General features: G+C 46.2%; 4 protein-coding genes and 1 pseudogene across 5 annotated transcripts; 3 read left to right on the top strand and 2 right to left on the bottom strand.

Annotated features, from left to right (window-relative positions):
- Positions 1-37,831: 37,831 nt before the first annotated feature.
- LOC123054239 (protein TRIGALACTOSYLDIACYLGLYCEROL 1, chloroplastic) lies at positions 37,832-39,375 on the top strand. Its single transcript, XM_044477961.1, has one exon. The coding sequence runs from the start codon at positions 37,971-37,973 to the stop codon at positions 38,994-38,996; it is 1,026 nt and encodes a 341-aa protein (XP_044333896.1). The 5' UTR covers positions 37,832-37,970; the 3' UTR covers positions 38,997-39,375.
- A 2,867-nt stretch (positions 39,376-42,242) lies between these two features.
- Positions 42,243-46,571, top strand: LOC123054237 (DNA damage-binding protein cmr1). 2 transcript variants are annotated; one of them, XM_044477958.1, is made up of 5 exons: positions 42,243-42,458; positions 42,569-43,213; positions 44,100-44,506; positions 45,923-46,021; positions 46,103-46,571. In XM_044477958.1, the coding sequence occupies exons 2-5, from the start codon at positions 42,578-42,580 to the stop codon at positions 46,332-46,334; spliced, it is 1,374 nt and encodes a 457-aa protein (XP_044333893.1). In that variant the 5' UTR covers positions 42,243-42,458; positions 42,569-42,577; the 3' UTR covers positions 46,335-46,571. The 2 variants fall into 2 exon arrangements, with proteins under 2 accessions (XP_044333893.1, XP_044333894.1); XM_044477959.1 differs by lacking the exon at positions 42,243-42,458 and having other exon boundaries at positions 42,479-43,213.
- A 1,490-nt stretch (positions 46,572-48,061) lies between these two features.
- LOC123054240 (acyl-acyl carrier protein thioesterase TE3, chloroplastic) lies at positions 48,062-50,184 on the bottom strand. Its single transcript, XM_044477962.1, has 5 exons — positions 49,775-50,184; positions 49,273-49,373; positions 48,928-49,037; positions 48,673-48,768; positions 48,062-48,398 (listed from the first exon to the last, which is right to left on the bottom strand). Exons 1-5 carry the CDS (start codon positions 50,182-50,184, stop codon positions 48,279-48,281), a joined length of 837 nt encoding a protein of 278 aa, XP_044333897.1. The 3' UTR covers positions 48,062-48,278.
- Positions 50,165-56,451, top strand: LOC123054236 (uncharacterized; annotated as a pseudogene).
- Positions 56,290-58,552, bottom strand: LOC123054238 (probable pectinesterase 68). The gene is made up of 5 exons (XM_044477960.1): positions 58,087-58,552; positions 57,802-57,991; positions 57,147-57,353; positions 56,796-57,034; positions 56,290-56,690 (listed from the first exon to the last, which is right to left on the bottom strand). Exons 1-5 carry the CDS (start codon positions 58,341-58,343, stop codon positions 56,537-56,539), a joined length of 1,047 nt encoding a protein of 348 aa, XP_044333895.1. The 5' UTR covers positions 58,344-58,552; the 3' UTR covers positions 56,290-56,536.
- Positions 58,553-71,596: the final 13,044 nt, after the last annotated feature.

Genomic DNA, 71,596 nt, shown 5'->3' with positions numbered 1-71,596 from the left:
CCTCAACTTTTCAGCGAGCTATGGAAAAAATGGTGGAACCGCCACCTTCTGAAGGTGGCGAGGCAACTATAACCGCAATGTCAGCTCTTGCTGCAGTGGGTCAGTACATGTCCACTAACAGTGCCAAAAGCACGTTCCTGCGTAATACTGGGTTGGTTGTTAAGGCAATATCGTCCAAACTGCCTCATGATCAAGATATGCAAGCTCAAAGCAATGTTGTATCTGCGCTCCAGACACAAGTCCATTCCCTAACAGAGACCCTTTGTGAAACAAGGAGAAACATTGCTCAATGTCGTCAAGATATGCATGGTTTTGAAACCAGACTATCAGACAGTTTCTATGTTGTTCAGGAGCCTAGGGGAAATGAAGGCGGGGGTTATGGTGCTCCATCAGACAATACAGCATGAAAACATAACAGTCAGGTCAAATGAACTGAGCTTCTGAACTTCTGGTGGTGCATTTATCTGCTAGACTGTTAAGTTTTATGCCAACCTTCCTTTTGTTATATAGTTGTAATTTGTTTTGGTGCGATACAAAATTTATTCTTAATGTGCAGCCACCGGCTGAAGAAAACAGCAAGCCATTTTTGTATAGTGTAGGGTGTTCCCTATATTTGCACTGGTGGCGATCTTTGATGCCGAGTGGATGTAATCTGTGCAATCGCCTTAATAGCCTAGCGTTAGTTTTGGCCTTATTTATTTCCTAGTCTTCTTTTTCCCTGGTTTGCTAGTGGCCGCAACTACCATGGGCCATATACAGGCCATAGGATCCATGGGTCTCCTACGGGCCATCGATAAATGGGCCTGTAATCGGTGGGCCTCGGGCCGTCGGATAAATGGGTCTACATGGGCCGTAATCAGGCGTAATTGGTATCGGCCCAGCACGGTAACAGGCCGTAGGACAGCAAAGGCTTAATTCTGTCACAGGCATAACGGGTCGTTAATGGGCCAGAATATAGGACGGGCTGGAAACGGCGCAACGGGTTAACAGGCCAGAAACGGGCCGACTCTTGCCATGGGACGAATTTGGCCCATTAGGGTAACAGGCCAGTAACGGGCCGACTCTTGCCATGGGCCGAATTTGGCCCATTAGGGGAACAAGCCAGTAACGGGCCGACTCTTGCCATGGGCCAAATTTGGCCCATTAGGGGAACATGCCAGTAACGGGCCGGAAGTAATCGAGGGCCGAAAAGGAGCCCAAGAACGTATGGGCCGTCAATAGGCCGAAAGCTAACACGGGCTGGAAACGGCCCATGTAAATCACGGGCCGTTAACGGGTATAAAGAAAATTACTGTTCATTATGGGCTAGAGTCACCATGGGCCTGTAAAGGGCCGAAAGATACGAAGGCCTCATATGGGCCGAAAGACGTCGTGGGCCATACATGGGCCAAAAGTGAAATGGGCTGGTGTTATATTCGACGGCCCACATGACGTTGTTGGGCCGATTTCCTTTAGGGCCTAACGGGCCGTAAAATGGGCTATTTGCGAAGAGACCATTAACAGGCTTTTCATGGGCCAGCCCGTTAACTTTTGACCAAGTCAAACGGGCCGGCTTTGTAAGCTAAATGGGCCAGTGGTGGGCCGTGGCACGTGTCGACATATCATAGGCGCCTATCTGACCCACTGATGAGTTGACACGTGTTTCGTCCGGCCAATAAGAATTTTACACGTGGAAATTTCCCATTGGTCGGGTCTGTTAATGGGTTATCGGATCCAAAACCCGACCCGATAGCTTAACGACGTTCCGTTACGGTGGATGCCACGTGTCGGTCACCCTTGACTAAAGCACTTCTGTGACGCGCGATTTATCGTCATGGAAGTGGACACTTCCATGATGATAATTTTGGTAATGTCATGGAACACTTCTACGACAGCACAGGTATGACTATCTTGATTCTATCATAAAATCGTCATGGATGTACATGCATGACAAAAAACGCGACCTACTGTGATAAACACGTATCATCACGGAAGTGTATTTTTTTTGTAGTGAGTAGAGAGACCACTAATGATGTAAACCTAGTATAAGGGAAGGGGGAATGGTGTGACATGTGTAGTAGCGGGATAGCATGGGTGCGGGCGGGGGGAGCAGACTACTTGGAAGAGACATCGATTGTGTGTGGGAGAGGGGTGTGAGAGCGAGAGAGAGAGAGAGACCTAGCGACGGAGAGAGAGAGAGAGAGAGAGAGAGAGAGAGAGAGAGAGGAAGAGAGGGGCGAGAGAGGGGGCGTTTGTGTCCATAAATGGCGTATAGATAGGGAGACAATGTTGATGTTGTTTGAAATTGGCCTATGTACGGAGACGCAAGGGAAGCGAGTCATCGTGTGTGTGATAGGGACTTCATGAGATATCTAGAATAGATGGTGTAGAGAACAATGTGCGAGATCGAGAATGATGATACATTAGGGAGCTATGGAAAGAGTCACGACATATATGTATACAGGGAGGAGCTGGGGCGGGTCCGCATGTGGGAGAGATAGAAAGAGGAGAGTGGTGCACAAGGAGACAAAGTGTGCTTGTTTTGCAGTGGGGGTGGTGTGTGAGGTGAGTGTGCGAGAACCACATAACTAGGGAGATAAACATTTGGGGCGACGTTTTGTGTGTATGGGAAAGATACACTCTACATAGTGCGTGTGCTTGGGAAAGAGAGATGCCGGGAGACCTAGCTAGAGAGTGGGGGAAGAGATGTGTGCATGCCCAAGAGATAAAGTGATAGAGACCTATATTGGGGTCCAAGAGAGAGGGGTGTTAATGTGCTCGTGTGTTGGTGTTTGGGGGAGAGAACGACTTCTCTGTGTGTGTGGGGGCGACGAGGGGGGTTTGCTTCAGATAAAGAGTGGGGTGTCTATATTTGAGGGACTTTAGCATAATTGAGATATACATGGTGAATAGTGTGTGCACTCAAGGTTGATCAATTTCACCGGAGTCGCTTCAGCGACTCGCTTGTACACCGCTCCAGATCTCCATGACCGCCATCATGGTCCACCGCACCGGATCTGCTTAACCGGCGCCCTCGTCCACCACAGTGTAGGCCCTTCACTGACTCCCTCGTCCGTCCCTTCGATGGCCCTTCATACAAGCCCTCGTCCGCCGCAACAGATCCGCCTCACCGAAAGCACTGTATAACGCGCCCGCCGAAGCCTTCGTCCACTGCACCGGACCCGCTCCACGGATGCCATATTCAACTCCACCGGCCCTGCTTTACCGACGCCTGATACGTCTCCGACGTATCTACTTTTCCAAACACTTTTACCCTTGTTTTGGACTCTAATTTGCATGATTTGAATGGAACTAACCCGGACTGACGCTGTTTTCAGCAGAATTGCCATGGTGTTATTTATGTGCAGAAACAAAAGTTCTCGGAATGACCTGAAACTCCACGGAGATTATTTTTGGAAATAATAAAAAATACTGGCGAAAGAATCAAGGCTAGAGGGTCCACACCCTTTCCACGAGGGTGGGGGCGCGCCTGCCCCCCTGGGCGTGCCCCCCTTCCTCGTGGGCCCCCCTGGAACTCCACCGACCTCAACTCCAACTCTATATATTCGTGTTCAGGGAGAAAAAAAATAGAGAGAAAGATTCATCGCGTTTTACGATACGGAGCCGCCGCCAAGCCCTAAACTCTCTCAGGGAGGGCTGATCTGGAGTCCGTTCGGGGCTCCGGAGAGGGGAATCCGTCGCCATCGTCATCATCAACCATCCTCCATCACCAATTTCATGATGCTCACCGCCGTGCGTGAGTAATTCCATCATAGGCTTGTTGGACGGTGATGGGTTGGATGAGATTTATCATGTAATCGAGTTAGATTTGTTAGGGTTTGATCCCTAGTATCCACTATGTTCTGAGATTGATGTTGCTATGACTTTGCTATGCTTAATGCTTGTCACTAGGGCCCGAGTGCCATGATTTCAGATCTGAACCAATTATGTTTTCATGAATATATGTGAGTTCTTGATCCTATGTTGCAAGTCTATAGTCACCTACTATGTGTTATGATCCGGCAACCCCGAAGTGACAATAATCGGGACCACTCCCGGTGATGACCGTAGTTTGAGGAGTTCATGTATTCACTATGTGTTAATGCTTTGGTCCGGTACTCTATTAAAAGGAGGCCTTAATATCCCTTAGTTTCCGTTAGTACCCCGCTGCCACGGGAGGGTAGGACAAAAGATGCCATGCAAGTTCTTTTCCATAAGCACGTATGACTATATTCGGAATACATGCCTACATTACATTGATGAATTGGAGCTAGTTCTGTGTCACCCTATGTTATAACTGTTGCATGAATAATCGCATCCGGCATAATTCTCCATCACCGATCCAATGCCTACGAGCTTTTCACATATTGTTCTTCATTTATTTACTTTTCCGTTGCTACTGTTACAATTACTACAAAACCCAAAAATATTACTTTTGCTACCGTTACCGTTACTATCATACTACTTTGCTGCAGATACTAAGTTATCTAGGTGTGGTTGAATTGACAACTCAACTGCTAATACTTAAGAATATTCTTTGGCTCCCCTTGTGTCGAATCAATAAATTTGGGTTGAATACTCTACCCTCGAAAACTTTTGCGATCCCCTATACTTGTGGGTTATCAAGACTATTTTCTGGCGCCGTTGCCGGGGAGCATAGCTCTATTCTTTGAGTCACTTGGGATTTATGTCTGCTGGTCACTATGAAGAACTTGAAAGACGCGAAAAAAAAATTATCCCTTAACTACGAGGGGAGGTAATGAACTGCCATCTAGCTCTGCACTTGATTCACCTTCTATTTTGAGTAAGCTTGCGACACCTAAACCTGCTTCTGCTATTAATTCTGATATGTCGCATGTTATTGATGATGCCACTTCTGCTATGCATGATAGTTATGATGAAACTACTTCTATGCTTGATACTACTGTGCCACTTGGTGAATTTATTGATGAACAACTTGCTAGGGCTAGAGAGAATGAAATTATTGAAACTGATAATATTGATGAAAGTGATGATGAAGACTCTCCCCCTAAATATGAGTTGCCTGTTGTGCCTGAGGGCTATGTTATGGATGAAGAAACTGCTAGAGACTTTCTTGCTTGCAATGATAGCAGTGATCTTAAGAAATTATTAGCTAAGTTAAAACAAAAAAACTCTGAATGCTAGAATGAAATATGATCCTGCTTATGCTACTTCACCTATCTTTGTTACCGATAAGGATTATGAATTCTCTGTCGATCCTGATATAATTACTTTGGTTGAATCTGATCCTTTCTATGGCTATGAATCTGAAACTGTTGTGGCACATCTTACTAAATTAAATGATATAGCCACCCTGTTCACAAATGATGAGAAAACTCACTATTACTATATCCTTAAAATATTTCCGTTCTCATTAAAGGTGATGCTAAGATATGGTTTAATTCTCTTGATCCTGGTTGTGTGCGTAGTCCCCAGGATATGATTTATTACTTCTCTGCTAAATATTTCCCTGCTCATAAGAAATAAGCTGCTTTAAGGGATATATATAATTTTGTGCAAATTGAAGAAGAGAGTCTCCCACAAGCTTGGGGGAGGCTTCTCCAATTACTTAATGCTTTGCCTGACCATCCTCTTAAGAAAAATGAAATACTTGATATCTTTTATAATGGACTAACCGATGCTTCCAGAGACCACCTGGATAGTTGTGCTAGTTGTGTTTTCAGGGAAAGAACACCAGATGAAGCTGAAATTTTATTGAATAATATGTTGACCAATGATAATAATTGGACACTTCCTGAACCAATTCCTAAGCCAACTCCGAAGAAAAGGGGTATTCTATTTCTCAGTCCCGAAGATATGCAAGAGGCAAAGAAATCTATGAAAGAAAAAGGTATAAAAGCTGAAGATGTTAAGAATTTACCTCCTATTGAAGAAATACATGGTCTTAATTTACCGCCTGTTGAAGAAATACATGGTTTTAATCCATCACCTATTGAAGAAACACATGGTCTTGATAACCCGACACATGTAGTAAAGGTAAATTCTCTCTATAGGTATGAAAAAGCTGAAATCCCTCCTACTAAGTTTGCTAGCCAATGTTTGGATGAGTTTGATAACTTTATGGTTAAGCAAGAAGACTTCAATGCTTATTTTGGTAGAGAATTAAAACATAATGCTTATATGATTGAACACTTGGGTGATTATATGTCTAGAGTTAAAGGTAAACTTAAACTCATTAGTAAACATGCCTCTATGGTTACCACTCAAGTAGAACAAGTACTTAAAGCTCAGAATGATTTGCTCAATGAATTGAGTAGTAAGAATAATGACTATGTTGTTAGAGTGGCTACTAGAACTGGTAAGATGACTCAGGAACCTTTGTATCCTGAAGGCCATCCTAAGAGAATTGAGCGGGATTCTCAGAGAAATAATATTGATGCACTTAGTCCTTCTAAGAAGAAGAAAAAGAAAAATGATAGGACTTTGCATGCTTCTAGTGAACCTGTTGCTGAAATACCTGAGAATCCAAATGATATTTCTACTTCTGATGCTGAAACACAATCTGATAATGAACATGAACCTAGTGATAATGTTAATGAAGATGTTCATGTTGATGCTCAACCTAGCAATGATAATGATGTAGAAATTGAACCTGCTGTTGATCTTGATAACCCACAATCAAAGAATCAACGTTATGATAAGAGAGACTTTGTTGCTAGGAAGCACGTTAAAGAAAGAGAACCATGGGTTCAGAAACCCATGCCTTTTCCTCCCAAACCATCCAAGAAAAAGGATGATGAGGACTTTGAGCGCTTTGCTGAAATGATTAGACCTATCTTTTTGCGTATGCGATTAACTGATATGCTCAAAATGAATCCTTATGCTAAGTATATGAAAGAAATTGTTACTAATAAAAGAAAGATACCGAAAGCTGAAATTTCCACCATGCTTGCTAATTATACTTTTAAAGGTGGAATACCAAAGAAACTTGGAGATCCAGGAGTACCCACTATACCATGCTCCATTAAAAGAAATTATGTTAGAACTGCTTTATGTGATCTTGGAGCCGATGTTAGTGTTATGCCTCTCTCTTTATATCGTAGACTTGATTTGGATAAGTTGACACCTACTGAAATATCTTTGCAAATGGCTGATAAATCAACTGCTATACCAGTCGGCATTTGTGAGGATGTGCCTGTTGTGGTTGCAAATGTTACTATTTTAATGGACTTTGTTATTCTTGATATTCCCAAGGACGATAGTATGTCTATTATTCTTGGAAGACCCTTTTTGAATACTACAGGGGCTGTTATTGATTGCAACAAAGGCAATGTCACTTTTCATGTTAATGGTAATGAGCATATGGTACACTTTCCAAGGAAACAACCTCAAGTCCACAGTATCAATTCTATTGGAAAAATTCCATCGATTATTATTGGAGGTTTTGAATTTCCTCTACCTACTGTCAAGAAGAAATATGATATTCTTATTATTGGGGATGTGCATATCCCCATTGAGGTAACATAGTGTTATTCGAAATTTCTCTGGTTCCATGTTATTCGGAATGAGTTTGTTAACAAGACTTGATCAACCTTGTTAGTGGATTCCTTTTGATGAGCATGAGACGGATGAAGTTAGAAAGCACAACCTTCTGTACCCTCCTTTTACTTTCTGTTATTTAGACTAAATAAAGTAAAATTAGTATTTTCTGTTAGTTTTCTAAATTATCCGTGCAATAAAAAATACCCCGAAAATAAAAGTTCTCCAAATGCCCTGAAAATGGAATATGATTTTTTCTGGAATATTTGAGAATATTTGGCACTGAGAACACATCAGGGGGAGCTGGCACCTGGCCACGAGGGTCCAGGGTGCGCCCCCTGCCTCATGGGCCCACGGTGGCTCCCCTCCACTTATTCCAGCAACCACACACTCCTTCTTCCTCCCAAAAAAATCACCAACCAGCTCAAGCCCGAGTTCTAGCTCATTTTGCTGCGATTTTCGATCTCCTTGCTCAAAGCACCTCTCACAAAACTGCTTTGGGGGATTGTTCCTTGGTATGTGACTCCTCCAATGGTCCAATTAGTCGTTCTAGTGCTTTATTCATTGCAAAATTTTTCTGCCTAGGTGACCATGTTCTTGAGCTTGCATGTCAAATTTATATGGTTCCAAGTAGTTCTAATGCATGATATAGGCTCTAGCCACTTGTAGTAATAGTTGCTATCAATTTTGTTGAGTTTGGTTCACTTTTATTTGAAGTTACTAAAAATTTCAGAAATTTTCAGAAAATGATGAAGAGATTTTTGAGGGGCTCATCGAGCCGAAGCTCAAAGGAAAAGCAAAGTGAAGAAGCAGAGAGGCCCAAATATAATTTGCCTCGCACCGCGGAGGTTCGGCCGTGTGAATGGCCTTGTGATGATTTCTTGAGAGCAGCCGGGATTTATGATGATTTTTATGAGTTGGCTGAGAATGCAGGCCTTACCGACTTCCTCCGCGACCAACGCGAACAGTATCTCTTACTCACTAATACCTTTGTGCAAAATTTTCATTTCCATTCTAGGAGGTCACCACCTATGGTGGATTTTTATTTATATGATGAGTATAAGGAGATGACCCTTCGTGAATTCTGTGATGTGTGCAAGTTACCTTTTCCGGGTTTCATAGAGGAACCACATAGTAACGATGTGGAGGGGTTTATTGATACAATTGATGTAGGGGAAACGAGGAAGGTTTCCGACGCATGAATCACTAGCATACATTTTCCTGTTCTACGTTACTTTGCTATATTTGCTAGTAGGTGCTTAATTGGTTGCGGAAACTGTGGAAACTTGAGTGTCCCTGACATTATTATTTTGTGCCATGCCTTGTTTCATGATGATACATTTAGTATGGGCGCTATTGTTGCAAAACAGTTAAATCTTAACCATACTAAGGGGCCCATCTTGGGAGGCATCTTCGCCTCGCGCCTCGCTGCATACTATAACATACCTATTAGGCACTATGAGAAAGAAGAAAAATTGCTGCCTACTGTTTTTCTAGACTATAAGAGTATGGTAGTGCATGATTTTATTGTTAAGAATAGGGAAAGGGCGCTTAAATACAAATTGTTATTTGAAAAGAACCACCCTGAGACTATTACCATGCCTGCTCCTTCCTTGTTTGATTTATCTGCAGGCCAGTATCTCGTTCCGCCGGCGACCATCCAAGCCTACCGGAACCCTACATCAGCTACAAAGCCAGAGCCGAAACCACAATTTGATCCTCCATGACAGTCTGATTACCAGTGGGATCCGGAGATGATTGCCAACCAGTGGCAATCTGAGGCTTCTTCTCAGTACGACCCCAACTACAACTTTGGATATCCGCCAGGCCAGCCGTGGCAATAGACCAACTTAGGCCAAAAGCCTACGCTTGGGGGAGTACATATTTCTCACCGACATTACATTCATGTTTTCACACTCATTGCTAGATGTCGGTGCTCATACCTTTTCACTGTAATATCCATGCTAGTTTATTTTCTTTTTTATGCTTTCTTCTTGTGTGTTTGTTAAATCTTAAGAAAACCAAAAAAATAGTAGCAGCTTTTAGCTAGTTTACTTTTCTTGCTATAGTAGTAATAATTAAAAGAAAACCCAAAAAGATTTCATGTTCTTCTTTTGCTTGTTGGGAGCTTTCCCGTGTAAATAGTTTTATTTCTTTTCTTTTCTTTGGGGGTCGATAGGAGAAGACCATAATGAAATTGTTGAAGTGGCTCTTACATGCATTATTGTTGATTTAACCAAGAGCCCGTATTGCCTTGTCTTCTCCTGTTTATTGAATGCTCGCAGATTCCAGCTTAGTCCAATGCACGTGCACTATTATTATTCACATCGTTCGGTCGTGCAAGTGAAAGGCAATTATGACGATATATGATGGACTGATTGAGATAAGAAAAGCTGGTATGAACTCGACCTCTCTTGTTTTTGTAAATATGATTAGTTCATCATTCCTGATTCAGCCTATTATGAATAAACATGTTTGCAATGACAATTAGAGATTATAGTTACCTATGCCATGCTTAATTAGCAAGGATCTTATAATGGTTTACCTTGCGTGCCAACATGCTATTAAATTGGTTGTGATGTGGTATGATGGGGTGGTATCCTCCTTTGAATGATTCGAGTGACTTGACTTGGCACATGTTCACACATGTAGTTGAAACAAATCAACATAGCCTTCACGATATTTATGTTCATGGTGGATTATATCCTACTCATGCTTGCACTCAATGTTTATTAATTTTAATGCATGTTCATGACTGTTGTCGCTCTCTAGTTGGTCGCTTCCCAGTCTTTTGCTAGCCTTCACTTGTACTAAGCGGGAATACTGCTTGTGCATCCAATCCCTTAAACCCCAAAGTTATTCCATATGAGTCCACTATACCTTCCTATATGCGGTATCTACCTGCCGTTCCAAGTAAATTTGTATGTGCCAAACTCTAAACCTTCAAATGAAATTCTGTTTTGTATGCTCGAATAGCTCATGTATCAACTAGGGCTGTCTGTATCTTCCATGCTAGGCGGGTTATTCTCAAGAGGAGTGGACTCCGCTCCTCACTCACGATAAAATGGCTGGTCACCGGGATGCCCAGTCCCATGCTTTATGCAAATCAAATCAAAATAATTGCAAACAAAACTCCCCCAGGACTGTTGTTAGTTGGAGGCACTCGTTGTTTCGAGCAAGCCATGGATTGATGCTTGTTGGTGGAGGGGGAGTATAAACTTTACCATTCTGTTTGGGAACCGCCTATAATGTGTGTAGCATGGAAGATATCGCCATCTCTTGGTTATTATGTTGATATTGAAAGTATGCCGCTCAAAATATTATTTATCTCTGCTTCAAAACCGAGCTCTGGCACCTCTACAAATCCCTGCTTCCCTCTGCGAAGGGCCTATCTATTTAATTTTATGTTGAGTCATCACCCTCTTATTAAAAAGCACTAGCTGGAGAGCACCGCTGTCATTTTCATCCATTACTATTAATTTATATTGGGTATGACTATGGTTGGATCTTTTACCATGAATCACAATGTTTAGTCAGTCCTTGGTCTTTAAAGGTGCTCTGCATTTATGTTTTGCGGTCTCAGAAAGGGCTAGCGATATACCATCTTGTTATATCATATCATGATTGTTTTGAGAAAGTGTTGTCATCCCAGATTTATTATTATTGCTCGCTAGTTGATTATGCCATTGACAGGAGTAAACATGAGACCTAAGAGTTATTGTGAATATGGTTAGTTCATAATATTTGCTGAAAACTTGAATGCTGGCTTTACATATTTACAACAAGAGCAAACAGAGTTTGTAAAAGTTTTTCTTTATCACTTTCAGTTTATCAACTGAATTGCTTGAGGACAAGCAAAGGTTTAAGCTTGGGGGAGTTGATATGTCTCCATCGTATCTACTTTTCCAAACACTTTTGCCCTTGTTTTGGACTCTAATTTGCATGATTTGAATGGAACTAACCCGGACTGACGTTGTTTTCAGCAGAATTGCCATGGTGTTATTTATGTGCAGAAACAAAAGTTCTCGGAATGACCTGAAACTCCACGGAGATTATTTTTGGAAATAATAAAAAATACTGGCAAAAGAATCAAGGCTAGGGGCCCCACACCCTTTCCACGAGGGTGGGGGCGCGCCTGCCCCCCTGGGCACGCCCCCTGCCTCGTGGGCCCCCTGGAGCTCCACTGACCTCAACTCCAACTCTATATATTCGTGTTTGGGGAGAAAAAATCAGAGAGAAAGATTCATCGCGTTTTACGATATGGAGCCGCCGCCAAGCCCTAAACTCTCTCAGGGAGGGCTGATCTGGAGTCCGTTCGGGGCTCCAGAGAGGGGAATCCGTCGCCATCGTCATCATCAACCATCCTCCATCACCAATTTCATGATGCTCACCGCCGTGCGTGAGTAATTCCATCGTAGGCTTGCTGGACGGTGATGGATTGGATGAGATTTATCATGTAATCGAGTTAGATTTGTTAGGGTTTGATCCCTAGTATCCACTATGTTCTGAGATTGATGTTGCTATGACTTTGCTATGCTTAATGCTTGTCACTAGGGCCCGAGTGCCATGATTTCAGATCTGAACCTATTATGCTTTCATGAATATATGTGAGTTCTTGATCCTATCTTGCAAGTCTATAGTCACCTACTATGTGTTATGATCCGGCAACCCCAAAGTGACAATAATCGGGACCACTCCCGGTGATGACCGTAGTTTGAGGAGTTCATGTATTCACTATGTGTTAATGCTTTGGCCCAGTACTCTATTAAAAGGAGGCCTTAATATCCCTTAGTTTCCGTTAGGACCCCGCTGCCACCGGAGGGTAGGACAAAAGATGTCATGCAAGTTCTTTTACATAAGCACGTATGACTATATTCGGAATACATGCCTACATTACATTGATGAATTGGAGCTAGTTCTGTGTCACCCTATGTTATAACTGTTGCATGAATAATCGCATCCGGCATAATTCTCCATCACCGATCCAATGCCTACGAGCTTTTCACATATTGTTCTTCGTTTATTTACTTTTCCATTGCTACTGTTACAATTACTACAAAACCCAAAAATATTACTTTTGCTACCGTTACCGTTACTATCATACTACTTTGCTACTAAATACTTTGCTGCAGATACTAAGTTATCCAGGTGTGGTTGAATTGACAACTCAACTGCTAATACTTGAGAATATTCTTTGGCTCCCCTTGTGTCGAATCAATAAATTTGGGTTGAATACTCTACCCTCAAAAACTGTTGTGATCCCCTATACTTGTGGGTTATCAATGCTGCGGCCTCATCAGGTTATTTCGATCTGTACTCCTTCGGTTTTTCTCTTTATCGTGCAACTGTTCACTTACCATAGATGAGCTTTCTTGTATGTCGATAGGCGCCGCAACCGTAGCACCGGAGCCGCTTCAGCGACGGCGACAGCCGGCCCAAACTCAACCGCAACACGAGCACCATCGACAATCCTTAGCTATCAAGTATGCCAACGATACCCATACAGCGCCGAGAATCAGGTACTATTATCCAACAGTCGGCGCCTACGTTCACTTTCTTAGCATAAGCACCGCACCTTTGAATTTCTTCAGGGCATCATTCAGTTTTTCACGAGACGCGTTATTCTGCTTGCACCTGTAGGGCCATACTTCTGGCAGTGAACATGTTACATGTGCTAAATTACATACCAGTGCACATATAGTTAATATGCTTTAGTTTTGTCCTAAGTATTACTGTACTTCCTAGATATCACTGCCTACTATTTTACTTCTTGCATGCTATATTTATGATAATGGTGTTGTTCTGATGCCACCTGTTGGTTCCATCAGACAGCTTCATGTTCTCTATGCTTAATTACACATCAGCAAACTAGCATGTGGTTTCGCTGGTTTTTGTTCGTTTTACCCTACATTTTCTGATGCTAGCTATTACATCACTGCTACGAGCCTCTGTTCATTACTTTTTTGTGTGTTCTTGATCTTCCCAAGTTGCATGACTAATTTGATGCTTCTATTAATTATGGAGCTGCCAACCCCATCAAGCAAAATATTTGTTCTTTTGGGGCTGGCACCTCGAACAAGCATAAAAATAGAGGGAAGCAGATATATTGTCGTGTATGCACACACCCTTCTTGCATTAGTTTAGATGAACCATTGATGATCAACTCGAACCAGTGCATGCGATTAAAATTAATTTTACCTAAATAGAGGGTGCAGAATAAACTACAACAAGTAGATTTGCAACCACGGGATGCTGACGATATCTTCAAAGAACATTGCAACAGCAGCGAGGCTTCATAGCAACATATGGTAAGCCAGTGTGTTTTAGTACATGTGAAATGTAATGCATGTGGGCTGCTTTCTTGGCTTGTGCCCCCAACCTGTAATCCTACAGAATAACAAATAGTTCAGTTGTCTGATTTGATGTATTGCTTGATTTGAATGCTTGTTTGTTACTTGTTACGCTATACCTGAGTTGGCCAATATGTCAGCAGTGCCTGTTGTACTATCGTAAAGAAATGCATGCCTAGTTCATTTGAGTCCTTAACTTTTCCTCTGAACTTCATCACAAGACTGTCTTCGTAGTTTATATGAGGCCACACTGTTAAGTGCTTTCTCAGATTATTTCAACTGCGTAGATGCCTTGGCAACTTAAATATAGCGGTGGTACACTCCCTTTCAACTAGGGATGTCAACTGGGTCCCGTTTAATCCCGATTAAAGTCCACTAGTGGTATGATAGTTCAAAAGAGTTTTTGTTTTTTGAGGAAAATGAACCAGGGAGCTAACAAAAACTAACTAGATGGGACTGGCGGATGTCGTTTATTTGCCACTTACATCCCTAGTTTCATCTTACCATTTTAATTTCTTTTCGGCTGATGCTGCTTCGAACCATTTAAATATAGCTTGCCATGCTCGGCAATAATTCGTATGTCGTTTACCATGTAAGCTTACTGCCTGGATCATGCGATAACTATCTCTTACTTATGTCCAGCGGAAACCTTTCAGGATGCCGTTCACACCAGGACACAATGTACAACCCCATAATCTATTTGTGGAAGCAGTGCGCCATCCATGTTACCAGATGGTAGCAGTTCAGAGGCAACACTGCCGGAGAGCAGTCTGAGCACAGATATTATAGTTCTTGAGGCTCTACTAGAGCCAGAAAGAGATGGTGTGGCTGCCATGAATGAGGTAATCTCGATCTTGAAGCTGGAAATTATGCAATTAGCTGCACGCATTATGCAAGCAACCCAAGAATTGGAGCAAGTAAGAATGTTGCATTTGAAGACGGAGGAGGTCCTGCTGCTTCTGCTATCTGAAGCCCAGGGTAATCCCAGTTCTTCTTTAGATAGCAGTTGAAATTTTCATTAGATTATTGTACTTGCATGTTGTGTCATGTCTCTGAATGGATTATGTTGTAAGACCCCCTATGTTGTCCATGTGTTGTAATGATCCGAATTTTTTAGGCGAGGTAATCCTTAGTACTTGTATGATTGACATAAGGTGAACTGTTTTTCGTGTGAGCATATTGTATTGGATGAAATAACTATTTGAGTCAAAGTGTATCCAACCTAGTGAATTCGAAGATCACGTCATTTCTAAATCATAATTATATATAAAGGTGGAATAAATCTTTGTTGTGGTTTTGAAGAAATAATTAACAAAACGTAGAATTATCTGTGGATATTCGTAGTTGAATAAAAATTGGATTTGGATTTAGTTGCCAGGGCCCAGGGCAAACATGAATGCTAATTCTCCCAAGTTTTGAACGAAGCGGCTAAACACCCACTATCATTTGTGGGCTGCCCGAAGCAAGTGTTTGCGATATGGAAATTACTGTCTACCCCTGACACTTGACATCCTTATCGACCGGATTTACACTGCTGTTGAGGGAGTCCTGGACTAAGGGGTTCTCGGGCATCCGGCCTGTTATCCCTGGGTCGGACTGATGGGTTGTGAAGACATGAAGACCGAAGACTGTACCCGTGTCCGGATTGGACTCTACTTGGCGTGGAAGGCAAGCTTGGCGACCGATTATGAAGATTCCTTCTTATGTAACCGACTCTATGTAAACCCTAGATTCCCCCGGTGTCTATATAAACCGGAGGGGTTAGTCCGGAAAGGATATACACATTACCATAGTCATATAGGCTAGACTTCTAGGGTTTAGCCATTACGATCTCGTGGTAGATCAACTCTTGTAATACTCATATTCATCAAGATCAATCAGGCAGGAAGTAGGGTATTACCTCCATAGAGAGGGCCCGAACCTGGGTAAACATCGTGTCCCCCGTCTCCTGTTACCATCGATCCTAGATGCACAGTTCAGGACCCCCTACCCGAGATCCGCCGGTTTTGACACCGACATTGGTGCTTTCATTGAGAGTTCCACTGTGCCGTCAACAAAAGGTTTTGATGGCCCCTTCAATCGTCGATAACGACGCTGTTCAAGGAGGAACCTTCCTCCCCGGACAAATTTTTGTGTTCGGCGGCTTCGTACTGCGGGCCAACTCGCTTGGCCATCTGGAGCAGATCGACGGCTACGCCCCTGGCCATCAGTCAGATTTGGAAGCTTGAACTATGTCGCGGATATCCGTGGAGACTTGATCTTCAATGGGTTCGAAACCGCAGCAATCGCTCCCCCTCGCCCCTATGAACATGACGTAAATCTATCATCGGATCACACCCAGGAGATGGTTCCTGCTACTGCAACGGCCTTAGAGCCAAAGCAGATCGTGCCACCCGTGGCCACGGAGTCCGCGGCATTGGAGCCACACACGGACTCAACACCCTGCAATATTTGCTTTCATGGAACTTCGGATTCGTCTCCGGCTATAAGTTCCAGACTATGGACGCCTGCGGACATCGAGTTAGATTGGTTATCGATCTTCGAATTCAGCGCCGTTGACGTTTTCCAACACTCGCCTTTGGGCGATGTGCTGAACTCTTTAAAGAATTTATCCTTGGAGAAGGACTCGCAGCCGAACTATGTTCGGTTCGAGTTAGAGCTTGATGATGGGGAATTTTGCTTCCCACCCGCCACCCACTTCATAGCTACCGTCGAGGACTTAACCGACGAGCTCGACTATGGCTCCGAAGACATCGACGGTATGGACGACGATGATGACAAGGAGCAAGGCCAAGACCCGCCATTCACTAGACGTTGGACGGCCACCTCTTCGTACGACATGTACATGGTTGATACACCTAAAGGATCTGGCGACGACAAAGAAGATCGAGATGCGAACAAACACTCCGAAACACAGTCCAGGCGCGAACGCCCTAAACGCCGCTCTAAGCCTCATCGCTCAAAACACGGCAACACTGGCACCGGAGAAAATAGTACTCCGGGCAACGCCGAAAACAATGAAGACCCTGTCGGAGCTGCATCCGAATAGGAGGGACATGGCAACGGGCAAGATAACCCTGATGAACAGGCCATAGAAGATGACTCGGAGGACGATAGTTACCGTCCACCCTCCGAGGAGGAGACAAGCCTCGGCAACGAAGACTTCATCGTGCCTGAGGATCCTCTGGAGCAGGAGCGCTTTAAGCTTCAGCTCATAGCCACTGCAAGGAGCCTAAAAAAGAAACAACAACAGCTTCAAGCTGAACAAGATCTGCTCGTCGACAGATGGACTGATGTCCTGACAGCCGAAGAATACGACCTCAAGCGCCCAGCCAAGAGCTACCCGAAACACAGACTGCTACCTCAATTCAATGAGGAGGCGCCGGAGCACAAATCTCCCTCGCGTAATGTGAAACGACCACCATGTGGTCGAGACAGGGCGGCCGACCGGCCACCCCGCGGTCGGGATAAAGCGGCAACTCAGGCCGAACAGCAGCCTGCCCCACCACCCCGCAAAAATAGAGACGGAAGAGTTTGGGGTCACACGTACGACCTCCGGCAGACCCTGGACAGTAGAGCAGGACATACAAGATCGATCTACAGATCACGAGAACGTGCCTCGAGGCACGACGACGGCTACCTATTCGGACGTGACAAACCTAACCACGCCCGAGCCGATAACCACAGACGGACTGCGTCGGAGGTGCGCCATGACGCGGCCCGATATAGAGGCGCCGCACACCCCCTCTGCTTCACAGATGAAGTACTGGATCATGAATTCCCCGAAGGGTTCAAGCCCGTCAATATCGAATCATACGACGGCACAACCGATCCTGCAGTATGGATCGAGGATTTTATTCTCCATATACATATGGCTCGACGAGATGACCTCCACGCCATTAAATACCTCCCACTAAAACTCAAAGGGCCAGCTCGGCACTGGCTTAACAGCCCGCCTAAAAATTCTATCGGCAGCTGGGAGGACTTGGAAGAAGCCTTCCTGGACAACTTCCAAGGAACGTATGTCCGGCCACCAGATGCCGATGACTTAAGCCACATAATTCAACAACCTGGAGAATCAGCCAGAAAATTCTGGACTAGGTTCCTAACCAAAAAGAACCAGATCATCGATTGTCTGAATGCCGAAACCCTAGCGGCCTTCAAACATAGCATCCGTGAGGAATGGCTCGCCCGCCACCTCGGCCAAGAAAAGCCGAGGTCCATGGTAGCCCTCATGGCACTCATGACCCACTTTTGTGCGGGAGAGGATAGTTGGCTGGCTCGCAGTACAAACACAGCCAACGAAACGGGCCCCTCCGAGGCCAAAAACAGCACCGGCAAGCTCCGGCGCAACAGACATAAACGCCGAAGCAATGGTGGTAACACCGATGACAGTACAGTTCACGCCGGATTCAGTGGCTCCAAGTCCGGCCAGCGAAAGAAGCCCTATAAAAGGAGCAGCGGAGGATCATCCAGCTTGGATCGCATACTCGATCGTCCTTGCCAGATACATGGCACCCTAGACAAACCGGCCAACCATACTAACAAAGATTGCTGGATCTTTAGACAAGCCAGCAAGGTTAATAGCAGAAACAAGGAAGGGGAATCACAGAGCGAGGGCGATGACCAGGGACCCCGGCAGCCGAACACTGGGGGGCAACAGAAATTTCCCCCTCAAGTCAAAACGGTGAACATGATATATGCTACACGCATTCCCAAAAGGGAGCGCAAGCGCGCACTCAGGGACGTCTATGCGGTAGAGCCAGTCGCCCCAAAATTCAATCTGTGGTCATCATTCCCAATCACCTTCGACCGCCGAGACCATCCAACTAGCATCCGGCATGGCGGTTCAGCCGCACTGGTCCTCGACCCAATCATCGATGGATTTCACCTAACACGAGTCCTAATGGACGGTGGTAGCAGCCTCAACCTGCTCTATCAGGATACAGTACGTAAAATGAGCATTGACCCCTCACGAGTCAAGCCCACGAAGACTACCTTTAAAGGAGTCATACCAGGCGTAGAGGCCCATTGTACGGGCTCAATAACGCTGGAGGTAGTATTCGGTTCCCCGGATAACTTCCGAAGCGAAGAACTAACCTTCGATATCGTCCCATTACGCAGCGGCTATCACGCACTGCTCGGACGAACCACATTCGCTAGATTCAACGCGGTGCCACATTATGCTTACCTCAAGCTCAAGATGCCCGGTCCATGTGGCGTCATTACAGTCAATGGAAACACAGAACGCTCCCTCTGTACAGAGGAGCACACCGCCGCCCTAGCAGCAGAAGTACAGAGCGGCCTTCTCAAGCAGCACTATAATCCGGCTGCCGAGCCCCTGGACACCAGTAAGAGGGTCCGGACTACACTGCAACAGGACAGCTCGGCTCGTCACGAGCCGAATTAGCAATTTGGCCTCCGTCCCAGCCCCGATGAGGCAATGGCACTAATACAGCGCGTACATAAACTACGCACTCAAAACCCCATGGGTATTGACGGAGGCATAACTCGCTCGCGATCCACAGTACGGCTTGACCGACCCCGGGATTCGCACGCTTTTTCTTTTTCTTTTTATTACGGGTTTACTTCTCTTTTCGAAGTCTATACGGACGACCCACTTGCAGAACACACCAAGGAGGCAAGGAGCTCTGGCATACAAGGAAATCCCCAGGTGGTTTCTACTAAACGATTACCATGCTTGTTTTACATACCTGCACTCAGCCCGCCCTTGGTTACGGCATGTTAAATAGCCTTATTTGCTTATCACATTACTTGTACAAAAGTACGCCTTGACGTACCAATTACATCCTACCGGTGAATAAATGATGGTGTCAGCTCCTTACTAAAAAATTTCCCATTTCCTCACCTCAGTATTTATTACTCGGTGCACACGTACACCATAGTACGTATTACTACGCCAGGGGCTTCATTACGCCCCACATCATGGCAATAAAAGTCCGAACACTTTTACAGTATGGTTCGGCACCCCGGACTTATAGCATTATATGCATCGGCTCCGAATCATGTCTTTGGTCAATAGTTGGGTTGCCCGGCTCCTGTGCTTGCTACCCTACGTTCCGCTCTATCGGCTAGGGTAGTAAAGGGAGAACTACTGCGATTGTGCCCTGGCCTTGACCGGATGAGCACCTCAGTAGAGAAAGCCGAAAACTGATTGTCATGATGCGGCGAGAGCCGGTCGGCTGTTCGAGAGGTTCCAAATCGTTGGAGATTTTTTTCGCTTCTTGCGAAGAATCGGTTCTTCCGATTAGGCGTGTATAACGCCCCGGGTTCGGCCTTTCGAACACCAGGGGCTTCGCCAACTTCCTTAATTGTCAAACTCCTATGGCTAAGTGAGGGCGGTAAAGGCCGCATAGTCTGATTACCTTGTTCGTCGCGCTAAACACCTCCTTTAAGGACCAGAATGTGGAGTAAAGAGTGTTTAGATTTATCCCGAACACCCCCGTACTATCTACGTGGGGGTAGAAGCCGACGACTGGTCAACCCTCAGATTTCATAAACGGTCGCGCGGGAGGTAAAATTTAAAATCACAAGCATTATAATATCATTGTTCCATATTACAGGACAGGATAAAACAAATGTTCTCATGGGAATATAACATCCTTCGAACATTGCTCCGCCATAAGGCGGGACCCCTCCAGGACACCATCAAAATAAAGCTCGGGTCGACGATGCTCCTTGCTCTCCGGTGGTCCCTCGGTCATCAGCTTCTTGGCATCCAGCTTTGCCCAATGCGTCTTGACGCAGGCAAAGGCCATACGCGCACCTTCAATACAGACCGACCGCTTCACGGCTTCGAGCCGCGGACAGGCACTTACAAGCCGCTTAACAAGTCCAAAGTAGCTGCTAGGTATAGGCTCGGCAGGCCACAGCCGGACTATCAGGTCCTTCATGGCTAGCTCTACCGACCTGTGTAGCTTGACCAACTGCTTTAGCTGGTCGCTAAAGGGCACCGGATGTTCGGATCCCAGATATTGGGACCAGAACAGCTTCTCTGTAGACATCCCTTCTTCGGCTCTATAATGCTCGGCAGCTCTGATACACCGCACGGCAGATCCGTAAACGCCCCTGGAAAATCCAAATTCAGGATAAGTACAAGGAACGTTTCCTCTACATACTTGCTTTACATGATGAAGGACTTACCTGCCACAATCTTTGTGGCCGCCTGAATTTCCTGGAGGGCGTTCTGGGCTTCGGCTCGTGCATCCTGTGCACTCTGGCGAGCCTTCACCAATTCGGATTCTTGCGCCTTACAATCGCGCTCCAAGGACTCAAATCTCTCGATCGCGCCCTGGAGTTGTTGCTGCGCCTCACCAACCTGGGCCTCGTGCTTTTCGCGCGAGGCACGTTCCTTGGCCGCCCTATCCTCGGCCTCAGCTAACGCCTTCTTGAGGGCTGCCACCTCGGTCGTGGCCCCTAATAAAATTTATGACCCTTTAGTCCGGATGGACTATTCATCTTTTCTTGAAAAATACCCGCAGGTTACTGCGTACCTTGGCTATCCTCCAGCTGCTTCTTCACGAGGCTGAGCTCCTCCTCAGCCCGTTCCAGTTTCTGCTTCAGTCCGGAGACCTCCGCAGCATGAGCGGTGGCAGCCTGCAGCGATACCTGCTTATTCACATAGACAACTTATGTTAGACTCCTGCGATATTTATTCTCGATCCTCTGTTCGGCTTTTTCTTCCCGAACACCAAACAGAGCATCAGGGGCTACTGTCTATACTGTGATATTCTTCCTACAACCACATTACTTACCTCAAAGCCTGTTAGAAGGCTAGTGCAGGCTTCGGTCAGTCCGTCTTTAACAAACTGAACCTTCTCTATTACCATGCCCATAAGGGCACGGTGTTCATCTACAATAGGAGCGCCTCGTAGCGCCTCTAGTAGATTATCCGGTGCCTCTGGTTGGACAGAGGTCACCAGCGGAACCGGCACACTCCCTCCTTTTAGGGAATGCCGTTCGCTGGACTCCGGAGCCGTATAGATCTCCAAAATGGTATCCGGCTGAGGACCGAAGGGAATTCGGCCCCCGTCACCAGTCCCCATAGAGGCTTTCACCCCCATGTGTCCGGCGGCTGAGGAATCGTCCCGGGACGCCTCCCCGACGATCTCCGGAATCTCCCCCTAGTTGGGGAAGGTCCTTTGCGACACCCCCACGTCATCACCATTGGGAGAGACGGAATGGGCAGGTGGCGGAGACATGCTAGCCATTTCCTTTGAGTGTAGCGATCCCTCTGTCGAGGATATCGGGAAGCCATCGCGTGCTGGACTGCAATAACACGGTTTAAGGTATATCAATGTCACAGACCGGAAAGGCCAGACGTTTTCGGATTCCGATACTTACGAGGCGGCCCGAGGCTTGGTCCGGCGAGGTCGCTCCGGACTGCTATCAACATCCCACACGGAGTTATCCGCGAGGGAGCCTCTAACCCTCTTAGGCGCTTTCGCCCCCGGACTTGTGGGGGCCGCTCTCTTCTTCCTCCCCACTTCAGGTGGGGAGTCGTTTTCCTCTTCCTCTTCGTCAGCGGACGAAGAGGAAGTCTCGCTTCCGGACGTCACGTCCGGAGTGCCTTTTCGGCGAAGGCCCTTCTTGGCCCCTTTGGTCGCCTTCTTAGCGGTCTTCTCCGGCACCTCATAAGGTGCCGGGAACAGCATTTTCGCCAGTAATGGGAATTCTTGGTCTTCGGGCAGCGGGGCCGGACAGTTAATCTCCTCTGCTACCTTGATCCAGGCCTGAAAACAGGGGAAGGAAAGCTTAGGCTTCCTCTCAAAATATGTTGGTAGAAGGTACTCCCCGAAAACATTAAAAGAACTTACCGGGTTCGCCTGGCGTTTTAAGCTGAGCCCGCGATCTTCGGTCGTAGGCGGTGGTGTCTCGCCGGCCTTGAAGAGCACTTTCCAGATTTCTTCATGCGTCATACCGAAGAGCTCTAGTAGCGTCTGGTGCTTGGCCGGATCGAACTCCCACAGATAGCAAGTCCGGCATTGGCATGGAAGGACCAGACAAATAAGCATGACCTGGACCACGTTGACAAGCTTGATTTTCCTGCTTATCATGTTCTGGACGCACGTCTGGAGCCCAGTCAGCCTGTCCGAGGGACCCCAGGTTAGGCCCTTCTCTTGCCAGGAGGTGAGCCGCCGCCCAGTTGGCGTCGCGTGGCTCGGTGATGTAGAACCACCCCGATTTCCATCCTTTCACCGTCTCCGCGAACGAGCCTTCGGGCCAGGTAACGTTGGGCATCTTGCCCACCATGGCGCCTCCGCACTCTGCTTATTGGCCATTCACCACCTTCGGCTTTACGTTGAAGGTCTTCAGCCATAGGCCGAAATGAGGTGGGATGCGGAGAAAGGCCTCACACACGACAATGAAGGCCGTGATGTTGAGAATAAAGTTGGGGGCCAGGTCATGGAAGTCCAGCCCGTAGTAAAACATCAACCCGCGGACGAATGGGTGAAGAGGGAACCCCAGTCCGCGGACAAAATGTGTAAGGAACACAACCCTCTCGTGGGGCTCGGGAGTAGGGACGATCTGTCCCTTAGCCGGGAGTCGATGAGCGATCTCCTTGGCTAGGTATCCGGCCTCCCGGAGCTCCTTGATATCCTTCTTCTTGACGGAGGAGGCCATCCACTTGCCTCCAGCTCCGGATCCAGACATATTTGGAGTGCTTTCTCGGACGAGGAAAAGCTAAAGCTTGGGCGCTGGAGCTCAGGACGGAAGGGCTGAGGAGGGACTGGGGAGTGGGTGAAGAAAGGGAATCCTTATCTCCTTATAAAGGCCATGAATATCAAGTGCCTCCCCACTCGCCTTAAGCTCGCCTATTCCCAAAGGGCCGTGAAAACGGCACGGTTGGGTCACCCACGGGCGTATTGATGAGAATCCTGCAATAAGGGGACACGATCTCTGCTTCGACAAGACGTGCCAATGGCAACCGCGTCTCGAAACGTGGAGCGGCAGACGAAAAACGGTTCGAAATTATGACCGGGCAGACGTGATGTTACGTTGTAAAAGAGCTGTTAGTGGATGGAACTCGTGTAAAAATATATATACTCTCTCTGCGGTCATGTATGGTGTGTATGTGGCAGGTCCGGATACTATCATCGCATCCGAAGACTATCTTGGAGTTCGGAAGGGGGAACCCGCCTTGCAATGCCGAAGACAATCTGCGCGCCGGACTCCTTGTCATTGAAGCCAGGTTCAGGGGCTACTGAGGGAGTCCTGGACTAAGGGGTCCTCGGGCATCCGGCCTGTTATCCCTGGGCCGGACTGATGGGCTATGAAGACATGAAGACCGAAGACTGTACCCGTGTCCAGATTGGACTCTACTTGGTGTGGAAGGCAAGCTTGGCGGCCGATTATGAAGATTCCTTCTTATGTAACCGACTCTATGTAAACCCTAGATTCCCCCGGTGTCTATATAAACCGGAGGGGTTAGTCCGGAAAGGATATACACATTACCATAGTCATATAGGCTAGACTTCTAGGGTTTAGCCATTACGATCTCGTGGTAGATCAACTCTTGTAATACTCATATTCATCAAGATCAATCAAGCAGGAAGTAGGGTATTACCTCCATAGAGAGGGCCCGAACCTGGGTAAACATCGTGTCCCCCGTCTCCTGTTACCATCGACCCTAGACGCACAGTTCGGGACCCCCTACCCAAGATCCGCCGGTTTTGACACCGACAGCTATCGATAGGGGTAGACTAGTAACTTCAATCAGACGTGACACGACGGCCTCTGAGCCCATTCAGACACGGTGGGCGCCAAACATGGGCGGCAAAACACATTTGATTCAAGCTTGTCCGAAAGACATGCGTCTCTCCCTCCATTTCCCCATTCATCCATGGTGGGCGGCAAAACAAACTCTCCTCGTCCGAAATCGATGTAGGCTAATATTTTAAATAGGGGCAGATGTGTAACTTCCCTCAGACGTGACACAACCGCCCTACCTGTCAGCCCCGTTCATACACCGTGGGTGCCAACCGTGGGCGGCAAAACACCCTCTCCTCGCCCGAAATCGTTACCGGCAAATATTTGGGAGATGCGAGATTACCGTCCTATCCCCAACCGTCGTGATGTCCGAAATTTTAAACGGGGGATAAGTTCGTAACTTTCCCACATTTCAGACAAGCGCGTCCCAAAGTTTGAGATCCCCCCTCCCCCTCCATTTCCCCATTCATACACCATCGGCGCCACGACAACCTCCCCACTGCGGCCAGCCTCCTCCGTCCGCCACCCCATCCTCCACCTTGCCAGAGCCGCTACGTGATACGTCTCCAATGTATCTATAATTTTTGATTGCTCCATGCTATATTATCTACTGTTTTGGACATTATTGGGCTTTATTATCCACTTTTATATTATTTTTGGGACTAACCTATTAACCGGAGGCCCAGCCTAGAATTGTTGTTTATTGCCTATTTCAGAGTTTCGCAGAAAAGGAATATCAAACGGAGTCCAAACGGAATGAAACCTTCGGGAACGTGATTTTTAGGAAGAATATGATCCAGGAGACTTGGACCCTACGTCAAGAAACAAAATAGGGGGCCACGAGGTAGGGGGCGCGCCCACCCCCCAGGGCGCGCCCTCCACCCTCGTGGGGCCCCTGTTGCTCCACCGACGTACTACTTCCTCCTATATATACCTACGTACCCCCAAACGATCAGATACGGAGCCAAAAACCTAATTCCACCGCCGCAACCTTCTGTACCCACGAGATCCCATCTTGGGGCCTGTTTCAGAGCTCCGCCGGAGGGGGCATCCATCATGGAGGGCTTCTACATCAACACCATAGCCTCTCCGATGAAGTGTGAGTAGTTTACTTCAGACCTTCGGGTCCATAGTTAGTAGCTAGATGGCTTCTTCTCTCTTTTTGGATCTCAATACAACGTTCTCCCCCTCTCTCGTGGAGATCTATTCGATGTAATCTTCTTTTTGCGGTGTGTTTGTTGAGACCGATGAATTGTGGGTTTATGATCAAGATTATCTATGAACAATATTTGAATCTTCTCTGAATTCTTTTATGTATGATTGGTTATCTTTGCAAGTCTCTTCGAATTATCAGTTTGGTTTGGCCTACTAGATTGATCTTTCTTGCAATAGGAGAAGTGCTTAGCTTTGGGTTCAATCTTGCGGTGTCCTTTCCCAGTGACAGTAGGGGCAGCAAGGCACGTATTGTATTGTTGCCATCGAGGATAACAAGATGGGGTTTTTATCATATTGCATGAATTTATCCCTCTACATCATGTCATCTTGCTTAAGGTGTTACTCTGTTTTTATGAACTTAATACTCTAGATGCATGCTCGATAGCGGTCGATGAGTGGAGTAATAGTAGTAGATGCAGGCAGGAGTCGGTCCACTTGTCTCGGACGTGATGCCTATATACTTGATCATACCTAGATATTCTCATAACTATGCTCAATTCTGTCAATTGCTCAACAGTAATTCGTTCACCCACCGTAAAATATTTATGCTCTTGAGAGAAGCCACTAGTGAAACCTATGGCCCCCGGGTCTATCTTCATCATATTAATCTCCCAACACTTAGTTATTTCCTTTGCTTTTTTACTTTGCTTTTATTTTACTTTGCATCTTTATCACAAAAATACCAAATATATTATTCTATCATATCTATCAGATCTCACTCTCGTAAGTGACCGTGAAGGGATTGACAACCCCTTATCATGTTGGTTGCGAGGAGTTATTTGTTTTGTGTAGGTACGAGGGACTCGCGCGTAGCCTCCTACTGGATTGATACCTTGGTTCTCAAAAACTGAGGGAAATACTTACGCTACTTTGCTGCATCACCCTTTCCTCTTCAAGGAAAAACCAACGCAATGCTCAAGAGGTAGCAAGAAGGATTTCTGGCGCCGTTGCCGGGGAGTCTACGCAAAAGTCAACATACCAAGTACCCATCACAAATCCCTTATCTCCCGCATTACATTAGTTGCCATTTGCCTCTCATTTTCCTCTCCCCCACTTCACCCTTGCCGTTTTATTCGCCCTCTCTTTTCCGTTTGCCTCTTTTTTGCTTGCTTTTTGTTTGCTCGTGTGTTGGATTGCTTGTTTGTCATGATGGATCAAGATAATACCAAATTGTGTGACTTTACCAATACCAGCAATAATGATTTCCTTAGCACTCCGATTGCTCCTCTTACTGATACTGAATCTTGTGAAATCAATGCTGCTTTGTTGAATCTTGTCATGAAAGATCAATTCGCCGGCCTTCCTAGTGAAGATGCCGCTACTCATCTAAATAGCTTCGTTGATTTGTGTGATATGCAAAAGAAGAAAGATATTGATAATGATATTGTTAAATTGAAGCTATTTCCTTTTTCTCTTAGAGATCGTGCTAAAGCTTGGTTTTCGTCTTTGCCTAAAAATAGTATTGATTCTTGGAACAAGTGCAAAGATGCTTTTATCTCTAAGTATTTTCCTCCCGCTAATATCATCTCTCTTAGAAATGATATTATGAATTTTAAGCACCTTGATCACGAACATGTTGCACAAGCTTGGGAGAGGATGAAATTAATGATACGTAACTGCCCTACTCGTGGTTTGAATTTGTGGATGATTATACAAAAAATTTATGCCGGATTGAATTTTGCTTCTAGGAATCTTTTAGAATCGGCCACGGGAGGCACTTTTATGGAAATCACTTTAGGAGAAGCTACTAAACTCCTAGATAATATTATGGTTAATTATTCTCAATGGCACACTGAAAGATCTACTAATAAAAAGTGCATGTGATAGAAGAAATTAATGTTTTGAGTGGAAAGATGGATGAACTTATGAAATTATTTGCTACTAAGAGTGTTTCTTCTGATCCTAATGATATGCCTTTGTCTAATTTGATTGAGAATAATAATGAATCTATGGATGTGAATTTTGTTGGTAGGAATAATTTTGGTAACAACGCGTATAGAGGAAACTTTAATCCTAGGCCTTATCCTAGTAATTCCTCTAATAATTATGGAAATTCCTACAACAACTCTTATGGAAATTTTAATAAGATGCCCTCTGAATTTGAGACTAGTGTTAAAGAGTTTATGAATTCGCAAAAGAATTTCAATGCTTTGCTTGAAGAGAAATTGCTTAAAGTTGATGAATTGGCTAGGAACGTTGATAGAATTTCTCTTGATGTTGATTCTTTAAAGCTTAGATCTATTCCTCCTAAGCATGATATCAATGAGTCTCTCAAAGCCATGAGAATTTCCATTGATGAGTGCAAAGAAAGAACCGCTAGGATGCGTGCTAAGAAAGATTGCTTTATAAAAGCGTGTTCTTCCAATTTCTATGAAAATAAAGATGAAGATCTAAAAGTTATTGATGTGTCCCCTATTAAATCTTTGTTTTGCAATATGAATCAATGATGGGACTGAATATGATCCACCTTTACCTAGAAGGCGTTCCAAAAATTCGGAGTTTTTAGATCTTGATGCTAAAATTGATAAAAGTGGGATTGAAGAAATCAAAACCATAGATGTTAATAAACCCACTATTTTGGATTTAAAGGAATTTAATTATGAAAATTGTTCTTTGATTGATTGTATTTCCTTGTTGCAGTCCGTGCTAAATTCTCCTCATGCTTATAGTCAAAATAAAGCGTTTACTAAACATATCGTTGATGCCTTGATACAATCTTATGAAGAAAAGCTTGAGTTGGAAGTTTCTATCCCTAGAAAACTTTATGATGAGTGGGAACCAACTATTAAAATTAAGATTACGGATCATGAATTCTATGCTTTATGTGATTTGGGTGCTAGTGTTTCCACTATTCCCAAAACTTTGTGCGATTTGCTAGATTTCCATGATTTTGATGATTGCTCTCTAAACTTGCACCTTGCGGATTCCACTATTAAGAAACCTATGGGAAGAATTAATGATGTTATTATTGTTGCAAATAGGAACTATGTGCGCGTAGATTTTATCGTCCTTGATATAGATTGCAATCCTTCATGTCCTATTATTCTTGGTAGACTTTTCCTTAGAACGATTGGTGCAATTATTGATATGAAGGAAGGGAATATTAGATTCCAATTTCCATTAAAGAAAGGCATGGAACACTTCCCTAGGAAGAAAATAAAACTACCATATGAATCTATCATGAGAGCCACTTATGGATTGCCTACCAAAGATGGCAATACCTAGATCTATCCTTACTTTTATGCCTAGCTAGGGGAGTTAAACGATAGCGCTTGTTGGGAGGCAACCCAATTTTATTTTTAGTTTTTTTTCTTTTTGCTTCTGTTTAGGACTAAATCTTTGATCTAGCCTCTGGTTAGATGTGTTTTATGTTTTAATTAGTGTTTGTGCCAAGTTAAACCTATAGGATCTTCTTGAATGATAGTTATTTGATCTTGCTGTAATTTCCAGAAACTTTCTGTTCACGAAAACAATTGTTAAAAATCACCAGAACGTGATAAAATAGTGATTCCAATTGCTGCTGATAAATAAACAAATTTCCAAGGTCTTCCTATTTTGGCTGATTTTTTGGAGTTCCAAAAGTTTGCGTTAGTTACAGATTACTACAGACTGTTCTGTTTTTGACAGATTCTGTTTTTCGTGTGTTGTTTGCTTATTTTGATGAATCTATGGCTAGTAAAATAGTTTATAAACCATAGAGAAGTTGGAATACAGTAGGTTTAACACCAATATAAATAAAGAATGAGTTCATTACAGTACCTTGAAGTGGTCTTTTGTTTTCTTTCGCTAACGGAGCTCACGAGAATTCTGTTGAGTTTTGTGTTGTGAAGTTTTCAAGTTTTGGGTGAATTTTTTTTATGGATTATGGAACAAGGAGTGGCAAGAGCCTAAGCTTGGGGATGCCCATGGCACCCCCAAGATAATCTAAGGACACCATAAAGCCAAAGCTTGGGGATGCCCCGGAAGGCATCCCCTCTTTCGTCTACTTCCATCGGTAACTTTACTTGGAGCTATATTTTTATTCACCACATGATATGTATTTTGCTTGGAGCATCTTGTATGATTTGAGTCTTTTTCTTTTATTTTACCACAATCATCCTTGCTGTACACACCTTTTGAGAGAGCCATACATGATTTGGAATTTGTTAGCATACTCTATGTGCTTCGCTTATATCTTTTGAGTTATATAGTTTTGCTCTAGTACTTCACTTATATCTTTTAGAGGACGGTGGTGGATTTGTTTTATAGAAACTATTGATCTCTCATGCTTCACTTAGATTATTTTGAGAGTCTTAAATAGCATGGTGATTGCTTGAATAATCCTAATATGCTAAGCATAAATGATTTGTAAAAATTCTTATGAGTGTGTTGAATACTAAGAAAAGTTTGATGCTTGATAATTGTTTTGAGATATGAAGATGGTGATATTAGAGTCATGCTAGTTGAGTAGTTGTGAATTTGAGAAATACTTGTGTTAAAGTTTGTGATTCCCGTAGCATGCACGTATGGTGAACCATTATGTGATGAAGTCGGAGCATGATTTATTTATTGATTGTCTTCCTTATGAGTGGCGGTCGGGGACGAGCGATGGTATTTTTATGTCAATATAAACTTTGTCTTGAATCTTCCGGATCTGAATATTCATACCACAATTAAGAAGAATTACATTGAAATTATGCCAAGTAGCACTCCGCATCAAAAATTCTGTTTTTATCATTTACCTACTCGAGGACGAGTAGGAATTAAGCTTGGGGATGCTTGATACGTCTCCAACGTATCTATAATTTTTGATTGCTCCATGCTATATTATCTACTGTTTTGGACATTATTGGGCTTTATTGTCCACTTTTATATTATTTTTGGGACTAACCTATTAACCGGAGGCCCAGCCCAGAATTGTTGTTTTTTGCCTATTTCAGAGTTTCGCAGAAAAGGAATATCAAACAGAGTCCAAACGGAATGAAACCTTCGGGAACGTGATTTTTAGGAAGAATATGATCCAGGAGACTTGGACCCTACGTCAAGAAACAAAAGAGGAGGCCACGAGGTAGGGGGGCGCGCCCACCCCCCAGGGCGCGCCCTCCACCCTCGTGGGCCCCCTGTTGCTCCACCGACGTACTCCTTCCTCCTATATATACCTACGTACCCCCAAACGATCAGATACGGAGCCAAAAACCTAATTCCACCGCCGCAACCTTCTGTACCCACGAGATCCCATCTTGGGGCCTGTTTCGGAGCTCCGCCGGAGGGGGCATCCATCACGGAGGGCTTCTACATCAACACCATAGCCTCTCCGATGAAGTGTGAGTAGTTTACTTCAGACCTTCGGGTCCATAGTTAGTAGCTAGATGGCTTCTTGTCTCTTTTTGGATCTCAATACAACGTTCTCCCCCTCTCTCGTGGAGATCTATTCGATGTAATCTTCTTTTTGCGGTGTGTTTGTTGAGACCGATGAATTGTGGGTTTATGATCAAGATTATCTATGAACAATATTTGAATCTTATCTGAATTCTTTTATGTATGATTGGTTATCTTTGCAAGTCTCTTCGAATTATCAGTTTGGTTTGGCCTACTAGATTGATCTTTCTTGCAATAGGAGAAGTGCTTAGCTTGGGGTTCAATCTTGCGGTGTCCTTTCCCAGTGACAGTAGGGGCAGCAAGGCACGTATTGTATTGTTGCCATCGAGGATAACAAGATGGGGTTTTTATCATATTGCATGAATTTATCCCTCTACATCATGTCATCTTGCCTAAGGCGTTACTCTGTTTTTATGAACTTAATACTCTAGATGCATGCTCGATAGCGGTCGATGAGTGGAGTAATAGTAGTAGATGCAGGCAGGAGTCGGTCTACTTGTCTCGGACGTGATGCCTATATACATGATCATACCTAGATATTCTCATAACTATGCTCAATTCTGTCAATTGCTCAATAGTAATTCGTTCACCCACCGTAAAATATTTATGCTCTTGAGAGAAGCCACTAGTGAAACCTATGGCCCTCGGGTCTATCTTCATCATATTAATCTCCCAACACTTAGTTATTTCCTTTGCTTTTTACTTTGCTTTTATTTTACTTCGCATCTTTATCACAAAAATACCACAAATATTATCCTATCATATCTATCAGATCTCACTCTCGTAAGTGACCGTGAAGGGATTGACAACCCCTTATTGCGTTGGTTGCGAGGAGTTATTTGTTTTGTGTAGGTACGAGGGACTCGCGCGTAGCCTCCTATTGGATTGATACCTTGGTTCTCAAAAACTGAGGGAAATACTTACGCTACTTTGCTGCATCACCCTTTCCTCTTCAAGGAAAAACCAACGCAGTGCTCAAGAGGTAGCACTACCCCTACCCCGTCGTCAACTGCAAGAGATGGACGTCTCTCATCCACGGCGCTGGACCAGGATCCTTTCATCACATCATCTCGCTTCATCGGCACCGTCGTCCACTTTGCCGTTGCCGCTCCTACGGCCGCCTCATCCACGGCAACAGGATTTATCCCCCAACCCGGCCGTCTGCCATCTAAAGTCTTCTTCCCCGCCACCGATAGCCATCGCACCCGCAGCACCCTCAACGTATCAGCAGGGTCCTACACGGCATCGCAAGAGAGGTGGTACTCTTCCATATGTGCTTAAGTTATTGATCTCACCCGGAAAATAGATCTTAATTTGTTTACTGTACTTTTCTTTTCCGTACCAAATCGTAGTGGCTAGTTGAATGCAAACATTGGTTGCGAAGTAGCTTTGTCCGGTTCGCACCTTCAGATCCGCCATGTCACGGTCACTATACTCGTAAAGCTTATGGTTCCCCCCCTTTATATTCACTACCATCATCGTAGGTGCTTCCCTGCTTCGTGTTGTGCTAGCACTGCTCCTCAAGACCTCAACCCATCAAGCGAAACAACATGCCACTCATAATTCCAAAGCTTACGTGTTGAAATACGAATCTGATATGATGCTCATATTACTAAAACAGAGAACGTTTAATTGGTCACCTAATGTTCCTATATTCATTTTGAAAAGCATGTGCGCCACCCACTGGTCCAGCTAGTTCCACTTTCCTGATTTTACTCTTGATGCTTAGGGTTTTCCCCTTTTATCTACTCTACTATGATCTGCGTAGGTGCTTTTTGTCATACTAGCATTACTCCACCCTTCAAGCTAAACAACACAACACTCAAAATTCCAAAGCTTAGTTGTTCAAATATGATTGTGATATGATACTGATATTAGTTAACAGACACATTTAATTGGTTAGCTAAAGGTCCCACTTGAGTTTCCAAATGCATGTCGCGACATATAGAGAGACAGCAGAATTGCATTTCTTTGTCACTTGTTGACTGTACTTTCTTGTTCATACCAAATCTTAGTTGTTATTTCAAAGAAAATATCGGTTGCTAACTACCCTTTGCGCGGTTTGCAGCTTCAGATCTGCCATCCCACTGCCACAGTCAACACTATACTCATCATGCTTACGGTTTCCCCATTTTATGATGACCACGATCAGCCTACGTGGTTCGTGTCGTAATAGCACAGCTCCACCCATCGAGCTAAACAAGCTTAGTTGTACAAATTCAAATATGATATTATGCTGATATTAGTAAAACTGAGAGATGTTTAATTGGTCAGCTAAATGTTCCTACTTTAGTTTCGAAATGCATGTGAGCCACATATGGAGAGACCGGAAGGAATAGTAATTCTCTGTGCGCTCTGGTTCATCATGGGTGGCCAACCGACATTGTATAGAAAGACTTGTAATATCTTCAATCTGCTTGCTCTTCTGCTCTTCTTTAAGATGATCCTCTTCTCTTGCGGTTGACTGGTCAGGTCGAGTTATTCTCCCTTAGTGTATTTTGGATCTGTCAGGTCAGGTCAACATGTTCTTCTTTACTATATGTTGAAGCTGTCATCTGCGAAGTATCATCACTTCTGAAGCTCTCATATTTTGAGTAGTAGGCCACATTATATTAATGCACACACCAAATTACAGCATGCATGGCACCTCTTAGAAGAATTGCAGAGATAGCACAAAGGGGTTTACAGGGAGGAAGTATTGGATTAGAATCACTTCTGCATTACAAAGATAATCTCACTTGTTTTTATGTTTTCATGCATGTCAGGTATTGAACATTATCAAAATGAATATGAGAATGGGCGCACGAGAGGAATATTGCGGAACGATCCACTGGCTAGCAAACTTGGCATGGTGGAGGATGGCCTATCTTATTCACCCATCAAGGTGCATGCTCTAACTTGGCAAGGTTGTATTGGTCGCACATATTTTGCATCTGACCTCTTGCATTACTTCTACTTTGTTACACCATATGCTTAGTTTAAGCATCATATATGAGTATATGCCATACCTATCCATTTTCTGTACCTATTCCATGTGTCGTCATACTATGTTTTTCCAGTCAAATGTTGTTCTTTCGTAATAGATGTCCAAAAGGAAGAGGGTGATTGCAGATCCTCAAGGAGTACAAACTAGGTATTTGGAAAAGGTAGTGATACTTGTTAAATCAGATAGATCAGCAGCCACAGAAAACACAGGCCCAACTGTAACAGACTTTACCCCTACTCCAGTGGCCAAATCCCTATTAGAACTGCTGACAGCCCAGCGTCAGGTACTGTCTATGATATCAATTCAAAATTTGAACTCCTAAATTTCTGCATGTGCCTTACCTTCTCTCTTGTATGAAAACTAATTTCAGATGAATCTCCTTGCTCAAAGGATCATAGGATCTCACGACAATACTGGGCTCTGCATTGCTCTTGTCAGTACCTCTTGCCCTTTGTCAGCATACTTACACTCATTGCTGTTTGATTATGTAGCATCACTGTAAATGTTCGCTTCTTTATCCCTCCTTTTCTTGAAATTATAAGATATATATTTACTCTTAGATAAATGTAGAATTAACACAATGGTTATGAAGTTTTGGATTGCTCATGTAAGTACCTGTTGTCATGTACTCCCTCTGTATCGAATTAATTGTTGATCAATTGGATGTATTTAGAACTTAATAGTGCTAGATACATCCATTTGAGCGACAACTAATAACGGACGGTGGTGGTATTACTGTACATGCATCGCGAGATAGTTGATTGTCTAGCATTACTCTGCATCTTATCTGCCCTGCCCTCCACTTTCTCCAAATTATCATATCTACATTTACTCTTACCAAAATGTTGAATAAAGCCAATGCCACTGCACACGTTGATGTCCGCATTCCTCTTGTCAGTACCTTTTGCCTTGTAACGCTGTACTTAATTAATTGCTATTTGATTATGTATCATCAGTCTGCACCTGAGCTTCATTATCCTCTATTTCTTCCAATATTATTTGATCTATATTTACTCTTTGCAAAATGTAGAATAATGGCAACGCTTATAAAGAATTTTCTTTGGGGAATTTATTGAATTATCTTTCCATCAACATGGTGAAGGGCTTTGTCCAGCCCGTGTTAACATGTAATGTAAGTTCATCCTTCTCAAGCGTTCAAACTTTGTTCTAGTATAGATTTGATAGGCATCATTTCCTCCACTGCTGTTTACATCTGATTGGATGTTTGCAACAACTACCAGTTTTAAATTGTAGTTGTAAAAACATGTTCCTTATGCAGAACAGATCCATTTATTTGCTTATATAATTGTGAAACCTGTTACGTGTCTCCTTGTTTCTCTTTCAGAGTCGTATCTCTTATACCAGACAGAACTTTAGGAAAGATAGTGAGCCAAACCATCTTGAGGACAGCGAGATGACCCCAAGGTCCTGTCTTGATGAAGACAGTGAGTTGAAGCTACTCACCAGCAGGTGTGAGACAACCTCTGTGCAGTCGCTGCCTCAATCAGTTCGACTTATTCAGTCTCAACTTAAAGCGGAAAGGCTTGCTTCAGCTCAGCTCCGACTTGAAGTCAAAGATGTAATGAAGATGTCAGGGGACTGCCTTGCGCACTATGGTGCCATACAGCTAGGGATGAAGCATCTATTGTTGACACAACTGAGGTCTCATCAGCTTGTTCGGCTGCTTGCTGGGGCCCGAGCTTGCCAGGTCTAGTGCCTTCTGAAGTGCTCTCAGTTTTGTATATTCTTTTGTCGGCGCGTTTATATGCACTGGTGGCGACCTTTGATGCCCAGTGTATGTAATCCGCGGTCATGTTGCGCTTTATTATCACCGGGTAGCGAACTTTGATTCCTAATATGCCGTAATTTCTTTGTTGTATAGTCTAGGTTTATTCTTTGATCGGTATGCTGTAATTTAGGCTGGAAGGTTCAGTGGATCTCAGTGTTGTCGGTCTTCAGGCCGACTCGTTACTCATATGGGCCAAAACGTGGGCTATAATCATCTTGGGCCATTAGCAGGTCTAAACCTATAGTAGTTTCCCGCCTTTAACAGGCCATGGGCTACATATTTACTATAGTGACACTGGGCTTCTTACGGGCCGTAGAAACAATGGGCCTTCTACGGTCGTTAGAAACAATGGGCCTTCTACGGGCCGTAGAAACAATGGGCCTTCTACGGGCCGTATCATCAATGGGCCTTAGACGGGCCGTATGATCGATTGGCCAAACATGGGCCAAAAACAGACCGCATTATGGCCGTAAACAGGCTAGAGTTGGAGTCGTCCGTTCATGGGCCAACCATAACGGGCCGTCGTTAATAGGCCGTATTTGATGACGCTATGAAAACGGCCCAACGTATTAACGGGCCACAAACGGGCCGACTGTAACCACGGGCTGAATTTGGCCCACAAGCAGAAAATGGCAGTAACGGGCCGTAAGTAACCGAATGCTGGAAATGAGCCCAAGAATAAATGGGCCCTGAGAAGGCCGAAAGATAACATGGACTGCAAACGGCCCAATGGATTAATGGGCCGTTAATGGGTATAAAATGATACACTGTTCATTACAGGCCAGTGTCACCACGGGCCGTTAATGGGCCAAGAGTTACAAAGGGCCTCATCTGGGCCGAAAGACGTCATGGGCCATACATGGGCCGGAACTTAAAATGGGCTGGAATCATATTGGACGGCCCAGATGACGCTACTGGGCCTAATTCGGATAGGTCGTAACGGGCCCTGGGTTAGCGGGCTGTAAATGGACTATATGCGAACATGCCGTTAACAGGCTTTCTGTGGGCCGGGCCCGCCACCTTTTGACTAAGTCAAATGGGCCGGCCTTTTCACAGGAATGGGCATCTGTTGGGCCGTGCCACGTGTCGACGTATCATAGGCGCCTTTCGTCCAATGAGTGGATGACATCTGTCCCAACGGTGAGCCGACACGTGTTTCCTCCAGCCAATGTGATTTTACACGTGGAAAATCCCCATTGGTCGAGGCTGTTAGCGGGTTATCGGATTCAAAACCGGACCCGATAGCTTAACGGTGTTCCGTTACGGTGGATGCCACGTGTCGGTCACCCTTGACGAAAGCACTTATGTGACGCGCGATTTATCATCATGGAAGTGGACACTTCCGTGATGATAATTTTGGTAATATCATGGAACACTTCTACGACAGCACAAGTATGACTATCTTGATTCTGTCATAAAATTGTCATGGATGTACATGCATGACAAAAAATGCGACCTACTGTGACAAACACGTATCATCACGAAAGTGTATTTTTTTGTAGTGATAACATGTGAGCCTCTCCTGTGGCGTCGCAATCTTTAGCAGCCCCTGTGTGTGGGCGACTAGCATGTTCACGCTGGGAAACCACCATGAAGTCTCAGTCTCTTCTGCGAGCTTGATCGAATCTCGAGCGCGAAACTCCTGGATGGCCCGTTGCAAACTAGAGCTAGCGTCCATCGCCGGCGAAAAGAGCGAGCGACGGCTGTCGTGAGGAGAGCAGTAGTTATAATGGGTAAGTGAGTACCACCTAGGGGCACATTTGTGATTTGTATGATTTTGCAAGAGTTTGGGTGGTGACTTAACCTTATCTTTTTTTGAGACATTTTTTTTCTTCTTTTGAGTTGGACGGGGGGTGATTTAACCGGGTTGGATGTTTAAGGGGATTTCTTGTCCAGCCCAGTAGCGCCTTTATCGTGGCCCACCAGAGACTCCTTCCTCCCCGCCGATACGGCCATTCCCCATCGCTTCCCACCCACTCCCACACGGCCACCGCGACCACCACTATCCCGATCTCCGGCCACCGCCACCGCCACCGACACCATGTCGTCCACCACGGCAGGGGCCGCCCTCCTCCTCCGCCCCACTTCCGCCACGACGAACCCTCTCCTCCGCCTTGTCAGCCCCTGCCCCAAATCCCACCTCCTCCGCCTCCACTCGCCGCGCCGCCGCCTCCCCGTCCTCCGCCTCTCCCTCACGCCCCCGGCCACCGCCGGCAGCAATTCAGCGCCTTCGCCTTCCCCTCCGCCCCCGTCCGCCACGCCCCCGCCTCCTCTGTTCTCCAACTGGACCCCGCCGCGCGCGATCTGGCGGGGGCTCTCGGCGCTGCTCCTCGCAGGGCAGGTCTTCCACCGCGTCCTCACGGGACGCGTCCACCGCCGCAACCTCCTCGCCCAGCTCCGCCGCGTGGGCCCCGGGAGCGCGGGGGTCTCGCTCCTCACCGCCGCCTTCGTCGGCATGGCCTTCACCATCCAGTTCGTGCGCGAGTTCACCCGCCTCGGTCTCCACCGCTCCGTTGGTGGCGTCCTTGCCCTCGCGCTCGCCCGCGAGCTCACCCCGGTCGTCACCGCTGTCGTCGCTGCCGGCCGAGTTGGCTCCGCCTTTGCCGCCGAGCTCGGCACCATGCAGGTGTCCGAGCAGACCGACACCCTCCGCGTCCTCGGCTCACAGCCCATCGACTACCTCGTGGTCCCTCGTGTCCTCGCTTGCGTGCTTGCGCTCCCTGTCCTCACGCTCATCAGCTTCGCCCTCGGGCTCGCCTCCTCGGCGTTCTTGGCCGACGCCGTCTTTGGTGTAAGCACCAGCATCATTCTGGAGTCAGCACGCAAGGCGCTGCGTCCGTGGGACTTGATCAGCGCCTTGATAAAATCTCAGGTGTTCGGTGCCATTATCGCGGTGGTGAGCTGTGCATGGGGTGTGACAACCCACGGAGGAGCCAAGGGCGTTGGCGAGTCCACAACGTCTGCAGTGGTCATTTCCTTAGTTGGGATTTTCATTGCAGACTTCGCCCTTTCGTGCCTGTTCTTCCAGGCTGGTGCTGGTGATTCGCTGAAGCACGCAATGGGTTAAGGCAAGACCACAGAGGAGAAAATTTTGCGTCGTAGCAGCATAATTTAGGTCTGTACATTGACCAAAGTGTAGTAGTGGATTCAAGGAGGGCAGCATTGCAACATCAGCCACGCTCCAGGTGAATGAGTTATTTTTGTTGTGATATCCTTTGGAAGTAAACTATTATGCCTTATGCACATTCTGCAATTTTTTGCTCAATTGTTTGCATCTGATTTGTGTATAGTCTTACCACCACTTGAAAAAAAGAAATAAAACTACTTGTGTCCAAGTTGCACTTGCTAACAGAGATGTAAAGCATTTTAAGATCAGCTCAAGCGTTCAAGCGGCACTGTAAAATACAAATGTTTTTAGTGAGATATGGTGCTGTGAGGAAACTACAGTGAATTGGTGATCAGTATTGTTGATCAATTGCAACGTTGTACTCCAGGATATCACATACATTAGGCCTTATTAAGACTAGTGGCAATTCTTTTCGATGCTTTAGTCATCCTTGGATGAGAAGAACTGCAGAATTTTTGTCGACATATCTGGGAATATGTGAGTTGGACGATAGTCTTTGTCAAGGCAAACAACGGCTCCTTTGGCTTCCAGTACGAGCTGCAAGGAGTTCAAAAGGTGAGATATACATGGCAATGCTTAGAAATATACTAGTTGATAATAGACCACGAATTTGAGTACCTTGTGTTGGAACACTTGGCACATGCACAAGATTGATAGTAAATGCATACCTTATGATCTTGCAGTGTCTCAATTGTGTGCGCAAAGATCACTCTTACACCTTTGATTTGCCTGAGCTTCACCTTGATGACAAACCTGTCACCACTCTGGCAAAAGTAGATAAACTTATTGAGTTTTCTTGTATGATATGGTATATCTGACGTACATGAATCTGACTAAGAAAATCATGTGTTGGTGAACTATATTATGGTATCTCTATCGCATGACCAGCATGTCTATCTTAATTGATAAACTTGATCTTTGTATCTTATATTTGTTAAATCCTTAAGGAATTTCATTTCAGTTTCAGCACCAGTGGTCCTATGTTTTCTGTGTTTTTTTACAGCATCTATGTTTTCTGTGTTGTGCTGTGCTTTAGCAAAACATACCCTTAAAGGTGCAATGTACTTAAGCTGTACTTCTGAAAGAGCGAGTGCATTGCCTTTGGATGTTATCGCGTCTACACTGATTCCAAGGCTTTCAAATAGCTTGTCATGACCTGCTACAACATGAAGGTTATATATAGATAATTTGACTTTGGAAGGATCCGCAGCACTTGAAAATTGACATGGCTAACCATGTTGAATGTAGCTACTGTAGACAGCATTGTGGACAACACCATATCGGTCAAGTTCCGTGTCATGAACTTTCATCTCAACTTCGAAATATTTGTCTTTCCTGACATAGCAAGTAGTATTAGCAAACACACCAATATAATATCTTTGCTACAATAAAGTAACAGAAGAGGGATGGTATCAGAGAACCTTATACTGTAATCCTGGTTTCTGTTCACAGTAGTCACAGCATGTAGGGGGCTGATTGCTCTAGGAGCAGCCTTGACCTGGTGCTGGTGGAGATATGCTTGGCCAAAGGGCATCACACGGTTGCAGTAACTTGAACTGCCACCACCAGCAATGTATACCCGGCGTGGGTGTTGAGGGAACTGATCATGGGGAAGACTTGTGTAGGATCAGCCCTTAGGTGAGATCAATGAGATCAATTTTTTTGAAAATACAAAAGATGTTCAAAAATTCTGAAATTTTTTGGAGACACACATTCATGTGTGATGTACAAGCTCAAAAAGTTTCAGCTCCTAATGCGAACTACACTTAGAGGACCAAAAAAGACAAAATCTGATGTGAATAGTGTCAAATACTATTCACCCCAAGCTGGCACTATTCATACTCAAATTTGTCTTTTTTGAATCTCTAACTGTAGATCGAGTTTTGAGCTGATTCTTTTTGAAGTTGTAGACATACCCCGCAGGTATGTTCTACATTTTTTTTCAAATTTTTTTGGATTATCTAAATATGAAATGTTTAGGTTGATCCTACAATCTCACCTAAAGGGCTGATCCTATACTAGTCTTCCCCACTGATCGGTGGCAAGAGGAATGAGGGCACCTATCTGCTGCATTGTGGATACCAATGATGTTTGTTATTCGCGGCAATGCTGCTACTTATAGGGATTGTTATCTCAGTAGGCACCTGATTCTTCAACATTCTCTGTAGACTTTCAGTCTGATACTCTGAACGTACACCTCTACATTTCTAAACGAGTGTGCTGGTGATACTATTTGGCCTACAAAGGACATTGACTTTTGGATTTGGTGTTTGAACTGTTGAGTGTGAGTCAGTTACACACAGCTGATCTGATTTAGTTCCTGTATGGTACAGCTGATCTGATTGTGCGCTAAAGACATCCGTTGGCCTACAAAGAGGATTAACTTCTGAATTTTAACTTTGAGCGTGTGAGTGGTTACACATGTCAGATCATCATTTTGCTGGCTGCGAAATTCATCTGGCATGGGATCGTACAGGTCTTTTACTGTGCCTTCTTGATCCTGTAGTTTAGAGAATTAAGAATTTCAATATATTCTCATTTCGTTATCTGTTAGTCTGATGATCCCACGGCACTGCGTGACATTAAGCCTTTCGCTTGTTCAAACGATGCATTGGAAAGTGCAGGGCTGCTAGTACTACCAATCCACGAAATCAGTTATTTACCTGGTGTTAGACGCTGTTGTGGTCAAGGCACGCTACTCCAACAGCTCCATAGCCATCATTTCTGGACATAGCCGCGTCAACATTGATCTTAACCTTTTTTTGGTGGCAACTTGGGGCTCTATTCAAAGTTTGAAACATCTGGAATACAAGCAACAACCGGTAAGGCCCCTAGCCACACATGGCGACCCACCGAAAGAGACGCAACTCCTTTTGCTAAAGAGTGGGCTTCAAAATTGTTCTCCCTATGCTCGAAACAAAATTCTAAATGAGTAAAGTTTCTCCTACTAGAATTGATCTTCTCCATTCTTGATGATTGATATAATTTCTAAGCAATCCGAAGCACTAACCAAACCTGTGAAGATTAATAAGATCTTGCGCAAGGCCAGGAGCCCCGCTAGCAGCTTGGGCTGAAGTGGACACTAGCAGTACTCGGCTGTTGCACTTAAGGCCCAACTTAGATCACCGCACAGTCCACACGCAGTCACGCAGCCGCTACCCTAAAAAAAAGGGGAAAAACAAAGTACCGATCGAATCGATCGGCTTCTATTTCTATCTCGCCAAATCGATCCCCTTCCATTCCCCCGACTCCGACTCGAGCCCTAGCCAGTAGCGACTGTTGCGCCGCCGCCGGCCGCTCCGTGCGCCTCCACCGCCTGCTGCTGTATTCCGAGCGCTGCCCGCTGGTGTCTTCTGCTCCGTGCCGCTGCTGCCTGCTGAGCCACCGCCCGACGTCGAGAAGGTCGTAGCTTTGGCAGCAGCGGCGCTACCTTCGGCGCTGGTACCTAAATTTTTTTAGGCCTAAAATGTTCCTCCCGGCTAAATTTGGTTCCTGGGTCCGCCGCTGTCCAGGGGTGAATAATGGCGTCGCGGCAGGCCGCCGGCCTCACCGACTACGAGCGCCTCCGCGAGGAGAACATCCGCCGCAACGAGGCCATCCTCGCCTCCCTCCGCCGCAAGGCCGACGAGCTCTCGGCCGCCATCAAGTCCTCGTCTAAACGAGGACGAGGACGCCCCAGCAATCAGCCCCGCAAGAAGCCCGCCGCCAAGACAAGCCCCGGCGAGCTCCGCCGCTCCCTCCGACTCTCTCAGCTCCCCCCCTCCCACTCCCCGGACGCCGAGCCCACGCCCGGGCCCCCTCCGGTGCCGCGCAGCACCAGCTTCTCCTCCTCGCTCGCGTCCTCCATCATCGAGTCCGCCTCGCTTGCGCCGCCTGCCAGGGTTCGGGCGGACGATTTCGATGCCGGGAAGGAGCTCGTGCTGACGCCTGCCAACGTTCGGAAGGTGGTGCCCGACAGGATACTTGGGGTTCGGGTCCTGCCGCTGGTCGACCGGACCGTGGTTGCGGCGGGGAACAAGTTGGGGAATGTTGGGTTCTGGGTTGTGGACGGCATGGTGGAAGATGAGGATGGCGACGGTGCGGATGGGGTGTTCGAGTATTTGCCTCACAGGGGCCCTGTGCCAGCAATCGTGGCGCACCCTGCCGCGCCACAGAAGGTGATGGCTCCCTGTTCTTCTGCTCTTTTACTGGTTTTCTGATTACTGATTTAACATTTAGAATTTAAGTTAGTTGTATGGCGTTCGCTTAAATTGGGTGGCTGGATAGTATGAACACAGGATTTGGTAAGAGTAAATTGCACTTCTCTTTGCTAACTTGTGCATAAATCTTTTACACACATAACTTCGCAGTTCACTAAAAGAACTCACAAGTCTCCTGTTAACCAAACTCACTATGTCAACAAGTTCGAAGCTATGTAGATAAAGCCACTAGAAGTTTCTATTGTATAGGCAATTGTTTGTAGGGATGATAATATTTAGCACTGTTAGTAGTCATTGGATTATTTCTAGGATGACATCTGTGAAATGTACTGTTGAAGAAAATTATTGCTGCTGCTTAACAGCTGAGAATCATATATTAGGTTATGGGGACTGCAGGGTTGGCTGGTCGATATTCTGGATTAATTGTCATCTGACGATAGGGGAACATTTTGATCGGTGTGCGGTGACCGTACAAAATGGGTCATGGGAGAGGATGGAAGAAGGCAGGGGCTAGTTATTAGGGGAGACAGAGGGGCTTTAGATTTTGTTGGTGTTCTTCCTTATTAATCTTAAGCAGCCAATCATCCTCTAGCAGCTAATTCTAGGACCTTTTTTCCCCAGAAGCATCCTGTAGCAACATATGGTAACCATGTTTCAAGGTAGATCGACTAGGTTGTATGCTCCCGTTTCTGATACGTGTAGTGTTGACAAGCATAAGCGTCTTCTGACAAGGTTGATGATAGGGTGAGAAGACAATGTTCTAACAGTGATTTATGTTTTGTTGAACATCTCCGCATTCGATCATGATTCTAATTTTGTTGTCTTTCATATATTTGCCTTGTAGATTTACAGCTGTAGTTATGAGGGTGAAATTTGTCTTATGGACCTTGAGAAGGAGAGCTTTAATATGATCCAGCTGTGTGACTATCCTGTTTATTCACTTTGTCAAGCACCAGATAGTCCTAGCTGCCTATATTTTGGTGATGGAAATGGTGAACTGAAACTTCTTGATGAGCGGATGGGTAAGGTATCAACCACATGGGATTCACATGACAATACAATTAACTCAATAGATTTTCATCCAGAGAAAAAACATATGCTTGCCACAAGTTCAACAGATCGAACAGCACGCATATGGGATCTCAGAAGGCTTAAAAGGAAGAAAGAAGAGAGCTTGAAGGTTCTAAAACATAATAGATCTGTTCAGTCAGCTTATTTCTCACCTAGTGGCAGTATGCTAGCAACAACAAGGTAACACTTTTCCTACACTTGCTGTGGTTAATGTCTGTAATGTTGTTTGAAAGAAATGATTTCCTGTTTGATTTAGAATGTGTTTGCTGAACCTAACTCATCCTGCTGAACTAGAATTTGTGCCCACCTTGATCTGATTACCGACCTGCTGCACCGGCGCGACCTTAGCTTCAAATACCCAGCTATCCCACTCATTCCAAATTCCTCAGATGGCTAAAATGTATAGGCTATTAGGTGAAAGAAGGCTGCTGCTGGGGTGGGGGGGGGGGGGGGGGGGAGGGTCCCTGCCAATGCCTTATATTGAGTGACAAGGCTAGGGTTTACATGTATCTGAGTCGGTTACAATCCAGCCTAATCTGTGGAATCTCGCTAGATCTTCAGGATGTACTTGTCTTGCATGTGTAGTTGACATGCCCTGGTATACGCGGTAGGCTTCCAAGTCTTGGGCTTGGGCCGCCCCATGGTGGTTGGGCCGACTCTTCCTTCCATTGCTATACCCTGGGGGCTTAACATCGTCCATAGCCCTTGAGTCCCACCCTGCGCCTTAGTAACGGGAAAAACCGAGAAAAAATATATGCCTAAACCATCGGAACGGAGGGAGTACAATTCCCGTATATTAAGCATGCTTTGTGAGATTAAGTCTAGAGTCTAGACCTTTATAATATGGGCTCACCACATAATCTGACAGATCATATTTTTTAGTTTATATGGAAGAACAGGGTGTGGCTCATTTGCCTCTTGTTTTAATAACATATACTCCCTCCGTCCCCTAATGTAGGACGTTTTTTGACACTAATGTAGTGTCAAGAAACATCTTACATTATGAGACAGAGGGAGTAATTGATTAGTTAACTGCCATAAGGCAATATATGATAGAAAGACTTATTTATTTTTCAGTTTTGTGTTATGCTTCAAAGATTACTACAGAAATGTCATTATCTTTTGAATTGCAAAATATATGTCGCTGAATCTGATATAGGCGTCATATTTTTTAAGATTTAATATCGTCTTGACTTCTCTATTGCGTGGTCTGAAATCCTGGCTCTGCCCCTGCTAGCTTCTTCCTTTCCTAAACATCATCATCTTCATACCATCACACACAGTTGTTACCTCTGCCTTTTCACCCTTAACTGGCCTTCAATTACTGAAGATTAAATAATCCCCCATAGCATATACCGTCCTTAACCCGTTAGCATCTTTAGAACAGCTGCTGTCCCCCCCCCCCCCCCCCCTCCCCCCTGTCTGCGACAGTACACTGTTTTAAACAGTGCACTTATTTAATACTATCCCTGTAACTAAATATAAGACGTTTTTGCAGTTCACTAAATACACATTCTTATATTTAGCTACAGAGGTGTAGTTTATACAGAATTATGTTGTTACAGAAGGCCTAATTTTCTTCTGTCCACTGTCCAGCCTCGACGATACTGTCCGAGTCTTTTGTGGGGATGACTTTGATAGGTCACACATTATCAAGCATAATAACCAGACAGGCAGATGGATTTCTACATTCAAGTATGATATCTCCTTTCACCTACTGGCTAGCTTCGTGACCTTGCATGAATATCTCCTCACAGATTAATTCGATTGTTGCAGGGCAATCTGGGGCTGGAACGACACCGACCTGTTTATCGGGAACATGAAAAGGGCACTAGATATTATCTCAGTTGGTGGCGATGACAGTAGCCTCTCAGCTTCGAACGGCGCAAGCCTGGAGAGTGAACACATGACGGCCATTCCGTGCAGGTTTTCGGCACACCCATATAAAGTTGGGCATCTTGCTTGCGCAAGCTCCGGCGGCAAGGTGTTCTTTTGGACCAGAGCTTGAATCAACAAGATCTCCGGTGGCTGACTTGCGGATTGTTACCGGTTCTGTTAGTTAGTCATGCTAGGAACCTAGTGCTTGTTTAGTATCCTGCTGAAGATTAGCATAGTGTACCATTTTTCTTTCTAATGTTTTAGTGGTGGAGTAGTTGAATGCAGTCAGAGAAACGCTGGGCAGCTGGGAACTGGTTTTCACTGGCCGAGTGTTTTCGAGTTCGTATCCTTGCATTGTTTACTGCCAGTTCCTGATGCAAATCCTAGCTAGTTAGCGTGAACATAATTGATGGGGACATCCGTTTTGGCCCTTAAAGTCCAGCTGCGCTTTGTTCCGAAGCACCGTTGCCATGGGGATGCATGTTCGTGCATGTATATTAGGCTGGGCTGTAGAACAGTGCCTGTATGACACCGGCTGGAACGAATTGCCTAAAAAAAACAAGGAAGGCCTTTACAAGGGCATCCCCTTGTTTCTCCCCCAAACTCCCATTTGGGGATTTGCACAAAAAAAAAAACTAATCCTAGGGCATCTCCCAATTGTCCTAATAATGTCCATTTGTCGACCCATCCTACGATTTCTCTTGAAATTTAGGGCAAAATCAGGGGAGGCCCATTTGTATGATGTCCGCCTCCATCTCAGAGCATCTCCAACCAGACCCCCAATCTCCCCCTATACACCCAGGCAAACGGTCCAGACACTGCCCGGAGCAAAAAAGCCACCCAATGGGACCCACCATATCGGGCGCATATGTCCAGGCTATCCCTGAGACGGATTTAGAGACACCCGAACATGTTCGGAAGCGTCCATCATGTCGGATCTGATTGGCCGAACCCACCCAAATCCCCTCCAAACCGTCGCTAACCCTCACCGGACCTGATTTCTTCCTCTCTTTCGCCTCATCCATGCCGTCCCTTGCCTAGCTCCTTTGTCGTCCCCACCCTAATTTCGTTTGTGTCCCCAACACGAAGCGCCGCCACCACGGCCCCTAAACCCCTCCAGGTCGTTCTTTTCGCCCCGAGCACTATCGTCACCCCATGCGCTGCCCCTGTACGTCCTACTCGGTCGGACACACACCTCGCCCGTGATGTGTTTGACGAAATGTTTGAGCGGATTCTTTTGCTCATTTTGTAGGCAAACGATGGATCCACCAGATGATGATTTTGTGCACAAGGAGCTTGATGACTACATATTCAAAGAGTTCATTGATTCGTCTGATTCAGATATCAACGATGACAAAGATGTTGAGGTGACAGTGGTGATGAGCATCCAGGAAGAGATGTCGAAAAAAGAGGAGCATGTTCTCAATTTGAAGGGTTCACTGAAGGGCATGATAGTTGTTGCTCTCTCTCTCTCTCTCCTTTGCATAAATGCACACGTAATAGATTGAACCAAGCATAACTGAAAAATCCCTTGCTACTCCAATTGCCATTAACTTCTTTGTGTCGTCGGCATTTGGCTTTCTCAAGTACTCCCTTCATCCTAAAACAAGTGTCTCAACTTTAGTACAAAGGAGACACTTATTTTGGTACGGAGGGAGTATTTCACAATAAGTATTTATTCAATTGTAAATCACATTTATAATAAACTGATTGATAGACCATGGTGATTGCGTACAAAATACAGACTCTGAAGAACCTGGCGTGTGCCAACTACCTAGAGATGAATCCATGCTGAAGCACTAGCTAGAACTAGGAGTAGCTCATGCCCCCGAGTCCAGTCAGACGAGCTTCTTTCGCTTGTGGGTTATAGAGTGTTTATACATTTCAAAACAATATAGAGGTTGTATACATTTACTTCAGTACCACTCGACAAATTTTGGGTTACAAATGTCTACAAGTTCAACACTATTCCAAATAGCAGTTACATGGATACAGCAGGAAACTGAACGTAGCTCTTCATCACATGGCTGCTATCAGAATCATCCGAGAAGATTGTTGCTGAGATCACCGTCACTTAACCACTGTTGTCCACGGATGAAAAGAGCTGTAGCCTGGACAGAAACTCTGGAGACACACGGGTAGGGCGGTAGTCCTTGTTGAGACAAACAGCCGTTGCCTTTGCTTCCACAATCAACTGACATGAGAAAATAAGATATGCAAAGTCAACATATATAAATCTCAAAAAAACTTTTTATCATGATATATGAATATTTGGCTGTATAGAATGGGTGGCACAGAAATGCGTAGGAATAATTTATACGTGAAACAGAATACAAATTGTACAAGTTGTACATATTTGACACAATGCACTCCAGAATGCTACTGAATGTCGTTGCTGCCTTGTTTGAACTGCAAACATGCTTGAAACATACGTTGCATCTTATTACTCTGTTCTGAATTTATAATACCTCATGGTTAGGCAGCTTCTCAATGCAGTGCTCGAATATCATCCTTATACCTTTGATGCTTGCAAGCCTCACCTTGACGACGAATTTATCACCACTCTGACAGCGCAAGAAAATACAAAAATGGAACTCAGGTCTGAAGATAACCTATGGCAGTATGTTGAAGTGTGAACTTGTAATGTTACTGGTTTCACAGTACTGCAACAAGTATCTTAACTTCTTTTATTTTTTGCTCAACATAGGAAAGGAGGGCATTACTCTCAAAGGCGCGAAGTACTTGAGGTGCAGCTCAGAGAGGGCCAGCGACTCACCGCTGCGAGCTACTGCATCTGCGCTTATTCCTACGCTCTCAAGTAGCTCATGACGGCCTACTCAACTTGAAGGCATAGAATCCAATGAGAGATATCAATATAAACTACAATCATGCTTACGATATAAGTAGAATGTCATCGAATGAGATATGAATTTATATAAATTTCATTTTTGAATGAAGTACGAGTTCTTAAGATGGCATCTGAATCATGTTCACTGACCAAGTGTACAACAATGAGAGATTCGCTAGCGAGAGATTCAGCTGGAATTTGGTCTGAAGTCTGAACTCACCATGTTGGCAGTAGCTAGCATAGATAGCATTATTGACAACTCCATACTGGTCGAGTTCATAGTCGCGCACCTTGATCTCAACTTCGAAAAACTTATCCACTCTGAAAAACCAGAATTACCAGAGACAGTGTGAGCCACTCACATCCATGTGCATTCCAAACTTAACTGAATGAACAGAGCATAGTTTTCACTTTCCAGTATATCATCCAAAGATACTAGTACCAAACTGTGTAGTTCATTAGTAAAATCACTGACACCTCTTTCCTGCTTTCAACAAACCACTGATGTCTGAAGCTACTACTGTACTTGACAGACATAGTTTGTACTCCACACATGGAAGCACCGTGCACACATCAATTAGATAGACAAGAATACGCAGGCGCATGTACCACATGCTCAGCAAAAATGGGTTAAATCCCCCTTCCAGTTTGCACCCGATTCGCCACGGAGCACGGGCGATAACTTCGATGCTCTCTTATACGAAATTCAGCAAAGAACGAACCTCAAACCGGCGTCGAGGCTGGCCGACTGGGCGGAGACGGCGAGGGGGCGGCATAGGCCTCGGGTGGCCGCGGAGGCGAGCGCCGGCCTGCGGAGTGGCGCGGGGCGACCGGCCGGCCAGCCGCCCCTTCCCGCCCCGGCGCGGATCGGCGGCAGCGGCGAGCAGGCGTTGGGGACGAGGCGCCAAATCTGGCCGTACATCGTGGCGGAGTCCGTCTGGCGAGTGGGCCGGTGCGGCGCGGACGGGGACGGGTACTTGGCCTGGCCTGGCCACCCGACCCGTATTAATTTCGCCAGACGTCTCAATTCTGCCCCCCTCGGTCTCGTCCCCGCCGCGAAAACCGAACGCGCCATTCCAAATCCCCAAACCCCCCAACCGCCCCGCCCCCCTCGACCCATCGCCGCCCCCATGGCCTCGACCGCCCCCTCCGCCGACGCCGGCGACGACAAGCCCCCGGAGATCGCCCCGCGCAGCCCCGCCGGCCCCGATCCCCACAGGTCGGCCCCTACCCACCCGCATTCCCCCCAACCCCAAGCGTCTCGGGTTCCGGTACGAATCTGCGTAGCCCTAACGCCGGGTTCCTCCGCAGGAATATCGGGCCCCCGGCGCCGCCGCCCTCTGCGCCGGTGACGTCGTCGGGCGATGGTGGTGCGTCGGTGACGGGGACGATGGAGGATTTCTACCCGCTGCCGCTGTGGGCCTTGGAGGAGCGGGCGTGCAGCTCGTGCGCGCGCAAGAAGATGCTCCGCGAGAAGTGGGAGGCGGCGCGCGGCCTCGATCCCCTGGCATGTCCCCGAAGGTCAGAATCTGTCTAGCCTATCCACCTCTGAACCCTCGAGTTCCGCGGCGAATTCGTCGCGATCCTGACTCTAGCTAGTTCCCTCTGCAGTGACGACGGGGTGCCATCGTCGTCGCCGTCGGCGCCGGTGCAGGGCCCGGGGACGGAGCTTCAGGACCCGCTGGCGCCCCCGGCAACATGGTGGTGCGACCCGTGCGAGCAGCACAAGAAGTCGTTGCGCGACTGGCGTCTCCGAAGGTCGGAATCTATCTAGCCACGTCCAGATCCCTCGATTCCGCCACGAATTCCCGTAGGCCTCACGCTAGCTCTCTCTGCAGGGAGGGCAAGCTCCCCCCGTCGCCGCCGCCGCCGCCCCCGTCATTGGGGATGCCGTTCTACTTTGGGATACCAGTGCTTGGTAGCACTAAGTCGATACTGAAGCTGGGGCGGAGGCTGCAGGAGGAGGCGCGGCGCTGGAAGAAGCGGCCTCTCTCGGTGGCGGAGGAGAGGGGGTATCGCGAGTGCGACGTGGGCAAGAGGGTGATGCGCCATAAGCGGGACGGGCCGCCCCTGGACACGGCCGGCATTGGCGCCGCGGCTAGAGTACGCGATGCGCTCACGAAGATGATGCCTGAGCCTGATAAGCGGAGGGGCGCGCGCTGCGTGGACTACTCGAAGCTGACGCCGCTCGTGGGGTCGCGGGAGCCCAGCTCCAGCGCTGCGGCTGGAGAAGACGTTTTGCACGACGAGGCGCTTCAAACCATCGAAGGACAGCCAGAGGGGCTCCATGGGGTCAGCTCCGCCCAGTGGTTTGCCCTACACGTCTCAACGGAGTTCATGCGGCTGCTGGACCCACAGGTGAGTTCTAGCGCCGCAGCTGGGGGCGATCTGGATGGGAGGCTGGATGAGGAGGCGATAGACAGTTTGCTGAATGGGGAGGGCATGGAGGTATGTTGTTTTCTTGCGTGTGTTTCATGGCGATGTGAAATGTGTGTGCTCGGAAAGAGTTTTGATGATATGCAGCTTTGTCCCGCCGACGAGCTCTTTATTGGTAGTCAGATATATATTGTAGTATATAATGCACTGTGGTGAAATTCAACTTCTGAACTCGACTCGACCTTTTTCAGGGAAATCAGAAATGTCTTTGTGATATATGGAGAAGCAGTTCCTTGCCATGTTCTTGCATATGACGAATTCATGATGTCCTTGTTAGATTCTAGATCACTTTGCTAACGACGGCCATAAGAATAGTTCTCCGTACTGTATTTTAGGGGAAATTCTCCACTGTTTTAAGAAGGAATATTTCTCTAAATTTACATTGGCAGGATGTTGTTCTGTATAGAGGGACTGCTACTTATCTGGCAGCACCATACTTTACTTGGCATCTCAACCAGATAGTTCCCTTCTTTTGGCATTTCATTTGCTGAAATGAGTTTTTCTATCTCTAAACTGATGAAATGTAAACCCACTTTTGCAACATAATGTATACCATGGCCTTTGTTTCTAGAATGAACAAAGTTTCCCCGAACTGAGATCTATGTAATACATGCTTAATGCTCCCCCTCCCTCAATAATTACTTTTGCTTATCTATCCATTGGTATGTTTCTTTTTCTACAATAACTGTGGATCAAAACACACTTGTGAGTAAAGAAAAACTTTCTTTACCCCACCCCCCATGTAAGTAGTATTTCTGTGCTTAGTTTTTTCTTTGCCTCATGTTGTGGATTTCTGTCGTCATTTTATTTATTTTCTTTATCAAGTCCTATTTTTTCTGAACTATCTGAGTAAATAAACACTCCAGACGGGGCAATGACATATCCTGCAAACTTTGCAGGACATTGTCAAAACATCGATACCAAAAGCTTATTCCAGGGAGATTCTTTATGACTTAATAATGGAGTGTGTTGCACAATACCGAAAGTGGCTGTTAGATAACAGAGACAAGTTAGAGAAGGGAAAATACAAGAAGTGCCTGAAGCAGCTTGTACCCATGGTGAAACTTACTTCGGTTTATGATAAGGAGCCTGAGAATTTGTCCAAGATAATGAAACTCATGTACAAGGTCGGAAAATATGGTCCACCTCCCAGTGGTGTCATTCATGCTATATCTCCTCGTCTTTATCAGAGTACCATGGAGCAACTGTAAGTCCTTAAACTATGGCTTAATGCTAGGAATGATATCCTCTGTTTAATTTAGGTTTTGTTTTTGTAATTCTTAACTTGAATTTAGTTGAATAATTATGTTCTGTGGGAAAAAATGGATGTTCCCATCAAATAGGAATGCCTTTCTTCGGTAGTACTGGATCTATAAATAAGGCCTTGTAGATAAAAAGCCCAAGTACAGTCTTACTTGCAAGCATTTTTTTCATATTTTTCTATACAACTAGGATGCTTGCTAGTTTAAGTTTTCAACTGTATTTATTGCATGTGCATTTATGTGGAATTCTAAAACTCAACATTTGATTTTATTAAGTGTTGATCTGTCGTTAGCATTATCTGTTCTTTTGAATTTATTGGTGTATATAATTCTGGTCAGCGCCGCTGCTGGAGCAGTAGACGTTTTGCACAATAAGGTGCCGCAAGTCATCAAAGCACAGGCAGAGGGACTCCATGAGGGCTGCTCTACCCAGAGGTTGGCCGGACAAGTCTCAACGAAGTTCATGCGGCTGCTGGACCCAGAGGCAGGTTCTGGTGCCACAGCTGGAGGCAATCTGGACCGGAGGCTTGATGAGGACGCGATAGACAATTTGCTGAATGTGGAGGGCATGCAGGTATGTTGTTTTCTTCTGCATTTTTCATGGCGATATGAAATACACCGGGAGAGAGTTTTGATTATGTACAGCTTTGTCTCGCTGATCAGCTCTTTCTTTGGAGTTTATATTGTATATAAGTCACTGTGGTGAAATCCAACTTCTGAAGTCGACTCGATCTTCTTCGGGGAAATGTCTTTGTGATATATTGAGAAGCACTTCCTTGCCATGTTCTTTCATATGACGAATTCATGATGTCTTGTTAGATTCTAGAACAGTTTGTTAACTGTCCGCTACACAAATAATTCTCCACTGTTTTAAGGAAAAGACGTCTTGTGATTCTGTACAGTGGGACTGCTACTTATCTGGGAGCAGCATAATTGACTTGGCATCTCAACTAGATAGGTCCCTTCTTTTGGCAGTTCATATGCTAAAACGTCACGAGTTTTTTTTACCAAACTGAAACGTAAACCCACTTTTGCAAGATAATGCACCCCCTCCCTCAATAATTACTCTTTCCTATCTATCCATTGGTATGCTTCCTTTGTGCAATAACTGTGGATCAAAACACACTTATGAGCACAGGAAAAACTTTATTTACCCCACCCCTCATGTAAGTAATATTTCTGTGTTTAGTTCTTACTCTGCCTCATGTTTTGGATTTTTATCATCATTTTATTTTTCTTCTGTATCAAGTACTTCCTCTGTTCCTAAATATAAGTCTTTGTAGAGATTCCACTATGAACCACATACGGATGTATATAGATGTATTTTAAGTATAGATTCATTCATTTTGCTCCGTATGTAGTCCATCTAGTGGAATCTCTACAAAGACTTATATTTAGGAACAGAGGGAGTACTATTTTTTCGGAACTAGCCTCTGAGTAAATAAAACACCCCAGACAGGGCAATAACATATCCTGCAAAATTTTTAGGACATTGTCGAGACATCGATACCGAAAGTTTATTCCAAGGAGATTCTTTATGAGCTCTTTAAGGAGTATGTTGGACAATACCCAAAGTGGCTGGAAGATAACAAGGAAAAGTTAGATAAGGAAAACTATGAACAGTATGTGAAGCAGTTTGAGTCCATGGTGAACCTTAACTGTTTATGATGACGAGCCTGAGAATTTCTCCATGATAATGAAACTCATGTACAAGATCGGAGAATATGGTCCACCTCCCAGTGGTGTCATTCATGCTGCATCTCCTCGTGTTTATGAGAGTACCATGCAGTAAGTGTAAGTCCTTAGCTATTTACTCTCATTGTCATTATATGTGGCTCTGTCCATTGCTTCTAAGTTTCTAACTATGACTTAATGCGAGGAGGGATATCCTATATATTTAATTTAGATTTTATTTTTGTAATTGTTAACTTGAATTTAGTTGAGCAATTGTGTTTCTGTACGGAAAAAAAGGATGTTCCCATCGAATATCAATGTCTTTCAGGGTAGTATTGGAAATAATATTTTCTGGAACTCGTATGATCCACACCAAACTTAGCCTCTTGGTAGTAATAACTATATAATTTTGGTCAGCAGCCTCCAATCTTACTATTTGGAATGAAGGCTTTTTACCTGAATCTATAAATAAAGCCCTTGTATGTAAATAAAAAGCCCAACTACAAACAATCTTACTTGCAATACTGCATTTAACTGATGTGGCTTGGCTATAGTCAGGCTCTACCAAACTGAGTCTGGTTTTTTTTTCTGGAAATATTTGGCTGTACCAGCTTTATTCTGTGACCTAAAAACCGCACACTATCTGTTTTTATCGCATTATAGAGATACTTCATACTTGACATCGATTGCCCACTTATGTCAATTTATGATTAGTTTCCATCATATTGAGGGTGTAATGCACTTGTATCAAATTTGAGATATTAGGGTCCACTGATTTGAGTGTATATGTACTCCCTCCGTCCCATAATGTAAGACATTTTTTAACACTAGTGTAGTGTCAAAAAACGTGTTACATTATGGGACGGAGGGAGTATTTTATAAGAATTTCTACCATATTTCTCTTCTGACATCCCGTTTGGTATTACAACTTCTTTTGGAAACCACATATTTATTTCTAATTCAGGATGTAATAATAACTTGAGAGCATCTTTTGGATGTGATTTGGAAAAGAAGAGGAATGACAGACTACATGGCGGAGCAATCCTGTGTATCCTCCCTAGTGGAATTAGTAAACAAGTAACTAACTAACTAGATTCCACAGCACAACAACGTCAAACTAACATTAACATCTGTAGAATATTTATCATAATGCTTCTAATGTCCTGCTGGGACTTTGGTGGGGAGCCTAACACAGCTCATAGGTCCATCAGAATCCACTTGAACAAATCTGTAATGCGAGAGATAGATCTTAACAGTGATGGTTCATGTCATGCATGGTGTTGAAGGCTGTCTGTAGGTAAATCATTGCCCTGTTAAATGGTTAGAAAAACGGACATATAGCCTTCTATTGAAATCTTCAAGATATGTACAGTGGGAATCAGGCAACTGTGTTAACAAAAGAGAAAATTCATTGGCTGTCGTTAGTAAGTCAACGGCCGGTGCCTGCTATATAACTTGACATAATGAAATACACCGACATGCATGCTTACCAAGAATAGATGTAAGATTTTAATTCCAAGGTTAAGTGTTATGTAACTGGATGAAGCATCAATGCTCTATTTGCTCGGTTGAGATGTAGTGCTTTACATCTTGGTACCTTATTAACCACATATTTTTTACAAACTACTCCTTATAATAGTTGTATGTTGTTTGCAAGTTGAGTGCACCTTTTGCAGTAGATTTGACTTTATAGGATCTCCTCTACCTTTGCAGGTCTACTGGGATGGCCGAGCTGCTGCAGAAATATGACAAATTGTTCTCTGTTGATACCAGTCCTTGTACCACATGAAGCAGCGTTGAGCTATATACATGTACCCTCGAAAGAGTTACTGTCCCCTGCAAAGCATCATATATGGGCAGGCGTATAACCAATTCATCTGTGCTGTTTAGTTTTTGAAGATTACATGAACAATTTGGTCTGGTACACGGCCAGCTGTGCCTGTGCTTTCGAATAACTACGTAGTAACTACACTGGGAAGTTTAAATCGATGAAAAACGAGTAACTATACTGTACTAGTTCCTTTATATCTGTGCTACCCTTGTATGCTTGTGATGTATAGTATGAATGTATCTTGTCTGCTGAATCTGTGGTGCTGGAAACTGTCTGTGAGTTCAGACATCTGGTGTGAGCCAGTGGAACCCGTTGACGAAGCTCTTGCCGAGGAACGGGCGGGCGGTGAAGTAGTCGAGCTCCCGCGCCCATGGCACGCCGTGCACGGCGTCGGCACCGGGCCCCCAGTTCCTGTACATCCCGAAGAACGCCGTCCTGTATTATGGTAACAAGTGCAGGTTAGTTTTGCTCAATTTATTTTATTCATGCTGTGTGTGTTTGAATATGTATGCAGTAGAGTAGTGGTGTAGTAGTAGTTACATGCTCTTGTTGCTGTTGTGGTCCCAGTCGTCCCATCCGCCGGGCGCGATGACGTTGTCGAAGTAGGTGTAGGCGTAGACGATGCGCGAGTACTGCCCCATGGCTCGCCCCGCGTAGAGCATCCCCGTGCCGGTCACCCGGCAGTTGACGAACGCGAAGCCGGTGCGTTCGCAGGGCCCCTGCCGCCCGTGCGCCGCCACCGATCCGAACCGCCGCGCCGTCGAGTGCAGCTCGCAGTCCTGCTCGTACGTGTTTTCAGCATGAGCTACCACGTATGCACATGTAATGTACTCTATGTGTGTGCCATAGTGCGCTGCATATATATGTGCACGCAGCAGTACCAGTACGCACCTTGTAGAGGGAGCGGCCGTTGCCGAAGATGAAGTCGATGGAGCCCTCGATGTAGCAGTCGCGGAAGTAGTGCCGGCCGGCGTCGTCGCACAGCGTGTCCTGCGCGCCGTAGAACCCGCACCCGAAGAAGAAGGCCTTGTCGCCGGATATGCGGAACGCCACCGCCTGGCCCCCTTGCATGCCGGGCATTGGTGCTGGAGCCGTGTTCTGTGAAGCCATTAGATAGATAGGAACACAACGTCAGTCAAGTCGCACATCATGCCAACCTCACGAGTCACGAGCAGAGTGGCCTCGTATTTGCTCGGCCCAGGCTCCAGCCAGCTACCGTCCATCTCGCCGGCCGTAGCCAGACGAACCCGGGTGATTTGCCTGCTCCAAGCAAAACTCAAAACACATCATGCATGTACTACGAGTTTCAAAATCTCAAAACGAACAGGAACAGGGATGCACAGAGACAGCAGCGCGCGTTCGCGAGATGTGTGGCTTGTGACCCTGAAGCTTTTGTCACTTTGTCTGCACCCCCTGCTGCACAGTGCGCTGCCGAGACGGTACGCATTGATGCATGCAGCACGGGGACGGGGGCGCGTAACCGCATCTGCTTGTGCCTTGTGACCCGTGTCACGTCTCGTACGTCCATGGACCACTGGCGACTCACCTTGAAGCTGATGTTTTTGGCGGTGAAATAGTTAGAGAGAACGGTTACGGAGGCGGTGTTGTAGGTGCGGAGCTGCTGCCCGTCGGGGCCGCGGTCGCTCGCCTTGTCGTGCCACTCCACCACCGTCACGTCGCGCCCGGCGCCCTCCAGCGTGATGTACGGCTTCGACGCCGGCACCACCACCTTCTCTCTGCGCATGCATGCATAAATAAACCAGTCTAGTCAGGAAAGAAAGCTCGGCACTGCACACACGAAGAATGGTGAGAAGCTAGAGCTAGAGCTTACATGTAGGTGCCGGCGTTGATCTGCATGATGACGCGCACGCTGTTGTTGACCGGCACGGAGTCCACGGCCTGCTGGATGGACAGGAAGTCGCCGGCGCCGCTCGCGTCCACCACCATCCTCCGCACGCCCACCGGCTGCCTGTACTGGTGGTGCCCGCGCCTCGCGCTCTCGCACGTCGTCGCCTCGCTCGCCAGCGGCGGCACGAGGCTCGCCAGCGTCGCCGCCAGCACCAGCGCCGCCAAGAGCGGGCGAGCCATCTGATTCAGCGTCGAGCTCCTGCGTGTGCGTGCTTGTGTGACAATGTTCTTGAGTACTCTATATCTGTGTGCTCGTGTGTGCCTAGCTTGCTAGCTTGCCGCTCTAGCTTTCACTCGCAGTGCTCTCTATCTCTCACCTTCTTCACATGCATATATGCAGTGTGTATGGTGAGACCCTGAGAGCAACGCTAGCTAGGTAGGCTCTTTCCCACGGCAGAGAGGCTTGAAATATATAGAGGTGGGAGGGGGGCTGGGCACGATGCGAGGAGCGAATAATGGAGGAGAGAGTCTCGAGTCTGGAGTGCACCAAAGTCCAAATGCTATAGCTTCCATGGAGCGGCCAGTTTTGGAAGTTGTGCTTTGGTCGGACGCCAACGGTCATGCTTCCGCCTAAGGTCTCGCCTGCTTAATTTGCATGCTAGCTCAGCTATGAGCAACGCGTATTAGTACGTAGTACCACTAATATTTAAGCTCAAGAGGAGGGAGGTTTTTGCAGACCTGATGAGTGAGCGGCCGGCAATCTAACAGAGTTGGACCATATCCCACTGCCCATAAGTTCACTTCACAGCTATAAGTAATAAGATCAGACTCACTAGTGAACCCTATAATGTCTCTTTCTGTTTGCAACACATATTTTGCACTGAACAATTGATCCAACATCAGCCCGTTGACCTCTTTACACACACATCAGTACGTCTCACTGAACTGTTCAGCAGCTGTGGTTTTCACATCGATGGAGCAGTGTATGCTCGATCAGTGTATAGTACCAAACAGAAAACGCATGTATGTTTACGACGTGCGTGGCACATCAGCTTTTCTGGATCCCTAAGACGGGAGGGAGGGAAGGGATGGTCCTGAACCCAGATGTGCCGTGGGCCTCCCTGAAACGGTAGATTGGATGTAGACAAGAGCGTGCATTGATAGGAGCACCAACAGCAACATGCATGCACCGATTACTGCCCATTTTCTCGCTGTAGAGGCTCAGGAAATGCCACCGCAAACTCACGGGATAGAACAGTGCACACAAACATCTTCTTCCTTCCTTCCTAGTATCCGTTACAGGCTTACAGCCAAGGCAACCTTAAATTAAGGGACTGGCTAGAAACCAGTAATAATTTCCAGCCGTTGGATGAAGAACAGACGGCCAGATGTGTGTCTTCAACATCCGGCCATCTTCTTCCTTCGAACCACCCAGCCACCGCCGGCCTAACCGCCTGTTGCCGTCGCCCACGGGCGGCGGCGCTCCAGCGCCAGCCTCGCCGCCCCACCCTTGCCCCAACCGTTGTGCTGCCGCCCCCGGCCATCCCTTCTAACCCTGATCATTCGCCGTTTTTTCCAGCGAACATGCGCGGTTGCACCCTCCCCCATAATACCCCTAAGATAGATAATGGGGAAGCCTGCACCCTAAGATAGATAATGAGGTCTCTGCCATCATAAGATAAATGATGAGATTTCTTCTCCGGTGAGCCGGTGAGCTTCTTCCTCACCTCCGGTGCTTCCTTCCTTCACTAGAAAATCGACCGACCCAAATTTTAAATTCAGGCGACTTACATATAGCTATTGTGTTAAATTAATGCAAAAATCCTTGAAGGGCGCTAAACTAAGGGGACGACTATTTGCCAGTCTATTGATTTTTTTATTCTAGCCATTTTTTCCGCGCCATCCGATTGAAATCCGACGACCAAGAGTCCATGTTCCACCTGCAGTCGCCTTCCTCCCCACCCCTGCCGGTCCACCGTCGCTCCAGTCATCCCTTTAAATCCGACCCTTTCTCCGGCGACGGAGAACTCCTCCTCCCGGCGCCCCCATCGGTCCACCATTTCCTCTAAACCCGACCCTTATCTGGCGTCGGCAACCCGCGCCGGAAAGAAAATAGCTGAGCTTACGACAACTGCATGTACGATTTTGATACGATGCTATTATTAACATCGTGGATTAGAAAACTGATTTGATCCAATGATTCGTTTGATGCGTCCTACTACAAAATTCGGACGTGAGGTGTCGTACGGGCAGCATGGCTCAACGGGAAAACTGCAGGAACGATCGGAGGACGAACGAGCGTACGACGCGCATGCATGCCGCCGGCGCGCCCATGCCGCCATGCACGCACACGCCGAGCTAAAGGAAGCCTCGCTTTGGGAAGCGCGCGCGCGCGGCAGGGCAGGCCGAGCGTGCCCCGCCGCGAGCCGCAAAGCTGAGGCCCTTTTGCACGATCCGTCCATCCTCTTTGTCCCTTGATGCTCGAGTCGAGTGATTAGCAGCTGATGAGAGATCGTGGACTGAAACCTTTTCATCGTTGGCATTTGTTCTCTTCTGGGCTATGAGAACCTCCTTGGTCATTACAATACTGCTAGTACTATAGGAGTACGACGGGAGGACTGCCTATGCCTGCTGAGTACCGAGGCCCACATGGCATGGTGCTGTCAAAAAGCAGGACCGCGCCTTGCTATTGAGAATAAACTTTTTTGGGTTGGGATCCATGCCTCTCGATCGATCACTTTTACCTTTGCACAGTGCAGTTCAGAGACGTGACTGAAAGCTGTAGCCTTGGATCGGCACACCCATATCGATCCATGCACGCTCATGCATTCATCCTCCGGTTCGAATCAGAGAATGAGAGACGCGAGTAACTATTTCCTCAGAAACGAATGCTACGCAGCGGACAGACTGACAGCGCAATGCCAAGTAGGTCCTCCCTTCATAAACTAATATAAAAGTGTTTAGATTACTATTTTAGTGATCTAAATGCTTTTATATTAGTTTACCGAGAGAGTAGAAACCATTGCAAGACAGTGGGAACGCACCATCCAGACCTCTCCATTTCTCCGCGCCGTACTTACTGGGCGCGGCGCGCGCGGTGACCACGCACTCGCCGTGCACCACCATGCCAGCGCAATGCAGTCGGAGGCGGCGGGCCAGGCGCAACGGTCACTTTTGCGCGCGCTGGAGGCGGCACGGCGGTGACGCGACGTGCGATGTCGCCGCGCGCATGCATGCGGTCGAGGCGCGAGAGGGATGGAGCGGGCATGTGTGTGGCCTACCGCCGCGAGTCACACGCGGCCTGAGACGCGCGCGCTTGCCCGTGGTTTTGTTTGTACAGTAGTGGAGCGTCCACTTGTGTAGCGTAGCACCGGAAGGAAAGGCGACGGTTTTGAAACGTTTGAAGGTGTCGGGCGGCATGGATGGATGCAGGCTGCTAGCTCGGCGAGAATGACAGGTCACGGGGAGCACATCGGAGCTTGATCTCTCTCTCTCTGAAACAGACAAATTCGTAGGGAGGGCGGGGCACGGCGTCCGGTTCCACTTTTCCGTTGAGCCCACCACCGTAGAAAAGCATATTTAGCTTTAATCGCCCCTGGCGCAGGCGAATTGAGTGCACATACGTACGCGTGGTCGATGTCTCGAGTGACTCCGTGACCGCGCGGGTATGTAATAGGCGTCGCACTCGCACGCTTTAGGTCCATTGCCATATTTCAACTTACTTTGGATGAACCGTTGACGCTCAAAAGTGGCACCATCGTAAAGATGGGTTTGAGCTCAAGATGATGTCGATTTGAAAATTGATGTTTGCCACTTGATAACCCGTTCCAAGACGGTCAAAATAGATTTAAATATGGTTCAAAACGATGCCTGGACGCGAAACTTACGACAAATTGCTTAGAATCGTCCTCAAAGATGGCTTCAAATGAAAAAGTGCTCAACATGAAACTTCTCGAGATGGCGAAAATTCGTAGGGGCACCAAGGTGTGGGGCACGCACCTGCCTACTCCTTTCCGAGCGTTCGACTACTTTAATATTCATAAATTTGTCTAGCACTAGCCCTTTAATTAGTGTACACTCGGGTCCACCACGCATGCTTTTGGCAGCTTTTGCCAGAGTTTCATGTGCCATCCATCCCGCCTCCCATGTCTTTTCTATTTCATATTCTAATTTCAACCTACAATATCGTTTGAACCGAAAGTCAGAATTAACTTTTGTTTGCATATTTGTGTTCATCGCGACGATAACTTTTGAAGAAGACTAATCTTGAATACATTTTGACAACTTTCTTTAGAAAAGAAACCTAAGTTGCAAGTATTAAAACTTGATACTCGTAAAGTTCATATGTTTTTAGGGTTTAGTGTTTAGCTTTTTAGTTTTAGTTTTTGAAACTTGCTAAATTTATAAGTTTTAGTAGTTGAAGCTTACTAGACCGCCCGATTTTGCTTGCAATCAGCAAAGTCGTTAGATTCCTCGTGAGAGTACAATAAGTTTTATGTTAATCACTGAAACTTACGATTTTGCATCTGAAAGTTGCAATTTTCTTGGTCACTTGAATCAAGTTTCAGAGTTAAAACTTTAAGCAATTTTTTGTCGGCCGTAGGTACTAAAGTTGTGATTTGTTAGCCTCTTGTACTAAGTTTCAGAAGTTAAAACTTAACATTTTCTTAAAAGTCATCAATTATTCAAAATGAATCTTATTTGAAAGCGCTCGTCGCAAGAAACATGAATAGGCAAATGGAATATAAATTGGACTTTTGATTTAAAGGATACAATTGTTGGAAATATGCCCTAGAGGCAATAATAAATGGTTATTATTATATTTCTTTGTTCATGATAATTGTCTATTGTTCATGCTATAATTGTGTTATCCGGAAATCGTAATACATGTGTGAATACATAGACCACAACGTGTCCCTAGTAAGCCTCTAGTTGACTAGCTCGTTGATCAACAGATAGTCATGGTTTCCTGACTATGGACATTGGATGTCGTTGATAACGAGATCACATCATTAGGAGAATGATGCGATGGACAAGACCCAATCCTAAGCATAGCATAAAAGATCGTGTAGTTTCGTTTGCTAGAGCTTTTCAATGTCAAGTATCTTTTCCTTAGACCATGAGATCGTGCAACTCCCGGATACCGTAGGAGTGCTTTGGGTGTGCCAAACGTCACAACGTAACTGGGTGACTATAAAGGTGCACTACGGGTATCTCCGAAAGTGTCTGTTGGGTTGGCACGGATCGAGACTGGGATTTGTCACTCCGTGTGACGGAGAGGTATCTCTGGGCCCACTCGGTAATGCATCATCATAATGAGCTCAATGTGACTAAGGCGTTAGTCACGGGATCATGCATTGCGGTACGAGTAAAGAGACTTGCCGGTAACGAGATTGAACAAGGTATTGGGATACCGACGATCGAATCTCGGGCAAGTAACATACCGATTGACAAAGGGAATTGTATACGGGATTGATTGAATCCTCGACATCGTGGTTCATCCGATGAGATCATCGTGGAACATGTGGGAGCCAACATGGGTATCCAGATCCCGCTGTTGGTTATTGACCGGAGAGGCGTCTCGGTCATGTCTGCATGTCTCCCGAACCCGTAGGGTCTACACACTTAAGGTTCGGTGACGCTAGGGTTATAGAGATATGAGTATGCGGAAACCCGAAAGTTGTTCGGAGTCCCGGATGAGATCCCGGACGTCACGAGGAGTTCCGGAATGGTCCGGAGGTGAAGAATTATATATAGGAAGTCAAGTTTCGGTCACCGGGAAAGTTTCGGGGGTTATCGGTATTGTACCGGGACCACCGGAAGGGTCCCGGGGGTCCACCGGGTGGGGCCACCTATCCCGGAGGGCCCCATGGGCTGAAGTGGGAGGGCAACCAGCCCTTAGTGGGCTGGGGCGCCCCCCATGGGCCTCCCCCCTGCGCCTAGGGTTGGAAACCCTAGGGTGGGGGGGGGGCACCCCACTTGCCTTGGGGGGCAAGTATCCCCCTGGCCGCCGCCCCCCATCCAGATGGGCTCCTGGCCGGCGCCCCCCCTCCCAGGGGGCCTATATAAAGGGGGGGGGAGGGAGGGCAGCAGAATTACAGCCTTGGGCGCCTCCCTCCTCCCCTGCTACACCTCTCCCTCTCGCAGAAGCTCGGCGAAGCCCTGCCGAGACCCGCTACATCCACCACCACGCCGTCGTGCTGCTGGATCTCCATCAACCTCTCCTTCCCCTTGCTGGATCAAGAAGGAGGAGACGTCGCTGCACCGTACATGTGTTGAACGCGGAGGTGCCGTCCGTTCGGCACTCGGTCATCGGTGATTTGAATCACGGCGAGTACGACTCCGTCATCCACGTTCATTGGAACGCTTCCGCTCGCGATCTACAAGGGTATGTAGATGCACTCCTTTCCCCTCGTTGCTAGTATACTCCATAGATGGATCTTGGTGAGCGTAGGAAAATTTTAAAATTATGCTACGATTCCCAACAGTGGCATCATGAGCCAGGCCTATGCGTAGTTACTATGCACGAGTAGAACACAAAGCAGTTGTGGGCGTTGATGTTGCCAATTCTTCTTGCCGCTACTAGTCGTATCTTGTTTCGGCGGTATTGTAGGATGAAGCGGCCCAGACCGACCTTACACGTACGCTTACGTGAGACAGGTTCCACCGACTGACATGCACTAGTTGCATAAGGTGGCTAGCGGGTGTCTGTCTCTCCTACTTTAGTCGGAACGGATTCGATGAAAAGGGTCCTTATGAAGGGTAAATAGAAATTGGCAAATCACGTTGTGGTTTTACGTAGGTAAGAAACGTTCTTGCTAGAAACCTATACAAGCCATTGCAACAACAATTAGAGGACGTCTAACTTGTTTTTGCAGCAAGTGCTATGTGATGTGATATGGCTAGAAGATGTGATGAATGATATATTCGATGTATGAGATTGATCATATTCTTGTAATAGGAATCACGACTTGCATGTCGATGAGTATGACAACCGGCAGGAGCCATAGGAGTTGTCTTTATTATTTTGTATGACCTGCGTGTCATTGAATAACGCCATGTAAATTACTTTACTTTGTTGCTAAACGCGTTAGCCATAGAAGTAGAAGTAATCGTTGGCGTGACGACTTCATGAAGACACAATGATGGAGATCATGGTGTCATGCCGGTGACGAAGATGATCATGGTGCCCCGAAGATGGAGATCAAAGGAGCATAATGATATTGGCCATATCATGTCACTATTTGATTGCATGTGATGTTTATCATGTTTTGCATCTTATTTGCTTAGAACGACGGTAGTAAGTAAGATGATCCCTTATGATAATTTCAAGAAAAGTGTTCCCCCTAACTGTGCACCGTTGCGAAGGTTCGTTGTTTCGAAGCACCACGTGATGATCGGGTGTGATAGATTCTAACGTTCGAATACAACGGGTGTTGACGAGCCTAGCATGTACAGACATGGCCTCGGAACACACGCAATACACTTAGGTTGACTTGACGAGCCTAGCATGTACAGACATGGCCTCGGAACACGGAGGACCGAAAGGTCGAGCATGAGTCGTATAGAAGATACGATCAACATGGAGATGTTCACCGATCTTGACTAGTCCGTCTCACGTGATGATCGGACACGGCCTAGTTAACTCGGATCATGTTTCACTTAGATGACTAGAGGGATGTCTATCTGAGTGGGAGTTCATTGAGTAATTTGATTAGATGAACTTAATTATCATGAACTTAGTCTAAAATCTTTACACTATGTCTTGTAGATCAAATGGCCCACGTTGTCCTCAATTTCAACGCGTTCCTAGAGAAAACCAAGCTGAAAGATGATGGCAGCAACTATACGGACTGGGTCCGGAACCTGAGGATCATCCTCATAGCAGCCAAGAAAGATTATGTCTTAGAAGCACCGCTAGGTGAAGCACCAATCCCAGAGAACCAAGACGTTATGAACGCTTGGCAGCAGCGTGCTGATGATTACTCCCTCGTTCAGTGCGGCATGCTTTACAGCTTAGAACCGGGTCTCCAAAAGCGTTTTGAGAAACATGGAGCATATGAGATGTTCGAGGAGCTGAAAATGGTTTTCCAAGCTCATGCCCGGGTCGAGAGATATGAAGTCTCCGACAAGTTCTTCAGCTGTAAAATGGAGGAGAATAGTTCTGTTAGTGAGCACATACTCAGAATGTCTGGGTTGCACAACCGCTTGTCTCAGCTGGGAGTTAATCTCCCGGATGACGCGGTCATTGACAGAATCCTCCAGTCGCTTCCACCAAGCTACAAGAGCTTTGTGATGAACTTCAATATGCAGGGGATGGAAAAGACCATTCCTGAGGTATATTCAATGCTGAAATCAGCGGAGGTGGAGATCAGAAAAGAACATCAAGTGTTGATGGTGAATAAAACCACTAAGTTCAAGAAGGGCAAGGGTAAGAAGAACTTCAAGAAGGACGGCAAGGGAGTTGCCGCGCCCGGTAAGCCAGTTACTGGGAAGAAGTCGAAGAATGGACCCAAGCCTGAGACTGAGTGCTTTTATTGCAAGGGAAGTGGTCACTGGAAGCGGAACTGCCCCAAATACTTAGCGGACAAGAAGGCCGGCAACACCAAAGGTATATGTGATATACATGTAATTGATGTGTACCTTACCAGTACTCGTAGTAGCTCCTGGGTATTTGATACCGGTGCGGTTGCTCATATTTGTAACTCAAAACAGGAACTACGGAATAAACGGAGACTGGCGAAGGACGAGGTGACGATGCGCGTCGGGAATGGTTCCAAGGTCGATGTGATCGCCGTCGGCACGCTACCTCTGCATCTACCTACGGGATTAGTTTTAAACCTCAATAATTGTTATTTAGTGCCAGCTTTGAGCATGAACATTGTATCTGGATCTCGTTTAATTCGAGATGGCTACTCATTTAAATCCGAGAATAATGGTTGTTCTATTTATATGAGAGATATGTTTTATGGTCATGCCCCGCTGGTTAATGGTTTATTCTTGATGAATCTCGAACGTGATGTTACACATATTCATAGTGTGAATACCAAAAGATGTAAAGTTGATAACGATAGTCCCACATACTTGTGGCACTGCCGCCTTGGTCACATTGGTGTCAAGCGCATGAAGAAGCTCCATGCAGATGGACTTTTGGAGTCTCTTGATTACGAATCATTTGACACGTGCGAACCATGCCTCATGGGTAAGATGACCAAGACTCCGTTCTCCGGAACAATGGAGCGAGCAACCAACTTATTGGAAATCATACATACCGATGTGTGCGGTCCAATGAGTGTTGAGGCTCGCGGAGGATATCGTTATGTTCTCACTCTCACTGATGACTTAAGTAGATATGGGTATGTCTACCTAATGAAACACAAGTCTGAAACCTTTGAAAAGTTCAAGGAATTTCAGAGTGAGGTTGAGAATCAACGTGACAGGAAAATAAAATTCTTACGATCAGATCGTGGTGGAGAATATTTAAGTCACGAGTTTGGTACACACTTAAGGAAATGTGGAATCGTTTCACAACTCACGCCGCCTGGAACACCTCAGCGAAACGGTGTGTCCGAACGTCGTAATCGCACTCTATTGGATATGGTGCGATCTATGATGTCTCTTACCGATTTACCGCTCTCATTTTGGGGCTATGCTTTAGAGACTGCCGCATTCACTTTAAATAGGGCTCCGTCGAAATCCGTTGAGACGACACCGTATGAATTATGGTTTGGGAAGAAACCTAAGCTGTCGTTTCTAAAAGTTTGGGGATGCGATGCTTATGTCAAGAAACTTCAACCTGAAAAGCTCGAACCCAAGTCGGAGAAATGCGTCTTCATAGGATACCCTAAGGAAACTATTGGGTATACCTTCTACCTCAGATCCGAAGGCAAGATCTTCGTTGCCAAGAACGGGTCCTTTCTGGAGAAGGAGTTTCTCTCGAAAGAATTGAGTGGGAGGAAAGTGGAACTTGATGAGGTGATAGTCACCCCTTCCGAACCGGAAAGTAGCGCAGCGCGGGAAAATGTTCCTGTGGTGCCTACACCGACTGGGGAGGAAGTTAATGATGATGATCATGAAGCTTCGGATCAAGTTACTACTGAACTTCGTAGGTCCACAAGGACACGTTCCGCACCAGAGTGGTACGGCAACCCTGTCCTGGAAATCATGTTGTTAGACAACGGTGAACCTTCGAACTATGAAGAAGCGATGGCGGGCCCGGATTCCGACAAATGGCTAGAAGCCATGAAATCCGAGATAGGATCCATGTATGAAAACGAAGTATGGACTTTGACTGACTTGCCCGATGATCGGCGAGCCATAGAAAACAAATGGATCTTTAAGAAGAAGACAGACGCGGATGGTAATGTGACCATCTATAAGGCTCGACTTGTCGCTAAGGGTTATCGACAAGTTCAAGGGGTTGACTACGATGAGACTTTCTCACCCGTAGCGAAGCTGAAGTCCGTCCGAATCATGTTAGCAATTGCCGCATACTATGATTATGAGATATGGCAGATGGACGTCAAAACGGCATTCCTTAACGGCTTCCTTAAGGAAGAGTTGTATATGATGCAGCCGGAAGGTTTTGTCGATCCTAAGAATGCTAACAAAGTATGCAAGCTCCAGCGCTCAATCTATGGGCTGGTGCAAGCATCTCGGAGTTGGAACATTCGCTTTGATGAGATGATCAAAGCGTTTGGGTTTACACAGACTTATGGAGAAGCCTGTGTTTACAAGAAAGTGAGTGGGAGCTCTGTAGCATTTCTCATATTATATGTGGATGACATACTATTGATGGGAAATGATATAGAATTCTTGGAAAGTATAAAGGCCTATTTGAATAAGTGTTTTTCAATGAAGGACCTTGGAGAAGCTGCTTATATATTAGGCATCAAGATCTATAGAGATAGATCAAGACGCCTCATTGGTCTTTCACAGAGTACATACCTTGACAAGATATTGAAGAAGTTCAATATGGATCAGTCCAAGAAGGGGTTCTTGCCTGTATTGCAAGGTGTGCAATTGAGCACGGCTCAATGCCCGACCACGGCAGAAGATAGAGAAAAGATGAGTGTCATCCCCTATGCCTCGGCCATAGGGTCTATTATGTATGCCATGCTGTGTACCAGACCTGATGTAAACCTTGCCGTAAGTTTGGTAGGAAGGTACCAAAGTAATCCCGGCATGGAACACTGGACAGCGGTCAAGAATATCCTGAAGTACCTGAAGAGGACTAAGGATATGTTTCTCGTTTATGGAGGTGACGAAGAGCTCGTCGTAAAGGGTTACGTCGACGCTAGCTTCGACACAGATCTGGATGACTCGAAGTCACAAACCGGATACGTGTATATTTTGAATGGAGGAGCAGTAAGCTGGTGCAGTTGCAAGCAAAGCGTCGTGGCGGGATCTACATGTGAAGCGGAGTACATGGCAGCCTCGGAGGCAGCACAGGAAGCAGTCTGGATGAAGGAGTTCATTACCGACCTAGGGGTGATTCCCAATGCGTCGGGCCCGATGACTCTCTTCTGTGACAACACTGGAGCTATTGCCCTTGCGAAGGAGCCCAGGTTTCACAGGAAGACCAGGCATATCAAGCGTCGCTTCAACTCCATTCGTGAAAGTGTTCAAAATGGAGACATAGATATTTGTAAAGTACATACGGACCTGAATGTAGCAGATCCGTTGACTAAACCTCTCCCTAGAGCAAAACATGATCAACACCAGGACGCAATGGGTGTTCGATTCATCACAATGTAACTAGATTATTGACTCTAGTGCAAGTGGGAGACTGTTGGAAATATGCCCTAGAGGCAATAATAAATGGTTATTATTATATTTCTTTGTTCATGATAATTGTCTATTGTTCATGCTATAATTGTGTTATCCGGAAATCGTAATACATGTGTGAATACATAGACCACAACGTGTCCCTAGTAAGCCTCTAGTTGACTAGCTCGTTGATCAACAGATAGTCATGGTTTCCTGACTATGGACATTGGATGTCATTGATAACGGGATCACATCATTAGGAGAATGATGTGATGGACAAGACCCAATCCTAAGCATAGCATAAAAGATCGTGTAGTTTCGTTTGCTAGAGCTTTTCCAATGTCAAGTATCTTTTCCTTAGACCATGAGATCGTGCAACTCCCGGATACCGTAGGAGTGCTTTGGGTGTGCCAAACGTCACAACGTAACTGGGTGACTATAAAGGTGCACTACGGGTATCTCCGAAAGTGTCTGTTGGGTTGGCACGGATCGAGACTGGGATTTGTCACTCCGTGTGACGGAGAGGTATCTCTGGGCCCACTCGGTAATGCATCATCATAATGAGCTCAATGTGACTAAGGCGTTAGTCACGGGATCATGCATTGCGGTACGAGTAAAGAGACTTGCCGGTAACGAGATTGAACAAGGTATTGGGATACCGACGATCGAATCTCGGGCAAGTAACATACCGATTGACAAAGGGAATTGTATACGGGATTGATTGAATCCTCGACATCGTGGTTCATCCGATGAGATCATCGTGGAACATGTGGGAGCCAACATGGGTATCCAGATCCCGCTGTTGGTTATTGACCGGAGAGGCGTCTCGGTCATGTCTGCATGTCTCCCGAACCCGTAGGGTCTACACACTTAAGGTTCGGTGACGCTAGGGTTGTAGAGATATGAGTATGCGGAAACCCGAAAGTTGTTCGGAGTCCCGGATGAGATCCCGGACGTCACGAGGAGTTCCGGAATGGTCCGGAGGTGAAGAATTATATATAGGAAGTCAAGTTTCGGCCACCGGGAAAATTTCGGGGGTTATCGGTATTGTACCGGGACCACCGGAAGGGTCCCGGGGGTCCACCGGGTGGGGCCACCTATCCCGGAGGGCCCCATGGGCTGAAGTGGGAGGGCAACCATCCCTTAGTGGGCTGGGGCGCCCCCCATGGGCCCCCCCTGCGCCTAGGGTTGGAAACCCTAGGGTGGGGGGCACCCCACTTGCCTTGGGGGGCAAGTATCCCCCCTGGCCGCCGCCCCCCATCCAGATGGGCTCCTGGCCGGCGCCCCCCCTCCCAGGGGGCCTATATAAAGGGGGAGGGGAAGGGAGGGCAGCAGAATTACAGCCTTGGGCGCCTCCCTCCTCCCCTGATACACCTCTCCCTCTCGCAGAAGCTCGGCGAAGCCCTGCCGAGACCCGCTACATCCACCACCACGCCGTCGTGCTGCTGGATCTCCATCAACCTCTCCTTCCCCTTGCTGGATCAAGAAGGAGGAGACGTCGCTGCACCGTACGTGTGTTGAACGCGGAGGTGCCGTCCGTTCGGCACTCGGTCATCGGTGATTTGAATCACGGCGAGTACGACTCTGTCATCCACGTTCATTGGAACGCTTCCGCTCGCGATCTACAAGGGTATGTAGATGCACTCCCTTCCCCTCGTTGCTAGTATACTCCATAGATGGATCTTGGTGAGCGTAGGAAAATTTTAAAATTATGCTACGATTCC

The sequence above is a fragment of the Triticum aestivum genome, chromosome 2D, assembly GCF_018294505.1.
Source record: "Triticum aestivum cultivar Chinese Spring chromosome 2D, IWGSC CS RefSeq v2.1, whole genome shotgun sequence".
Classification (NCBI taxonomy): Eukaryota; Viridiplantae; Streptophyta; class Magnoliopsida; order Poales; family Poaceae; genus Triticum; species Triticum aestivum.
This window is presented reverse-complemented; position numbering and strand designations above follow the sequence as displayed.

Bases quoted from the DNA above. Each gene is read 5' to 3' on its own strand.
- LOC123054239 (XM_044477961.1), top strand. From the start codon at position 37,971: ATGTCGTCCACCACGGCAGGGGCCGCCCTCCTCCTCCGCCCCACTTCC.
- LOC123054240 (XM_044477962.1), bottom strand. From the start codon at position 50,184: ATGGGGGCGGCGATGGGTCGAGGGGGGCGGGGCGGTTGGGGGGTTTGG. The intron at 49,374-49,774 runs GTTCGTTCTTTG...CTGGTTTTTCAG, and splicing joins AGCCTCGACGCCGGTTTGAG to AGTGGATAAGTTTTTCGAAG. The intron at 48,769-48,927 runs GTAATGCCCTCC...TTGCGCTGTCAG, and splicing joins AGTACTTCGCGCCTTTGAGA to AGTGGTGATAAATTCGTCGT.
- LOC123054237 (XM_044477958.1), top strand. From the start codon at position 42,578: ATGGCGTCGCGGCAGGCCGCCGGCCTCACCGACTACGAGCGCCTCCGC. The intron at 43,214-44,099 runs GTGATGGCTCCC...TTTGCCTTGTAG, and splicing joins ACCCTGCCGCGCCACAGAAG to ATTTACAGCTGTAGTTATGA. The intron at 46,022-46,102 runs GTATGATATCTC...CGATTGTTGCAG, and splicing joins AGATGGATTTCTACATTCAA to GGCAATCTGGGGCTGGAACG.
- LOC123054238 (XM_044477960.1), bottom strand. From the start codon at position 58,343: ATGGCTCGCCCGCTCTTGGCGGCGCTGGTGCTGGCGGCGACGCTGGCG. The intron at 57,992-58,086 runs GTAAGCTCTAGC...ATGCATGCGCAG, and splicing joins ATCAACGCCGGCACCTACAT to AGAGAAGGTGGTGGTGCCGG. The intron at 56,691-56,795 runs GTAACTACTACT...ACCATAATACAG, and splicing joins CACAACAGCAACAAGAGCAT to GACGGCGTTCTTCGGGATGT.